Source organism: Amblyomma mixtum, chromosome 3 (assembly GCF_055824585.1).
Source record: "Amblyomma mixtum isolate Tamu chromosome 3, ASM5582458v1, whole genome shotgun sequence".
Taxonomy (NCBI): Eukaryota; Metazoa; Arthropoda; class Arachnida; order Ixodida; family Ixodidae; genus Amblyomma; species Amblyomma mixtum.
This window is the reverse complement of record NC_143014.1, coordinates 320,574,609-320,645,320: the sequence shown is the minus strand read 5'-3', so window position 1 is coordinate 320,645,320 and position 70,712 is coordinate 320,574,609.

Here is a 70,712-nt window from a genome sequence, read left to right as displayed (position 1 = left end):
GTGAAGGTGATGCTTGGTATGGTGAAGGTGATGCTTGGTATGGTAAAGGTGATGCTTGCTATGGTGAAGGTGATGCTTGCTATGGTAAAGGTGATGCTTGCTATGGTGAAGGTGACGCTTGCTGTGGTGAAGGTGACGCTTGCTGTGGTGAAGGTGACTCTTGCTATGGTGAAGGTGACGCTTGCTATGGTGAAGGTCACGCTTGCTGTGGTGAAGGTGACGCTTGCTATGGTGAAGGTGACGCTTGCTGTGGTGAAGGTGACGCTTGCTATGGTGAAGGTGACGCTTGCTATGGTGAAGGTGACGCTTGCTATGGTGGAGGTGATGCTTGCTATGGTGGAGGTGATGCTTGCTATGGTGAATGTGATGCTTGCGATGGTGGAGGTGATGCTTGCTATGGTGGAGGTGATGCTTGCTATGGTGGAGGTGATGCTTGATATGGTGGAGGTGATGCTTGCTATGGTGGAGGTGATGCTTGCTATGGTGGAGGTGATGCTTGCTATGGTGAAGGTGATGCTTGCTATGGTGAAGGTGATGCTTGCTATGGTGGAGGTGATGCTTGCTGTGCTGGAGGTGATGCTTGCTATGGTGGAGGTGATGCTTGCTATGGTGAAGGTGATGCTTGCTATGGTGAAGGTGATGCTTGCTATGGTGCAGGTGATGCTTGTTATGGTGAAGGTGATCCTTGCTATGGTGGAGGTGATGCTTGCTATGGTGGAGCTGATGCTTGCTATGGTGAATGTGCTGCTTGCTATGGTGAAGGTGATGCTTGCTATGGTGAAGGTGATGCTTGCTATGGTGAAGGTGATGCTTATATGGTGAAGGTGATGCTTGGTATGGTGAAGGTGATGCTTGGTATGGTGAAGGTGATGCTTGCTATGGTGAAGGTGATGCTTGGTATGGTGAAGGTGATGCTTGGTATGGTGAAGGTGATGCTTGGTATGGTGAAGGTGATGCTTGCTATGATGAAGGTGATGCTTGCTATGGTGAAGGTGATGCTTGCTATGGTGAAGGTGATGCTTGCTATGGTGAAGGTGATGCTTGCTATGGTGAAGGTGATGCTTGCTATGGTGAAGGTGACGCTTGCTGTGGTGAAGGTGACGCTTGCTGTGGTGAAGGTGATGCTTGCTGTGGTGAAGGTGACGCTTGCTATGGTGAAGGTGAGGCTTGCTATGGTGAAGGTGATGCTTGCTATGGTGAAGGTGATGCTTGCTATGATGAAGGTGTTGCTTGCTATGGTGAAGGTGACGCTTGCTATGGTGAAGGTGATGCTTGCTATGGTGAAGGTGATGCTTGCTATGGTGAAGGTGATGCTTGCTATGGTGAAGGTGATGCTTGCTGTGGTGAAGGTGATGCTTGCTATGGTGAAGGTGATGCTTGCTGTGGTGAAGGTGATGCTTGCTGTGGTGAAGGTGATGCTTGCTATGGTGAAGGTGATGCTTGCTGTGGTGAAGGTGATGCTTGCTGTGGTGAAGGTGATGCTTGTTATGGTGAAGGTGATGCTTTCTATGGTGAAGGTGATGCTTGGTATGGTGAAGGTGATGCTTGGTATGGTGAAGGTGATGCTTGGTATGGTGAAGGTGATGCTTGGTATGGTGAAGGTGATGCTTGGTATGGTGAAGGTGATGCTTGGTATGGTGAAGGTGATGCTTGGTATGGTGAAGGTGATGCTTGGTATGGTGAAGGTGATGCTTGGTATGGTGAAGGTGATGCTTGCTATGGTGAAGGTGATGCTTGCTATGGTAAAGGTGATGCTTGCTATGGTGAAGGTGACGCTTGCTGTGGTGAAGGTGACGCTTGCTGTGGTGAAGGTGACTCTTGCTATGGTGAAGGTGACGCTTGCTATGGTGAAGGTGACGCTTGCTGTGGTGAAGGTGACGCTTGCTATGGTGAAGGTGACGCTTGCTGTGGTGAAGGTGACGCTTGCTATGGTGAAGGTGACGCTTGCTATGGTGAAGGTGATGCTTGCTATGGTGGAGGTGATGCTTGCTATGGTGGAGGTGATGCTTGCTATGGTGAATGTGATGCTTGCGATGGTGGAGGTGATGCTTGCTATGGTGGAGGTGATGCTTGCTATGGTGGAGGTGATGCTTGATATGGTGGAGGTGATGCTTGCTATGGTGGAGGTGATGCTTGCTATGGTGGAGGTGATGCTTGCTATGGTGAAGGTGATGCTTGCTATGGTGAAGGTGATGCTTGCTATGGTGGAGGTGATGCTTGCTGTGCTGGAGGTGATGCTTGCTATGGTGGAGGTGATGCTTGCTATGGTGAAGGTGATGCTTGCTATGGTGAAGGTGATGCTTGCTATGGTGCAGGTGATGCTTGTTATGGTGAAGGTGATCCTTGCTATGGTGGAGGTGATGCTTGCTATGGTGGAGCTGATGCTTGCTATGGTGAATGTGCTGCTTGCTATGGTGAAGGTGATGCTTGCTATGGTGGAGGTGATGCTTGCTATGGTGGAGGTGATGCTTGCTATGGTGGAGGTGATGCTTGCTATGGTGGAGGTGATGCTTGCTATGGTGAAGGTGATGCTTGCTATGGTGAAGGTGATGCTTGCTATGGTGAAGGTGATGCTTGCTATGGTGAAGGTGACGCTTGCTGTGGTGAAGGTGACGCTTGCTGTGGTGAAGGTGACGCTTGCTGTGGTGAAGGTGACGCTTGCTATGGTGAAGGTGAGGCTTGCTATGGTGAAGGTGATGCTTGCTATGGTGAAGGTGATGCTTGCTATGATGAAGGTGTTGCTTGCTATGGTGAAGGTGACGCTTGCTATGGTGAAGGTGACGCTTGCTATGGTGAAGGTGATGCTTGCTATGGTGAAGGTGATGCTTGCTATGGTGAAGGTGATGCTTGCTGTGGTGAAGGTGATGCTTGCTATGGTGAAGGTGATGCTTGCTGTGGTGAAGGTGATGCTTGCTGTGGTGAAGGTGATGCTTGCTATGGTGAAGGTGATGCTTGCTGTGGTGAAGGTGATGCTTGCTGTGGTGAAGGTGATGCTTTCTATGGTGAAGGTGATGCTTTCTATGGTGAAGGTGATGCTTGCTATGGTGAAGGTGATGTTGCTATGGTGAAGGTGATGCTTGGTATGGTGAAGGTGATGCTTGGTATGGTGAAGGTGATGCTTGGTATGGTGAAGGTGATGCTTGGTATGGTGAAGGTGATGCTTGGTATGGTGAAGGTGATGCTTGGTATGGTGAAGGTGATGCTTGGTATGGTGAAGGTGATGCTTGGTATGGTGAAGGTGATGCTTGGTATGGTGAAGGTGATGCTTGGTATGGTAAAGGTGATGCTTGCTATGGTGAAGGTGATGCTTGCTATGGTAAAGGTGATGCTTGCTATGGTGAAGGTGACGCTTGCTGTGGTGAAGGTGACGCTTGCTGTGGTGAAGGTGACTCTTGCTATGGTGAAGGTGACGCTTGCTATGGTGAAGGTCACGCTTGCTGTGGTGAAGGTGACGCTTGCTATGGTGAAGGTGACGCTTGCTGTGGTGAAGGTGACGCTTGCTATGGTGAAGGTGACGCTTGCTATGGTGAAGGTGACGCTTGCTATGGTGGAGGTGATGCTTGCTATGGTGGAGGTGATGCTTGCTATGGTGAATGTGATGCTTGCGATGGTGGAGGTGATGCTTGCTATGGTGGAGGTGATGCTTGCTATGGTGGAGGTGATGCTTGATATGGTGGAGGTGATGCTTGCTATGGTGGAGGTGATGCTTGCTATGGTGGAGGTGATGCTTGCTATGGTGAAGGTGATGCTTGCTATGGTGAAGGTGATGCTTGCTATGGTGGAGGTGATGCTTGCTGTGCTGGAGGTGATGCTTGCTATGGTGGAGGTGATGCTTGCTATGGTGAAGGTGATGCTTGCTATGGTGAAGGTGATGCTTGCTATGGTGCAGGTGATGCTTGTTATGGTGAAGGTGATCCTTGCTATGGTGGAGGTGATGCTTGCTATGGTGGAGCTGATGCTTGCTATGGTGAATGTGCTGCTTGCTATGGTGAAGGTGATGCTTGCTATGGTGAAGGTGATGCTTGCTATGGTGAAGGTGATGCTTATATGGTGAAGGTGATGCTTGGTATGGTGAAGGTGATGCTTGGTATGGTGAAGGTGATGCTTGCTATGGTGAAGGTGATGCTTGGTATGGTGAAGGTGATGCTTGGTATGGTGAAGGTGATGCTTGGTATGGTGAAGGTGATGCTTGCTATGATGAAGGTGATGCTTGCTATGGTGAAGGTGATGCTTGCTATGGTGAAGGTGATGCTTGCTATGGTGAAGGTGATGCTTGCTATGGTGAAGGTGATGCTTGCTATGGTGAAGGTGACGCTTGCTGTGGTGAAGGTGACGCTTGCTGTGGTGAAGGTGACGCTTGCTGTGGTGAAGGTGACGCTTGCTATGGTGAAGGTGAGGCTTGCTATGGTGAAGGTGATGCTTGCTATGGTGAAGGTGATGCTTGCTATGATGAAGGTGTTGCTTGCTATGGTGAAGGTGACGCTTGCTATGGTGAAGGTGATGCTTGCTATGGTGAAGGTGATGCTTGCTATGGTGAAGGTGATGCTTGCTATGGTGAAGGTGATGCTTGCTGTGGTGAAGGTGATGCTTGCTATGGTGAAGGTGATGCTTGCTGTGGTGAAGGTGATGCTTGCTGTGGTGAAGGTGATGCTTGCTATGGTGAAGGTGATGCTTGCTGTGGTGAAGGTGATGCTTGCTGTGGTGAAGGTGATGCTTGTTATGGTGAAGGTGATGCTTTCTATGGTGAAGGTGATGCTTGGTATGGTGAAGGTGATGCTTGGTATGGTGAAGGTGATGCTTGGTATGGTGAAGGTGATGCTTGGTATGGTGAAGGTGATGCTTGGTATGGTGAAGGTGATGCTTGGTATGGTGAAGGTGATGCTTGGTATGGTGAAGGTGATGCTTGGTATGGTGAAGGTGATGCTTGGTATGGTGAAGGTGATGCTTGCTATGGTGAAGGTGATGCTTGCTATGGTAAAGGTGATGCTTGCTATGGTGAAGGTGACGCTTGCTGTGGTGAAGGTGACGCTTGCTGTGGTGAAGGTGACTCTTGCTATGGTGAAGGTGACGCTTGCTATGGTGAAGGTGACGCTTGCTGTGGTGAAGGTGACGCTTGCTATGGTGAAGGTGACGCTTGCTGTGGTGAAGGTGACGCTTGCTATGGTGAAGGTGACGCTTGCTATGGTGAAGGTGATGCTTGCTATGGTGGAGGTGATGCTTGCTATGGTGGAGGTGATGCTTGCTATGGTGAATGTGATGCTTGCGATGGTGGAGGTGATGCTTGCTATGGTGGAGGTGATGCTTGCTATGGTGGAGGTGATGCTTGATATGGTGGAGGTGATGCTTGCTATGGTGGAGGTGATGCTTGCTATGGTGGAGGTGATGCTTGCTATGGTGAAGGTGATGCTTGCTATGGTGAAGGTGATGCTTGCTATGGTGGAGGTGATGCTTGCTGTGCTGGAGGTGATGCTTGCTATGGTGGAGGTGATGCTTGCTATGGTGAAGGTGATGCTTGCTATGGTGAAGGTGATGCTTGCTATGGTGCAGGTGATGCTTGTTATGGTGAAGGTGATCCTTGCTATGGTGGAGGTGATGCTTGCTATGGTGGAGCTGATGCTTGCTATGGTGAATGTGCTGCTTGCTATGGTGAAGGTGATGCTTGCTATGGTGGAGGTGATGCTTGCTATGGTGGAGGTGATGCTTGCTATGGTGGAGGTGATGCTTGCTATGGTGGAGGTGATGCTTGCTATGGTGAAGGTGATGCTTGCTATGGTGAAGGTGATGCTTGCTATGGTGAAGGTGATGCTTGCTATGGTGAAGGTGATGCTTGCTATGGTGAAGGTGATGCTTGCTATGGTGAAGGTGATGCTTGCTATGGTGAAGGTGATGCTTGCTATGGTGAAGGTGATGCTTGCTATGGTGAAGGTGATGCTTGCTATGGTGAAGGTGATGCTTGCTATGGTGAAGGTGATGCCTGCTATGGTGAAGGTGATGCTTGCTATGGTGAAGGTGATGCTTGCTGTGGTGAAGGTGATGCTTGCTGTGGTGAAGGTGATGCTTGCTGTGGTGAAGGTGATGCTTTCTATGGTGAAGGTGATGCTTGCTATGGTGAAGGTGATGCTTGCTATGGTGAAGGTGATGCTTGCTATGGTGAAGGTGATGCTTGCTATGGTGAAGGTGATGCTTGCTATGGTGAAGGTGATGCTTGCTATGGTGAACGTGATGCTTGCTATGGTGAAGGTGATGCTTGCTATGGCGAAGGTGTTGCTTGCTGTGGAGAAGGTGATGCTTGCTGTGGTGAAGGTGATGCTTGCTATGGTGAAGGTGATGCTTGCTATGGTGAAGGTGATGCTTGGTATGGTGAAGGTGATGCTATGGTGAAGGTGATGCTTGCTATGGTGAAGGTGATGCTTGCTGTGGTGAAGGTGATGCTTGGTATGGTGAAGGTGATGCTTGCTATGGCGAAGGTGTTGCTTGCTGTGGAGAAGGTGATGCTTGCTGTGGTGAAGGTGATGCTTGCTATTGTGAAGGTGATGCTTGCTATGGTGAAGGTGATGCTTGCTATGGTGAAGGTGATGCTATGGTGAAGGTGATGCTTGCTATGGTGAAGGTGATGCTTGCTATGGTGAAGGTGATGCTTGCTGTGGTGAAGGTGATGCTTGCTATGGTGAAGGTGATGCTTGCTATGGTGAAGGTGATGCTTGCTATGGTGAAGGTGATGCTTGCTATGGTGAAGGTGATGCTTGCTATGGTGAAGGTGATGCTTGCTATGGTGAAGGTGATGCCTGCTATGGTGAAGGTGATGCTTGCTATGGTGAAGGTGATGCTTGCTATGGTGAAGGTGATGCTTGCTATGGTGAAGGTGATGCTTGCTATGGTGAAGGTGATGCTTGCTATGGTGAAGGTGATGCTTGCTATGGTGAAGGTGATGCTTGCTATGGTGAAGGTGATGCCTGCTATGGTGAAGGTGATGCTTGCTATGGTGAAAGTGATGCCTGCTATGGTGAAGGTGATGCTTGCTGTGGTGAAGGTGATGCTTGCTGTGGTGAAGGTGATGCTTGGTATGGTGAAGGTGATGCTTGGTATGGTGAAGGTGATGCTTTCTATGGTAAATGTGATGCTTGCTATGGTGAAGGTGATGCTTGCTATGGTGAAGGTGATGCTTGCTATGGTGAAGGTGATGCTTATATGGTGAAGGTGATGCTTGGTATGGTGAAGGTGATGCTTGGTATGGTGAAGGTGATGCTTGCTATGGTGAAGGTGATGCTTGGTATGGTGAAGGTGATGCTTGGTATGGTGAAGGTGATGCTTGGTATGGTGAAGGTGATGCTTGCTATGGTGAAGGTGATGCTTGCTATGGTGAAGGTGATGCTTGCTATGGTGAAGGTGATGCTTGCTATGGTGAAGGTGATGCTTGCTATGGTGAAGGTGACGCTTGCTGTGGTGAAGGTGACGCTTGCTGTGGTGAAGGTGACGCTTGCTGTGGTGAAGGTGACGCTTGCTATGGTGAAGGTGAGGCTTGCTATGGTGAAGGTGATGCTTGCTATGGTGAAGGTGATGCTTGCTATGGTGAAGGTGTTGCTTGCTATGGTGAAGGTGATGCTTGCTATGGTGAAGGTGATGCTTGCTATGGTGAAGGTGATGCTTGCTATGGTGAAGGTGATGCTTGCTATGGTGAAGGTGATGCTTGCTGTGGTGAAGGTGATGCTTGCTATGGTGAAGGTGATGCTTGCTGTGGTGAAGGTGATGCTTGCTGTGGTGAAGGTGATGCTTGCTATGGTGAAGGTGATGCTTGCTGTGGTGAAGGTGATGCTTGCTGTGGTGAAGGTGATGCTTGCTATGGTGAAGGTGATGCTTTCTATGGTGAAGGTGATGCTTGCTATGGTGAAGGTGATGTTGCTATGGTGAAGGTGATGCTTGCTATGGTGAAGGTGATGCTTGGTATGGTGAAGGTGATGCTTGGTATGGTGAAGGTGATGCTTGGTATGGTGAAGGTGATGCTTGGTATGGTGAAGGTGATGCTTGGTATGGTGAAGGTGATGCTTGGTATGGTGAAGGTGATGCTTGGTATGGTGAAGGTGATGCTTGGTATGGTGAAGGTGATGCTTGGTATGGTGAAGGTGATGCTTGGTATGGTAAAGGTGATGCTTGCTATGGTGAAGGTGATGCTTGCTATGGTAAAGGTGATGCTTGCTATGGTGAAGGTGACGCTTGCTGTGGTGAAGGTGACGCTTGCTGTGGTGAAGGTGACTCTTGCTATGGTGAAGGTGACGCTTGCTATGGTGAAGGTGACGCTTTCTGTGGTGAAGGTGACGCTTGCTATGGTGAAGGTGACGCTTGCTGTGGTGAAGGTGACGCTTGCTATGGTGAAGGTGGCGCTTGCTATGGTGAAGGTGATGCTTGCTATGGTGGAGGTGATGCTTGCTATGGTGGAGGTGATGCTTGCTATGGTGAATGTGATGCTTGCGATGGTGGAGGTGATGCTTGCTATGGTGGAGGTGATGCTTGCTATGGGGGAGGTGATGCTTGATATGGTGGAGGTGATGCTTGCTATGGTGGAGGTGATGCTTGCTATGGTGGAGGTGATGCTTGCTATGGTGAAGGTGATGCTTGCTATGGTGAAGGTGATGCTTGCTATGGTGGAGGTGATGCTTGCTGTGCTGGAGGTGATGCTTGCTATGGTGGAGGTGATGCTTGCTATGGTGAAGGTGATGCTTGCTATGGTGAAGGTGATGCTTGCTATGGTGCAGGTGATGCTTGTTATGGTGAAGGTGATCCTTGCTATGGTGGAGGTGATGCTTGCTATGGTGGAGCTGATGCTTGCTATGGTGAAGGTGATGCTTGCTATGGTGGAGGTGATGCTTGCTATGGTGGAGGTGATGCTTGCTATGGTGGAGGTGATGCTTGCTATGGTGGAGGTGATGCTTGCTATGGTGAAGGTGATGCTTGCTATGGTGAAGGTGATGCTTGCTATGGTGAAGGTGATGCTTGCTATGGTGAAGGTGATGCTTGCTATGGTGAAGGTGATGCTTGCTATGGTGAAGGTGATGCTTGCTATGGTGAAGGTGATGCTTGCTATGGTGAAGGTGATGCTTGCTATGGTGAAGGTGATGCTTGCTATGGTGAAGGTGATGCTTGCTATGGTGAAGGTGATGCCTGCTATGGTGAAGGTGATGCTTGCTATGGTGAAGGTGAGTCTTGCTGTGGTGAAGGTGATGCTTGCTGTGGTGAAGGTGATGCTTGCTGTGGTGAAGGTGATGCTTTCTATGGTGAAGGTGATGCTTGCTATTGTGAAGGTGATGCTTGCTATGGTGAAGGTGATGCTTGCTATGGTGAAGGTGATGCTTGCTATGGTGAAGGTGATGCTTGCTATGGTGAAGGTGATGCTTGCTATGGTGAAGGTGATGCTTGCTATGGTGAAGGTGATGCTTGCTATGGCGAAGGTGTTGCTTGCTGTGGAGAAGGTGATGCTTGCTGTGGTGAAGGTGATGCTTGCTATGGTGAAGGTGATGCTTGCTATGGTGAAGGTGATGCTTGGTATGGTGAGGGTGATGCTTGGTATGGTGAAGGTGATGCTTGGTATGGTGAAGGTGATGCTTGGTATGGTGAAGGTGATGCTTGGTATGGTGAAGGTGATGCTTGGTATGGTGAAGGTGATGCTTGCTATGGTGAAGGTGATGCTTGCTATGGTGAAGGTGATGCTTGCTATGGTGAAGGTGATGCTTGCTATGGTAAAGGTGATGCTTGCTATGGTGAAGGTGATGCTTGCTGTGGTGAAGGTGACGCTTGCTGTGGTGAAGGTGACTTGCTATGGTGAAGGTGATGCTTGCTATGGTGAAGGTGACGCTTGCTGTGGTGAAGGTGACGCTTGCTATGGTGAAGGTGACGCTTGCTGTGGTGAAGGTGACGCTTGCTATGGTGAAGGTGACGCTTGCTATGGTGAAGGTGACGCTTGCTGTGGTGAAGGTGACGCTTGCTATGGTGAAGGTGACGCTTGCTGTGGTGAAGGTGATGCTTGCTATGGTGAAGGTGATGCTTGCGATGGTGAAGGTGATGCTTGCTATGGTGAAGGTGATGCTTGCTATGGTGAAGGTGTTGCTTGCTATGGTGAAGGTGATGCTTGCTATGGTGAAGGTGATGCTTGCTATGGTGAAGGTGATGCTATGGTGAAGGTGATGCTTGCTATGGTGAAGGTGATGCTTGCTATGGTGAAGGTGATGCTTGCTGTGGTGAAGGTGATGCTTGCTATGGTGAAGGTGATGCTTGCTATGGTGAAGTTGATGCTTGCTATGGTGAAGGTGATGCTTGCTATGGTGAAGGTGATGCTTGCTATGGTGAAGGTGATGCTTGGTATGGTGAAGGTGATGCTTGGTATGGTGAAGGTGATGCTTGGTATGGTGAAGGTGATGCTTGCTATGGTGAAGGTGATGCTTGGTATGGTGAAGGTGATGCTTGGTATGGTGAAGGTGATGCTTTCTATGGTAAATGTGATGCTTGCTATGGTGAAGGTGATGCTTGCTATGGTGAAGGTGATGCTTGCTATGGTGAAGGTGATGCTTATATGGTGAAGGTGATGCTTGGTATGGTGAAGGTGATGCTTGGTATGGTGAAGGTGATGCTTGCTATGGTGAAGGTGATGCTTGGTATGGTGAAGGTGATGCTTGGTATGGTGAAGGTGATGCTTGGTATGGTGAAGGTGATGCTTGCTATGGTGAAGGTGATGCTTGCTATGGTGAAGGTGATGCTTGCTATGGTGAAGGTGATGCTTGCTATGGTGAAGGTGATGCTTGCTATGGTGAAGGTGACGCTTGCTGTGGTGAAGGTGACGCTTGCTGTGGTGAAGGTGACGCTTGCTGTGGTGAAGGTGACGCTTGCTATGGTGAAGGTGAGGCTTGCTATGGTGAAGGTGATGCTTGCTATGGTGAAGGTGATGCTTGCTATGATGAAGGTGTTGCTTGCTATGGTGAAGGTGACGCTTGCTATGGTGAAGGTGACGCTTGCTATGGTGAAGGTGATGCTTGCTATGGTGAAGGTGATGCTTGCTATGGTGAAGGTGATGCTTGCTGTGGTGAAGGTGATGCTTGCTATGGTGAAGGTGATGCTTGCTGTGGTGAAGGTGATGCTTGCTGTGGTGAAGGTGATGCTTGCTATGGTGAAGGTGATGCTTGCTGTGGTGAAGGTGATGCTTGCTGTGGTGAAGGTGATGCTTTCTATGGTGAAGGTGATGCTTTCTATGGTGAAGGTGATGCTTGCTATGGTGAAGGTGATGTTGCTATGGTGAAGGTGATGCTTGGTATGGTGAAGGTGATGCTTGGTATGGTGAAGGTGATGCTTGGTATGGTGAAGGTGATGCTTGGTATGGTGAAGGTGATGCTTGGTATGGTGAAGGTGATGCTTGGTATGGTGAAGGTGATGCTTGGTATGGTGAAGGTGATGCTTGGTATGGTGAAGGTGATGCTTGGTATGGTGAAGGTGATGCTTGGTATGGTAAAGGTGATGCTTGCTATGGTGAAGGTGATGCTTGCTATGGTAAAGGTGATGCTTGCTATGGTGAAGGTGACGCTTGCTGTGGTGAAGGTGACGCTTGCTGTGGTGAAGGTGACTCTTGCTATGGTGAAGGTGACGCTTGCTATGGTGAAGGTCACGCTTGCTGTGGTGAAGGTGACGCTTGCTATGGTGAAGGTGACGCTTGCTGTGGTGAAGGTGACGCTTGCTATGGTGAAGGTGACGCTTGCTATGGTGAAGGTGACGCTTGCTATGGTGGAGGTGATGCTTGCTATGGTGGAGGTGATGCTTGCTATGGTGAATGTGATGCTTGCGATGGTGGAGGTGATGCTTGCTATGGTGGAGGTGATGCTTGCTATGGTGGAGGTGATGCTTGATATGGTGGAGGTGATGCTTGCTATGGTGGAGGTGATGCTTGCTATGGTGGAGGTGATGCTTGCTATGGTGAAGGTGATGCTTGCTATGGTGAAGGTGATGCTTGCTATGGTGGAGGTGATGCTTGCTGTGCTGGAGGTGATGCTTGCTATGGTGGAGGTGATGCTTGCTATGGTGAAGGTGATGCTTGCTATGGTGAAGGTGATGCTTGCTATGGTGCAGGTGATGCTTGTTATGGTGAAGGTGATCCTTGCTATGGTGGAGGTGATGCTTGCTATGGTGGAGCTGATGCTTGCTATGGTGAATGTGCTGCTTGCTATGGTGAAGGTGATGCTTGCTATGGTGGAGGTGATGCTTGCTATGGTGGAGGTGATGCTTGCTATGGTGGAGGTGATGCTTGCTATGGTGGAGGTGATGCTTGCTATGGTGAAGGTGATGCTTGCTATGGTGAAGGTGATGCTTGCTATGGTGAAGGTGATGCTTGCTATGGTGAAGGTGATGCTTGCTATGGTGAAGGTGATGCTTGCTATGGTGAAGGTGATGCTTGCTATGGTGAAGGTTATGCTTGCTATGGTGAAGGTGATGCTTGCTATGGTGAAGGTGATGCTTGCTATGGTGAAGGTGATGCTTGCTATGGTGAAGGTGATGCCTGCTATGGTGAAGGTGATGCTTGCTATGGTGAAGGTGATGCTTGCTGTGGTGAAGGTGATGCTTGCTGTGGTGAAGGTGATGCTTGCTGTGGTGAAGGTGATGCTTTCTATGGTGAAGGTGATGCTTGCTATGGTGAAGGTGATGCTTGCTATGGTGAAGGTGATGCTTGCTATGTTGAAGGTGATGCTTGCTATGGTGAAGGTGATGCTTGCTATGGTGAAGGTGATGCTTGCTATGGTGAAGGTGATGCTTGCTATGGTGAAGGTGATGCTTGCTATGGCGAAGGTGTTGCTTGCTGTGGAGAAGGTGATGCTTGCTGTGGTGAAGGTGATGCTTGCTATGGTGAAGGTGATGCTTGCTATGGTGAAGGTGATGCTTGGTATGGTGAAGGTGATGCTATGGTGAAGGTGATGCTTGCTATGGTGAAGGTGATGCTTGCTATGGTGAAGGTGATGCTTGCTGTGGTGAAGGTGATGCTTGGTATGGTGAAGGTGATGCTTGCTATGGCGAAGGTGTTGCTTGCTGTGGAGAAGGTGATGCTTGCTGTGGTGAAGGTGATGCTTGCTATTGTGAAGGTGATGCTTGCTATGGTGAAGGTGATGCTTGCTATGGTGAAGGTGATGCTATGGTGAAGGTGATGCTTGCTATGGTGAAGGTGATGCTTGCTATGGTGAAGGTGATGCTTGCTGTGGTGAAAGTGATGCTTGCTATGGTGAAGGTGATGCTTGCTATGGTGAAGGTGATGCTTGCTATGGTGAAGGTGATGCTTGCTATGGTGAAGGTGATGCTTGCTATGGTGAAGGTGATGCTTGCTATGGTGAAGGTGATGCTTGCTATGGTGAAGGTGATGCCTGCTATGGTGAAGGTGATGCTTGCTATGGTGAAGGTGATGCTTGCTATGGTGAAGGTGATGCTTGCTATGGTGAAGGTGATGCTTGCTATGGTGAAGGTGATGCTTGCTATGGTGGAGGTGATGCTTGCTGTGCTGGAGGTGATGCTTGCTATGGTGGAGGTGATGCTTGCTATGGTGAAGGTGATGCTTGCTATGGTGAAGGTGATGCTTGCTATGGTGCAGGTGATGCTTGTTATGGTGAAGGTGATCCTTGCTATGGTGGAGGTGATGCTTGCTATGGTGGAGCTGATGCTTGCTATGGTGAATGTGCTGCTTGCTATGGTGAAGGTGATGCTTGCTATGGTGGAGGTGATGCTTGCTATGGTGGAGGTGATGCTTGCTATGGTGGAGGTGATGCTTGCTATGGTGGAGGTGATGCTTGCTATGGTGAAGGTGATGCTTGCTATGGTGAAGGTGATGCTTGCTATGGTGAAGGTGATGCTTGCTATGGTGAAGGTGATGCTTGCTATGGTGAAGGTGATGCTTGCTATGGTGAAGGTGATGCTTGCTATGGTGAAGGTGATGCTTGCTATGGTGAAGGTGATGCTTGCTATGGTGAAGGTGATGCTTGCTATGGTGAAGGTGATGCCTGCTATGGTGAAGGTGATGCTTGCTATGGTGAAGGTGATGCTTGCTGTGGTGAAGGTGATGCTTGCTGTGGTGAAGGTGATGCTTGCTGTGGTGAAGGTGATGCTTTCTATGGTGAAGGTGATGCTTGCTATGGTGAAGGTGATGCTTGCTATGGTGAAGGTGATGCTTGCTATGTTGAAGGTGATGCTTGCTATGGTGAAGGTGATGCTTGCTATGGTGAAGGTGATGCTTGCTATGGTGAAGGTGATGCTTGCTATGGTGAAGGTGATGCTTGCTATGGCGAAGGTGTTGCTTGCTGTGGAGAAGGTGATGCTTGCTGTGGTGAAGGTGATGCTTGCTATGGTGAAGGTGATGCTTGCTATGGTGAAGGTGATGCTTGGTATGGTGAAGGTGATGCTATGGTGAAGGTGATGCTTGCTATGGTGAAGGTGATGCTTGCTATGGTGAAGGTGATGCTTGCTGTGGTGAAGGTGATGCTTGGTATGGTGAAGGTGATGCTTGCTATGGCGAAGGTGTTGCTTGCTGTGGAGAAGGTGATGCTTGCTGTGGTGAAGGTGATGCTTGCTATTGTGAAGGTGATGCTTGCTATGGTGAAGGTGATGCTATGGTGAAGGTGATGCTTGCTATGGTGAAGGTGATGCTTGCTATGGTGAAGGTGATGCTTGCTATGGTGAAGGTGATGCTTGCTGTGGTGAAAGTGATGCTTGCTATGGTGAAGGTGATGCTTGCTATGGTGAAGGTGATGCTTGCTATGGTGAAGGTGATGCTTGCTATGGTGAAGGTGATGCTTGCTATGGTGAAGGTGATGCTTGCTATGGTGAAGGTGATGCTTGCTATGGTGAAGGTGATGCCTGCTATGGTGAAGGTGATGCTTGCTATGGTGAAGGTGATGCTTGCTATGGTGAAGGTGATGCTTGCTATGGTGAAGGTGATGCTTGCTATGGTGAAGGTGATGCTTGCTATGGTGAAGGTGATGCTTGCTATGGTGAAGGTGATGCTTGCTATGGTGAAGGTGATGCCTGCTATGGTGAAGGTGATGCTTGCTATGGTGAAAGTGATGCCTGCTATGGTGAAGGTGATGCTTGCTGTGGTGAAGGTGATGCTTGCTGTGGTGAAGGTGATGCTTGGTATGGTGAAGGTGATGCTTGGTATGGTGAAGGTGATGCTTTCTATGGTAAATGTGATGCTTGCTATGGTGAAGGTGATGCTTGCTATGGTGAAGGTGATGCTTGCTATGGTGAAGGTGATGCTTATATGGTGAAGGTGATGCTTGGTATGGTGAAGGTGATGCTTGGTATGGTGAAGGTGATGCTTGCTATGGTGAAGGTGATGCTTGGTATGGTGAAGGTGATGCTTGGTATGGTGAAGGTGATGCTTGGTATGGTGAAGGTGATGCTTGCTATGGTGAAGGTGATGCTTGCTATGGTGAAGGTGATGCTTGCTATTGTGAAGGTGATGCTTGCTATGGTGAAGGTGATGCTTGCTATGGTGAAGGTGATGCTTGCTATGGTGAAGGTGACGCTTGCTGTGGTGAAGGTGACGCTTGCTGTGGTGAAGGTGACGCTTGCTGTGGTGAAGGTGACGCTTGCTATGGTGAAGGTGAGGCTTGCTATGGTGAAGGTGATGCTTGCTATGGTGAAGGTGATGCTTGCTATGGTGAAGGTGTTGCTTGCTATGGTGAAGGTGATGCTTGCTATGGTGAAGGTGATGCTTGCTATGGTGAAGGTGATGCTTGCTATGGTGAAGGTGATGCTTGCTGTGGTGAAGGTGATGCTTGCTGTGGTGAAGGTGATGCTTGCTATGGTGAAGGTGATGCTTGCTGTGGTGAAGGTGATGCTTGCTGTGGTGAAGGTGATGCTTGCTATGGTGAAGGTGATGCTTGCTGTGGTGAAGGTGATGCTTGCTGTGGTGAAGGTGATGCTTGCTATGGTGAAGGTGATGCTTTCTAAGGTGAAGGTGATGCTTGCTATGGTGAAGGTGATGTTGCTATGGTGAAGGTGATGCTTGCTATGGTGAAGGTGATGCTTGGTATGGTGATGCTTGGTATGGTGAAGGTGATGCTTGGTATGGTGAAGGTGATGCTTGGTATGGTGAAGGTGATGCTTGGTATGGTGAAGGTGATGCTTGGTATGGTGAAGGTGATGCTTGGTATGGTGAAGGTGATGCTTGGTATGGTGAAGGTGATGCTTGGTATGGTAAAGGTGATGCTTGCTATGGTGAAGGTGATGCTTGCTATGGTAAAGGTGATGCTTGCTATGGTGAAGGTGACGCTTGCTGTGGTGAAGGTGACGCTTGCTGTGGTGAAGGTGACTCTTGCTATGGTGAAGGTGACGCTTGCTATGGTGAAGGTGACGCTTGCTGTGGTGAAGGTGACGCTTGCTATGGTGAAGGTGACGCTTGCTGTGGTGAAGGTGACGCTTGCTATGGTGAAGGTGACGCTTGCTATGGTGAAGGTGATGCTTGCTATGGTGGAGGTGATGCTTGCTATGGTGGAGGTGATGCTTGCTATGGTGAATGTGATGCTTGCGATGGTGGAGGTGATGCTTGCTATGGTGGAGGTGATGCTTGCTATGGTGGAGGTGATGCTTGATATGGTGGAGGTGATGCTTGCTATGGCGGAGGTGATGCTTGCTATGGTGGAGGTGATGCTTGCTATGGTGAAGGTGATGCTTGCTATGGTGAAGGTGATGCTTGCTATGGTGGAGGTGATGCTTGCTGTGCTGGAGGTGATGCTTGCTATGGTGGAGGTGATGCTTGCTATGGTGAAGGTGATGCTTGCTATGGTGAAGGTGATGCTTGCTATGGTGCAGGTGATGCTTGTTATGGTGAAGGTGATCCTTGCTATGGTGGAGGTGATGCTTGCTATGGTGGAGCTGATGCTTGCTATGGTGAATGTGCTGCTTGCTATGGTGAATGTGATGCTTGCTATGGTGGAGGTGATGCTTGCTATGGTGGAGGTGATGCTTGCTATGGTGGAGGTGATGCTTGCTATGGTGAAGGTGATGCTTGCTATGGTGAAGGTGATGCTTGGTATGGTGAAGGTGATGCTTGCTATGGTGAAGGTGATGCTTGCTATGGTGAAGGTGATGCTTGCTATGGTGAAGGTGATGCTTGCTATGGTGAAGGTGATGCTTGCTATGGTGAAGGTGATGCTTGCTATGGTGAAGGTGATGCTTGCTATGGTGAAGGTGATGCCTGCTATGGTGAAGGTGATGCTTGCTATGGTGAAGGTGAGTCTTGCTGTGGTGAAGGTGATGCTTGCTGTGGTGAAGGTGATGCTTGCTGTGGTGAAGGTGATGCTTTCTATGGTGAAGGTGATGCTTGCTATGGTGAAGGTGATGCTTGCTATGGTGAAGGTGATGCTTGCTATGGTGAAGGTGATGCTTGCTATGGTGAAGGTGATGCTTGCTATGGTGAAGGTGATGCTTGCTATGGTGAAGGTGATGCTTGCTGTGGAGAAGGTGATGCTTGCTGTGGTGAAGGTGATGCTTGCTATGGTGAAGGTGATGCTTGCTATGGTGAAGGTGATGCTTGGTATGGTGAAGGTGATGCTTGGTATGGTGAAGGTGATGCTTGGTATGGTGAAGGTGATGCTTGGTATGGTGAAGGTGATGCTTGCTATGGTGAAGGTGATGCTTGCTATGGTGAAGGTGATGCTTGCTATGGTGAAGGTGATGCTTGCTATGGTGAAGGTGATGCTTGCTATGGTGAAGGTGATGCTTGCTATGGTGAAGGTGATGCTTGCTATGGTGAAGGTGATGCTTGCTATGGTGAAGGGGATGCTTGCTATGGCGAAGGTGTTGCTTGCTGTGGAGAAGGTGATGCTTGCTGTGGTGAAGGTGATGCTTGCTATGGTGAAGGTGATGCTTGCTACGGTGAAGGTGATGCTTGCTACGGTGAAGGTGATGCTTGCTACGGTGAAGGTGATGCTTGCTACGGTGAAGGTGATGCTTGCTACGGTGAAGGTGATGCTTGCTACGGTGAAGGTGGTGCTTGCTACGGTGAAGGTGATGCTTGCTACGGTGAAGGTGATGCTTGCTACGGTGAAGGTGATGCTTGCTACGGTGAAGGTGATGCTTGCTACGGTGAAGGTGATGCTTTGTATGGTGAAGGTGATGCTTGCTATGGTGAAGGTGATGCTTGCTATGGTGAAGGTGATGCTTGCTACGGTGAAGGTGATGCTTGCTACGGTGAAGGTGATGCTTGCTGCGGTGAAGGTGATGCTAGCTATGGTGAAGGTGATGCTTGCTACGGCGAAGGTGATGCTTGCTACGGTGAAGGTGATACTTGCTATGGTGAAGGTGATGCTTGCTATGGTGAAGGTGATGCTTGCTATGGTGAAGGTGATGCTTGCTATGGTGAAGGTGATGCTTGCTATGTTGAAGGTGATGCTTGCTATGGTGAAGGTGATGCTTGCTATGGTGAAGGTGATGCTTGTTACGGTGCAGGTGATGCTTGCTACGGTGAAGGTGATGCTTGCTACGGTGAAGGTGATGCTTGCTACGGTGAAGGTGATGCTTGCTACGGTGAAGGTGATGCTTGCTACGGTGAAGGTGATGCTTGCTACGGTGAAGGTGATGCTTGCTACGGTGAAGGTGATGCTTGCTACGGTGAAGGTGATGCTTGCTACGGTGAAGGTGATGCTTGCTACGGTGAAGGTGATGCTTGCTACGGTGAAGGTGATGCTTGCTACGGTGAAGGTGATGCTTGCTACGGTGAAGGTGGTGCTTGCTACGGTGAAGGTGATGCTTGCTACGGTGAAGGTGATGCTTGCTACGGTGAAGGTGATGCTTGCTACGGTGAAGGTGATGCTTGCTACGGTGAAGGTGATGCTTTGTATGGTGAAGGTGATGCTTGCTATGGTGAAGGTGATGCTTGCTATGGTGAAGGTGATGCTTGCTACGGTGAAGGTGATGCTTGCTACGGTGAAGGTGATGCTTGCTGCGGTGAAGGTGATGCTTGCTATGGTGAAGGTGATGCTTGCTATGGTGAAGGTGATGCTTGTTACGGTGCAGGTGATGCTTGCTACGGTGAAGGTGATGCTTGCTACGGTGAAGGTGATGCTTGCTACGGTGAAGGTGATGCTTGCTACGGTGAAGGTGATGCTTGCTACGGTGAAGGTGATGCTTGCTACGGTGAAGGTGATGCTTGCTACGGTGAAGGTGATGCTTGCTACGGTGAAGGTGATGCTTGCTACGGTGAAGGTGATGCTTGCTATGGTGAAGGTGATGCTTGCTACGGTGAAGGTGATGCTTGCTACGGTAAAGGTGATGCTTGCTACGGTGAAGGTGATGCTTGCTACGGTGAAGGTGATGCTTGCTACGGTGAAGGTGATGCTTTGTATGGTGAAGGTGATGCTTGCTATGGTGAAGGTGATCCTTGCTATGGTGAAGGTGATGCTTGCTACGGTGAAGGTGATGCTTGCTACGGTGAAGGTGATGCTTGCTACGGTGAAGGTGATGCTAGCTATGGTGAAGGTGATGCTTGCTACGGCGAAGGTGATGCTTGCTACGGTGAAGGTGATGCTTGCTACGGTGAAGGTGATGCTTGCTGTGGTGAAGGTGATGCTTGCTGTGGTGAAGGTGAAGCTTGCTGTGGTGAAGGTGATGCTTGCTGTGGTGAAGGTGATGCTTGCTGTGGTGAAGGTGATGCTTGCTATGGTGAAGGTGATGCTTGCTCTGGTGAAGGTGATGCTTGCTATTGTGAAGGTGATGCTTGCTATGGTGAAGGTGATGCTTGCTATGGTGAAGGTGATGCTTGCTATGGTGAAGGTGATGCTTGCTATGGTGAAGGTGATGCTTTCTATGGTGAAGGTGATGCTTGCTATGGTGAAGGTGATGTTGCTATGGTGAAGGTGATGCTTGCTATGGTGAAGGTGATGCTTGGTATGGTGAAGGTGATGCTTGGTATGGTGAAGGTGATGCTTGCTATGGTGAAGGTGATGCTTGGTATGGTGAAGGTGATCCTTGGTATGGTGAAGGTGATGCTTGGTATGGTGAAGGTGATGCTTGGTATGGTGAAGGTGATGCTTGCTATGGTGAAGGTGATGCTTGCTATGGTGAAGGTGATGCTTGCTATGGTGAAGGTGATGCTTGCTATGGTGAAGGTGATGCTTGCTATGGTGAAGGTGATGCTTGCTATGGTGAAGGTGATGCTTGCTATGGTGAAGGTGATGCTTGCTATGGTGTAGGTGATGCTTGCTATGGTGAAGGTGATGCTTGCTATGGTGAAGGTGATGCTTGCTATGGTGTAGGTGATGCTTGCTATGGTGAAGGTGATGCTTGCTATGGTGAAGGTGATGCTTGCTGTGGCGAAGGTGTTGCTTGCTGTGGAGAAGGTGATGCTTGCTGTGGTGAAGGTGATGCTTGCTATGGTGAATGTGATGCTTGCTGTGGTGAAGGTGATGCTTGGTATGGTGAAGGTGATGCTTGGTATGGTGAAGGTGATGCTTGGTATGGTGAAGGTGATGCTTGGTATGGTGAAGGTGATGCTTGGTATGGTGAAGGTGATGCTTGCTATGGTAAAGGTGATGCTTGCTATGGTGAAGGTGATGCTTGCTATGGTAAAGGTGATGCTTGCTATGGTGAAGGTGACGCTTGCTGTGGTGAAGGTGACGCTTGCTGTGGTGAAGGTGACTCTTGCTATGGTGAAGGTGATGCTTGCTATGGTGAAGGTGACGCTTGCTGTGGTGAAGGTGACGCTTGCTATGGTGAAGGTGACGCTTGCTGTGGTGAAGGTGATGCTTGCTATGGTGAAGGTGAGGCTTGCTGTGGTGAAGGTGATGCTTGCGATGGTGAAGGTGATGCTTGCTATGGTGAAGGTGATGCTTGCTATGGTGAAGGTGATGCTATGGTGAAGGTGATGCTTGCTATGGTGAAGGTGATGCTTGCTGTGGTGAAGGTGATGCTTGCTATGGTGAAGGTGATGCTTGCTATGGTGAAGGTGATGCTTGCTATGGTGAAGGTGATGCTTGCTATGGTGAAGGTGATGCTTGCTATGGTGAAGGTGATGCTTGCTATGGTGAAGGTGATGCTTGCTATGGTGAAGGTGATGCCTGCTATGGTGAAGGTGATGCTTGCTATGGTGAAAGTGATGCCTGCTATGGTGAAGGTGATGCTTGCTGTGGTGAAGGTGATGCTTGCTGTGGTGAAGGTGATGCTTGGTATGGTGAAGGTGATGCTTGGTATGGTGAAGGTGATGCTTTCTATGATAAATGTGATGCTTGCTATGGTGAAGGTGATGCTTGCTATGGTGAAGGTGATGCTTGCTATGGTGAAGGTGATGCTTATATGGTGAAGGTGATGCTTGGTATGGTGAAGGTGATGCTTGGTATGGTGAAGGTGATGCTTGCTATGGTGAAGGTGATGCTTGGTATGGTGAAGGTGATGCTTGGTATGGTGAAGGTGATGCTTGCTATGGTGAAGGTGATGCTTGCTATGGTGAAGGTGATGCTTGCTATGGTGAAGGTGATGCTTGCTATGGTGAAGGTGATGCTTGCTATGGTGAAGGTGATGCTTGCTATGGTGAAGGTGACGCTTGCTGTGGTGAAGGTGACGCTTGCTGTGGTGAAGGTGACGCTTGCTGTGGTGAAGGTGACGCTTGCTATGGTGAAGGTGATGCTTGCTATGGTGAAGGTGATGCTTGCTATGGTGAAGGTGATGCTTGCTATGGTGAAGGTGATGCTTGCTATGGTGAAGGTGATGCTTGCTGTGGTGAAGGTGATGCTTGCTATGGTGAAGGTGATGCTTGCTGTGGTGAAGGTGATGCTTGCTGTGGTGAAGGTGATGCTTGCTATGGTGAAGGTGATGCTTGCTGTGGTGAAGGTGATGCTTGCTGTGGTGAAGGTGATGCTTGCTATGGTGAAGGTGATGCTTTCTATGGTGAAGGTGATGCTTGCTATGGTGAAGGTGATGTTGCTATGGTGAAGGTGATGCTTGCTATGGTGAAGGTGATGCTTGGTATGGTGAAGGTGATGCTTGGTATGGTGAAGGTGATGCTTGGTATGGTGAAGGTGATGCTTGGTATGGTGAAGGTGATGCTTGGTATGGTGAAGGTGATGCTTGGTATGGTGAAGGTGATGCTTGGTATGGTGAAGGTGATGCTTGGTATGGTAAAGGTGATGCTTGCTATGGTGAAGGTGATGCTTGCTATGGTAAAGGTGATGCTTGCTATGGTGAAGGTGACGCTTGCTGTGGTGAAGGTGACGCTTGCTGTGGTGAAGGTGACTCTTGCTATGGTGAAGGTGACGCTTGCTGTGGTGAAGGTGACGCTTGCTGTGGTGAAGGTGACGCTTGCTATGGTGAAGGTGACGCTTGCTGTGGTGAAGGTGACGCTTGCTATGGTGAAGGTGACGCTTGCTATGGTGAAGGTGATGCTTGCTATGGTGGAGGTGATGCTTGCTATGGTGGAGGTGATGCTTGCTATGGTGAATGTGATGCTTGCGATGGTGGAGGTGATGCTTGCTATGGTGGAGGTGATGCTTGCTATGGTGGAGGTGATGCTTGATATGGTGGAGGTGATGCTTGCTATGGTGGAGGTGATGCTTGCTATGGTGGAGGTGATGCTTGCTATGGTGAAGGTGATGCTTGCTATGGTGAAGGTGATGCTTGCTATGGTGGAGGTGATGCTTGCTGTGCTGGAGGTGATGCTTGCTATGGTGGAGGTGATGCTTGCTATGGTGAAGGTGATGCTTGCTATGGTGAAGGTGATGCTTGCTATGGTGCAGGTGATGCTTGTTATGGTGAAGGTGATCCTTGCTATGGTGGAGGTGATGCTTGCTATGGTGGAGCTGATGCTTGCTATGGTGAATGTGCTGCTTGCTATGGTGAAGGTGATGCTTGCTATGGTGGAGGTGATGCTTGCTATGGTGGAGGTGATGCTTGCTATGGTGGAGGTGATGCTTGCTATGGTGAAGGTGATGCTTGCTATGGTGAAGGTGATGCTTGCTATGGTGAAGGTGATGCTTGCTATGGTGAAGGTGATGCTTGCTATGGTGAAGGTGATGCTTGCTATGGTGAAGGTGATGCTTGCTATGGTGAAGGTGATGCTTGCTATGGTGAAGGTGATGCTTGCTATGGTGAAGGTGATGCTTGCTATGGTGAAGGTGATGCCTGCTATGGTGAAGGTGATGCTTGCTATGGTGAAGGTGATGCTTGCTGTGGTGAAGGTGATGCTTGCTGTGGTGAAGGTGATGCTTGCTGTGGTGAAGGTGATGCTTGCTGTGGTGAAGGTGATGCTTGCTATGGTGAAGGTGATGCTTGCTATGGTGAAGGTGATGCTTGCTATGGTGAAGGTGATGCTTGCTATGGTGAAGGTGATGCTTGCTATGGTGAAGGTGATGCTTGCTATGGTGAAGGTGATGCTTGCTATGGTGAAGGTGATGCTTGCTATGGTGAAGGTGATGCTTGCTATGGTGAAGGGGATGCTTGCTATGGCGAAGGTGTTGCTTGCTGTGGAGAAGGTGATGCTTGCTGTGGTGAAGGTGATGCTTGCTATGGTGAAGGTGATGCTTGGTATGGTGAAGGTGATGCTTGGTATGGTGAAGGTGATGCTTGGTATGGTGAAGGTGATGATTGCTATGGTGAAGGTGATGCTTGCTATGGTGAAGGTGATGCTTGCTATGGTGAAGGTGATGCTTGCTATGGTGAAGGTGATGCTTGCTATGGTGAAGGTGATGCTTGCTATGGTGAAGGTGATGCTTGCTATGGTGAAGGTGACGCTTGCTACGGTGAAGGTGATGCTTGCTACGGTGCAGGTGATGCTTGCTACGGTGCAGGTGATGCTTGCTACGGTGAAGGTGATGCTTGCTACGGTGAAGGTGATGCTTGCTACGGTGAAGGTGATGCTTGCTACGGTGAAGGTGATGCTTGCTATGGTGAAGGTGATGCTTGCTATGGTGAAGGTGATGCTTGCTATGGTGAAGGTGATGCTTGCTATGGTGAAGGTGATGCTTGCTATGGTGAAGGTGATGCTTGCTATGGTGAAGGTGATGCTTGCTACGGTGAAGGTGATGCTTGCTATGGTGAAGGTGATGCTTGCTACGGTGCAGGTGATGCTTGCTACGGTGCAGGTGATGCTTGCTACGGTGGAGGTGATGCTTGCTACGGTGGAGGTGATGCTTGCTACGGTGAAGGTGATGCTTGCTACGGTGAAGGTGATGCTTGCTACGGTGAAGGTGATGCTTGCTACGGTGAAGGTGATGCTTGCTACGGTGAAGGTGATGCTTGCTACGGTGAAGGTGATGCTTGCTACGGTGAAGGTGATGCTTGCTACGGTGAAGGTGATGCTTGCTACGGTGAAGGTGGTGCTTGCTACGGTGAAGGTGATGCTTGCTACGGTGAAGGTGATGCTTGCTACGGTGAAGGTGATGCTTGCTACGGTGAAGGTGATGCTTTGTATGGTGAAGGTGATGCTTGCTATGGTGAAGGTGATGCTTGCTATGGTGAAGGTGATGCTTGCTATGGTGAAGGTGATGCTTGCTATGGTGAAGGTGATGCTTGCTATGGTGTAGGTGATGCTTGCTATGGTGAAGGTGATGCTTGCTATGGTGAAGGTGATGCTTGCTATGGTGTAGGTGATGCTTGCTATGGTGAAGGTGATGCTTGCTATGGTGAAGGTGATGCTTGCTATGGCGAAGGTGTTGCTTGCTGTGGAGAAGGTGATGCTTGCTGTGGTGAAGGTGATGCTTGCTATGGTGAATGTGATGCTTGCTGTGGTGAAGGTGATGCTTGGTATGGTGAAGGTGATGCTTGGTATGGTGAAGGTGATGCTTGGTATGGTGAAGGTGATGCTTGGTATGGTGAAGGTGATGCTTGCTATGGTAAAGGTGATGCTTGCTATGGTGAAGGTGATGCTTGCTATGGTAAAGGTGATGCTTGCTATGGTGAAGGTGACGCTTGCTGTGGTGAAGGTGACGCTTGCTGTGGTGAAGGTGACTCTTGCTATGGTGAAGGTGATGCTTGCTATGGTGAAGGTGACGCTTGCTGTGGTGAAGGTGACGCTTGCTATGGTGAAGGTGACGCTTGCTGTGGTGAAGGTGACGCTTGCTATGGTGAAGGTGACGCTTGCTATGGTGAAGGTGACGCTTGCTGTGGTGAAGGTGACGCTTGCTATGGTGAAGGTGACGCTTGCTGTGGTGAAGGTGATGCTTGCTATGGTGAAGGTGAGGCTTGCTATGGTGAAGGTGATGCTTGCGATGGTGAAGGTGATGCTTGCTATGGTGAAGGTGATGCTTGCTATGGTGAAGGTGATGCTTGCTATGGTGAAGGTGATGCTTGCTATGGTGAAGGTGATGCTTGCTATTGTGAAGGTGATGCTTGCTATGGTGAAGGTGATGCTTGCTATGGTGAAGGTGATGCTTGCTATTGTGAAGGTGATGCTTGCTATGGTGAAGGTGATGCTTGCTATGGTGAAGGTGATGCTATGGTGAAGGTGATGCTTGCTATGGTGACGGTGATGCTTGCTATGGTGAAGGTGATGCTTGCTGTGGTGAAGGTGATGCTTGCTATGGTGAAGGTGATGCTTGCTATGGTGAAGGTGATGCTTGCTATGGTGAAGGTGATGCTTGCTATGGTGAAGGTGATGCTTGCTATGGTGAAGGTGATGCTTGCTATGGTGAAGGTGATGCTTGCTATGGTGAAGGTGATGCCTGCTATGGTGAAGGTGATGCTTGCTATGGTGAAAGTGATGCCTGCTATGGTGAAGGTGATGCTTGCTGTGGTGAAGGTGATGCTTGCTGTGGTGAAGGTGATGCTTGGTATGGTGAAGGTGATGCTTGGTATGGTGAAGGTGATGCTTTCTATGGTAAATGTGATGCTTGCTATGGTGAAGGTGATGCTTGCTATGGTGAAGGTGATGCTTGCTATGGTGAAGGTGATGCTTATATGGTGAAGGTGATGCTTGGTATGGTGAAGGTGATGCTTGGTATGGTGAAGGTGATGCTTGCTATGGTGAAGGTGATGCTTGGTATGGTGAAGGTGATGCTTGGTATGGTGAAGGTGATGCTTGGTATGGTGAAGGTGATGCTTGCTATGGTGAAGGTGATGCTTGCTATGGTGAAGGTGATGCTTGCTATGGTGAAGGTGATGCTTGCTATGGTGAAGGTGATGCTTGCTATGGTGAAGGTGATGCTTGCTGTGGTGAAGGTGACGCTTGCTGTGGTGAAGGTGACGCTTGCTGTGGTGAAGGTGACGCTTGCTGTGGTGAAGGTGACGCTTGCTATGGTGAAGGTGAGGCTTGCTATGGTGAAGGTGATGCTTGCTATGGTGAAGGTGATGCTTGCTATGGTAAAGGTGTTGCTTGCTATGGTGAAGGTGATGCTTGCTATGGTGAAGGTGATGCTTGCTATGGTGAAGGTGATGCTTGCTATGGTGAAGGTGATGCTTGCTATGGTGAAGGTGATGCTTGCTGTGGTGAAGGTGATGCTTGCTATGGTGAAGGTGATGCTTGCTGTGGTGAAGGTGATGCTTGCTGTGGTGAAGGTGATGCTTGCTATGGTGAAGGTGATGCTTGCTGTGGTGAAGGTGATGCTTGCTGTGGTGAAGGTGATGCTTGCTATGGTGAAGGTGATGCTTTCTATGGTGAAGGTGATGCTTGCTATGGTGAAGGTGATGTTGCTATGGTGAAGGTGATGCTTGCTATGGTGAAGGTGATGCTTGGTATGGTGAAGGTGATGCTTGGTATGGTGAAGGTGATGCTTGGTATGGTGAAGGTGATGCTTGGTATGGTGAAGGTGATGCTTGGTATGGTGAAGGTGATGCTTGGTATGGTGAAGGTGATGCTTGGTATGGTGAAGGTGATGCTTGGTATGGTGAAGGTGATGCTTGGTATGGTAAAGGTGATGCTTGCTATGGTGAAGGTGATGCTTGCTATGGTAAAGGTGATGCTTGCTATGGTGAAGGTGACGCTTGCTGTGGTGAAGGTGACGCTTGCTGTGGTGAAGGTGACTCTTGCTATGGTGAAGGTGACGCTTGCTGTGGTGAAGGTGACGCTTGCTATGGTGAAGGTGACGCTTGCTGTGGTGAAGGTGACGCTTGCTATGGTGAAGGTGACGCTTGCTATGGTGAAGGTGATGCTTGCTATGGTGGAGGTGATGCTTGCTATGGTGGAGGTGATGCTTGCTATGGTGAATGTGATGCTTGCGATGGTGGAGGTGATGCTTGCTATGGTGGAGGTGATGCTTGCTATGGTGGAGGTGATGCTTGATATGGTGGAGGTGATGCTTGCTATGGTGGAGGTGATGCTTGCTATGGTGGAGGTGATGCTTGCTATGGTGAAGGTGATGCTTGCTATGGTGAAGGTGATGCTTGCTATGGTGGAGGTGATGCTTGCTGTGCTGGAGGTGATGCTTGCTATGGTGGAGGTGATGCTTGCTATGGTGAAGGTGATGCTTGCTATGGTGAAGGTGATGCTTGCTATGGTGCAGGTGATGCTTGTTATGGTGAAGGTGATCCTTGCTATGGTGGAGGTGATGCTTGCTATGGTGGAGCTGATGCTTGCTATGGTGAATGTGCTGCTTGCTATGGTGAAGGTGATGCTTGCTATGGTGGAGGTGATGCTTGCTATGGTGGAGGTGATGCTTGCTATGGTGGAGGTGATGCTTGCTATGGTGAAGGTGATGCTTGCTATGGTGAAGGTGATGCTTGCTATGGTGAAGGTGATGCTTGCTATGGTGAAGGTGATGCTTGCTATGGTGAAGGTGATGCTTGCTATGGTGAAGGTGATGCTTGCTATGGTGAAGGTGATGCTTGCTATGGTGAAGGTGATGCTTGCTATGGTGAAGGTGATGCTTGCTATGGTGAAGGTGATGCCTGCTATGGTGAAGGTGATGCTTGCTATGGCGAAGGTGTTGCTTGCTGTGGAGAAGGTGATGCTTGCTGTGGTGAAGGTGATGCTTGCTATGGTGAAGGTGATGCTTGCTATGGTGAAGGTGATGCTTGGTATGGTGAAGGTGATGCTTGGTATGGTGAAGGTGATGCTTGGTATGGTGAAGGTGATGCTTGGTATGGTGAAGGTGATGCTTGGTATGGTGAAGGTGATGCTTGGTATGGTGAAGGTGATGCTTGCTATGGTGAAGGTGATGCTTGCTATGGTGAAGGTGATGCTTGCTATGGTGAAGGTGATGCTTGCTATGGTGAAGGTGATGCTTGCTATGGTGAAGGTGATGCTTGCTATGGTGAAGGTGATGCTTGCTATGGTGAAGGGGATGCTTGCTCTGGCGAAGGTGTTGCTTGCTGTGGAGAAGGTGATGCTTGCTGTGGTGAAGGTGATGCTTGCTATGGTGAAGGTGATGCTTGCTATGGTGAAGGTGATGCTTGGTACGGTGAAGGTGATGCTTGGTATGGTGAAGGTGATGCTTGGTATGGTGAAGGTGATGCTTGGTATGGTGAAGGTGATGCTTGCTATGGTGAAGGTGATGCTTGCTATGGTGAAGGTGATGCTTGCTATGGTGAAGGTGATGCTTGCTATGGTGAAGGTGATGCTTGCTATGGTGAAGGTGATGCTTGCTATGGTGAAGGTGATGCTTGCTACGGTGAAGGTGATGCTTGCTACGGTGAAGGTGATGCTTGCTACGGTGCAGGTGATGCTTGCTACGGTGCAGGTGATGCTTGCTACGGTGAAGGTGATGCTTGCTACGGTGAAGGTGATGCTTGCTACGGTGAAGGTGATGCTTGCTACGGTGCAGGTGATGCTTGCTACGGTGGAGGTGATGCTTGCTACGGTGAAGGTGATGCTTGCTACGGTGAAGGTGATGCTTGCTACGGTGAAGGTGATGCTTGCTACGGTGAAGGTGATGCTTGCTACGGTGAAGGTGATGCTTGCTACGGTGAAGGTGATGCTTGCTACGGTGAAGGTGATGCTTGTTACGGTGAAGGTGATGCTTGCTACGGTGAAGGTGGTGCTTGCTACGGTGAAGGTGATGCTTGCTACGGTGAAGGTGATGCTTGCTACGGTGAAGGTGATGCTTCCTACGGTGAAGGTGGTGCTTGCTACGGTGAAGGTGATGCTTCCTACGGTGAAGGTGATGCTTGCTACGGTGAAGGTGATGCTTGCTACGGTGAAGGTGATGCTTTGTATGGTGAAGGTGATGCTTGCTATGGTGAAGGTGATGCTTGCTATGGTGAAGGTGATGCTTGCTATGGTGAAGGTGATGCTTGCTATGGTGAAGGTGTTGCTTGCTATGGTGTAGGTGATGCTTGCTATGGTGAAGGTGATGCTTGCTATGGTGAAGGTGATGCTTGCTATGGTGTAGGTGATGCTTGCTATGGTGAAGGTGATGCTTGCTATGGCGAAGGTGTTGCTTGCTGTGGAGAAGGTGATGCTTGCTGTGGTGAAGGTGATGCTTGCTATGGTGAATGTGATGCTTGCTGTGGTGAAGGTGATGCTTGGTATGGTGAAGGTGATGCTTGGTATGGTGAAGGTGATGCTTGGTATGGTGAAGGTGATGCTTGGTATGGTGAAGGTGATGCTTGGTATGGTGAAGGTGATGCTTGCTATGGTAAAGGTGATGCTTGCTATGGTGAAGGTGATGCTTGCTATGGTAAAGGTGATGCTTGCTATGGTGAAGGTGACGCTTGCTGTGGTGAAGGTGACGCTTGCTGTGGTGAAGGTGACTCTTGCTATGGTGAAGGTGATGCTTGCTATGGTGAAGGTGACGCTTGCTGTGGTGAAGGTGACGCTTGCTATGGTGAAGGTGACGTTTGCTGTGGTGAAGGTGACGCTTGCTATGGTGAAGGTGACGCTTGCTATGGTGAAGGTGACGCTTGCTGTGGTGAAGGTGACGCTTGCTATGGTGAAGGTGACGCTTGCTGTGGTGAAGGTGATGCTTGCTATGGTGAAGGTGAGGCTTGCTATGATGAAGGTGATGCTTGCGATGGTGAAGGTGATGCTTGCTATGGTGAAGGTGATGCTTGCTATTGTGAAGGTGATGCTTGCTATGGTGAAGGTGATGCTTGCTATTGTGAAGGTGATGCTTGCTATTGTGAAGGTGATGCTTGCTATGGTGAAGGTGATGCTTGCTATGGTGAAGGTGATGCTATGGTGAAGGTGATGCTTGCTATGGTGAAGGTGATGCTTGCTATGGTGAAGGTGATGCTTGCTGTGGTGAAGGTGATACTTGTTATGGTGAAGGTGATGCTTGCTATGGTGAAGGTGATGCTTGCTATGGTGAAGGTGATGCTTGCTATGGTGAAGGTGATGCTTCCTATGGTGAAGGTGATGCCTGCTATGGTGAAGGTGATGCTTGCTATGGTGAAAGTGATGCCTGCTATGGTGAAGGTGATGCTTGCTGTGGTGAAGGTGATGCTTGCTGTGGTGAAGGTGATGCTTGGTATGGTGAAGGTGATGCTTGGTACGGTGAAGGTGATGCTTTCTATGGTAAATGTGATGCTTGCTATGGTGAAGGTGATGCTTGCTATGGTGAAGGTGATGCTTGCTATGGTGAAGGTGATGCTTGCTATGGTGAAGGTGATGCTTATATGGTGAAGGTGATGCTTGGTATGGTGAAGGTGATGCTTGGTATGGTGAAGGTGATGCTTGCTATGGTGAAGGTGATGCTTGGTATGGTGAAGGTGATGCTTGGTATGGTGAAGGTGATGCTTGGTATGGTGAAGGTGATGCTTGCTATGGTGAAGGTGATGCTTGCTATGGTGAAGGTGATGCTTGCTATGGTGAAGGTGATGCTTGCTATGGTGAAGGTGATGCTTGCTATGGTGAAGGTGATGCTTGCTGTGGTGAAGGTGACGCTTGCTGTGGTGAAGGTGACGCTTGCTGTGGTGAAGGTGACGCTTGCTGTGGTGAAGGTGACGCTTGCTATGGTGAAGGTGAGGCTTGCTATGGTGAAGGTGATGCTTGCTATGGTGAAGGTGATGCTTGCTATGGCGAAGGTGTTGCTTGCTGTGGAGAAGGTGATGCTTGCTGTGGTGAAGGTGATGCTTGCTATGGTGAAGGTGATGCTTGCTATGGTGAAGGTGATGCTTGGTATGGTGAAGGTGATGCTTGGTATGGTGAAGGTGATGCTTGGTATGGTGAAGGTGATGCTTGGTATGGTGAAGGTGATGCTTGGTATGGTGAAGGTGATGCTTGGTATGGTGAAGGTGATGCTTGCTATGGTGAAGGTGATGCTTGCTATGGTGAAGGTGATGCTTGCTATGGTGAAGGTGATGCTTGCTATGGTGAAGGTGATGCTTGCTATGGTGAAGGTGATGCTTGCTATGGTGAAGGTGATGCTTGCTATGGTGAAGGGGATGCTTGCTATGGCGAAGGTGTTGCTTGCTGTGGAGAAGGTGATGCTTGCTGTGGTGAAGGTGATGCTTGCTATGGTGAAGGTGATGCTTGGTATGGTGAAGGTGATGCTTGGTATGGTGAAGGTGATGCTTGGTATGGTGAAGGTGATGCTTGCTATGGTGAAGGTGATGCTTGCTATGGTGAAGGTGATGCTTGCTATGGTGAAGGTGATGCTTGCTATGGTGAAGGTGATGCTTGCTATGGTGAAGGTGATGCTTGCTATGGTGAAGGTGATGCTTGCTATGGTGAAGGTGATGCTTGCTACGGTGAAGGTGATGCTTGCTACGGTGCAGGTGATGCTTGCTATGGTGCAGGTGATGCTTGCTACGGTGAAGGTGATGCTTGCTACGGTGAAGGTGATGCTTGCTACGGTGAAGGTGATGCTTGCTACGGTGAAGGTGATGCTTGCTATGGTGAAGGTGATGCTTGCTATGGTGAAGGTGATGCTTGCTATGGTGAAGGTGATGCTTGCTATGGTGAAGGTGATGCTTGCTATGGTGAAGGTGATGCTTGCTACGGTGAAGGTGATGCTTGCTATGGTGAAGGTGATGCTTGCTACGGTGCAGGTGATGCTTGCTACGGTGCAGGTGATGCTTGCTACGGTGAAGGTGATGCTTGCTACGGTGAAGGTGATGCTTGCTACGGTGAAGGTGATGCTTGCTACGGTGAAGGTGATGCTTGCTATGGTGAAGGTGATGCTTGCTACGGTGAAGGTGATGCTTGCTACGGTGAAGGTGATGCTTGCTACGGTGAAGGTGATGCTTGCTACGGTGAAGGTGGTGCTTGCTACGGTGAAGGTGATGCTTGCTACGGTGAAGGTGATGCTTGCTACGGTGAAGGTGATGCTTGCTACGGTGAAGGTGATGCTTTGTATGGTGAAGGTGATGCTTGCTATGGTGAAGGTGATGCTTGCTATGGTGAAGGTGATGCTTGCTATGGTGAAGGTGATGCTTGCTATGGTGAAGGTGATGCTTGCTATGGTGTAGGTGATGCTTGCTATGGTGAAGGTGATGCTTGCTATGGTGAAGGTGATGCTTGCTATGGTGTAGGTGATGCTTGCTATGGTGAAGGTGATGCTTGCTATGGTGAAGGTGATGCTTGCTATGGCGAAGGTGTTGCTTGCTGTGGAGAAGGTGATGCTTGCTGTGGTGAAGGTGATGCTTGCTATGGTGAATGTGATGCTTGCTGTGGTGAAGGTGATGCTTGGTATGGTGAAGGTGATGCTTGGTATGGTGAAGGTGATGCTTGGTATGGTGAAGGTGATGCTTGGTATGGTGAAGGTGATGCTTGCTATGGTAAAGGTGATGCTTGCTATGGTGAAGGTGATGCTTGCTATGGTAAAGGTGATGCTTGCTATGGTGAAGGTGACGCTTGCTGTGGTGAAGGTGACGCTTGCTGTGGTGAAGGTGACTCTTGCTATGGTGAAGGTGATGCTTGCTATGGTGAAGGTGACGCTTGCTGTGGTGAAGGTGACGCTTGCTATGGTGAAGGTGACGCTTGCTGTGGTGAAGGTGACGCTTGCTATGGTGAAGGTGACGCTTGCTATGGTGAAGGTGACACTTGCTGTGGTGAAGGTGACGCTTGCTATGGTGAAGGTGACGCTTGCTGTGGTGAAGGTGATGCTTGCTATGGTGAAGGTGAGGCTTGCTATGGTGAAGGTGATGCTTGCGATGGTGAAGGTGATGCTTGCTATGGTGAAGGTGATGCTTGCTATGGTGAAGGTGATGCTTGCTATGGTGAAGGTGATGCTTGCTATGGTGAAGGTGATGCTTGCTATTGTGAAGGTGATGCTTGCTATGGTGAAGGTGATGCTTGCTATGGTGAAGGTGATGCTTGCTATTGTGAAGGTGATGCTTGCTATGGTGAAGGTGATGCTTGCTATGGTGAAGGTGATGCTATGGTGAAGGTGATGCTTGCTATGGTGACGGTGATGCTTGCTATGGTGAAGGTGATGCTTGCTGTGGTGAAGGTGATGCTTGCTATGGTGAAGGTGATGCTTGCTATGGTGAAGGTGATGCTTGCTATGGTGAAGGTGATGCTTGCTATGGTGAAGGTGATGCTTGCTATGGTGAAGGTGATGCTTGCTATGGTGAAGGTGATGCCTGCTATGGTGAAGGTGATGCTTGCTATGGTGAAAGTGATGCCTGCTATGGTGAAGGTGATGCTTGCTGTGGTGAAGGTGATGCTTGCTGTGGTGAAGGTGATGCTTGGTATGGTGAAGGTGATGCTTGGTATGGTGAAGGTGATGCTTTCTATGGTAAATGTGATGCTTGCTATGGTGAAGGTGATGCTTGCTATGGTGAAGGTGATGCTTGCTATGGTGAAGGTGATGCTTATATGGTGAAGGTGATGCTTGGTATGGTGAAGGTGATGCTTGGTATGGTGAAGGTGATGCTTGCTATGGTGAAGGTGATGCTTGGTATGGTGAAGGTGATGCTTGGTATGGTGAAGGTGATGCTTGGTATGGTGAAGGTGATGCTTGCTATGGTGAAGGTGATGCTTGGTATGGTGAAGGTGATGCTTGCTATGGTGAAGGTGATGCTTGCTATGGTGAAGGTGATGCTTGCTATGGTGAAGGTGATGCTTGCTGTGGTGAAGGTGACGCTTGCTGTGGTGAAGGTGACGCTTGCTGTGGTGAAGGTGACGCTTGCTGTGGTGAAGGTGACGCTTGCTATGGTGAAGGTGAGGCTTGCTATGGTGAAGGTGATGCTTGCTATGGTGAAGGTGATGCTTGCTATGGTGAAGGTGTTGCTTGCTATGGTGAAGGTGATGCTTGCTATGGTGAAGGTGATGCTTGCTATGGTGAAGGTGATGCTTGCTATGGTGAAGGTGATGCTTGCTATGGTGAAGGTGATGCTTGCTGTGGTGAAGGTGATGCTTGCTATGGTGAAGGTGATGCTTGCTGTGGTGAAGGTGATGCTTGCTGTGGTGAAGGTGATGCTTGCTATGGTGAAGGTGATGCTTGCTGTGGTGAAGGTGATGCTTGCTGTGGTGAAGGTGATGCTTGCTATGGTGAAGGTGATGCTTTCTATGGTGAAGGTGATGCTTGCTATGGTGAAGGTGATGTTGCTATGGTGAAGGTGATGCTTGCTATGGTGAAGGTGATGCTTGGTATGGTGAAGGTGATGCTTGGTATGGTGAAGGTGATGCTTGGTATGGTGAAGGTGATGCTTGGTATGGTGAAGGTGATGCTTGGTATGGTGAAGGTGATGCTTGGTATGGTGAAGGTGATGCTTGGTATGGTGAAGGTGGTGCTTGGTATGGTAAAGGTGATGCTTGCTATGGTGAAGGTGATGCTTGCTATGGTAAAGGTGATGCTTGCTATGGTGAAGGTGACGCTTGCTGTGGTGAAGGTGACGCTTGCTGTGGTGAAGGTGACTCTTGCTATGGTGAAGGTGACGCTTGCTGTGGTGAAGGTGACGCTTGCTATGGTGAAGGTGACGCTTGCTGTGGTGAAGGTGACGCTTGCTATGGTGAAGGTGACGCTTGCTATGGTGAAGGTGATGCTTGCTATGGTGGAGGTGATGCTTGCTATGGTGGAGGTGATGCTTGCTATGGTGAATGTGATGCTTGCGATGGTGGAGGTGATGCTTGCTATGGTGGAGGTGATGCTTGCTATGGTGGAGGTGATGCTTGATATGGTGGAGGTGATGCTTGCTATGGTGGAGGTGATGCTTGCTATGGTGGAGGTGATGCTTGCTATGGTGAAGGTGATGCTTGCTATGGTGAAGGTGATGCTTGCTATGGTGGAGGTGATGCTTGCTGTGCTGGAGGTGATGCTTGCTATGGTGGAGGTGATGCTTGCTATGGTGAAGGTGATGCTTGCTATGGTGAAGGTGATGCTTGCTATGGTGCAGGTGATGCTTGTTATGGTGAAGGTGATCCTTGCTATGGTGGAGGTGATGCTTGCTATGGTGGAGCTGATGCTTGCTATGGTGAATGTGCTGCTTGCTATGGTGAAGGTGATGCTTGCTATGGTGGAGGTGATGCTTGCTATGGTGGAGGTGATGCTTGCTATGGTGGAGGTGATGCTTGCTATGGTGGAGGTGATGCTTGCTATGGTGAAGGTGATGCTTGCTATGGTGAAGGTGATGCTTGCTATGGTGAAGGTGATGCTTGCTATGGTGAAGGTGATGCTTGCTATGGTGAAGGTGATGCTTGCTATGGTGAAGGTGATGCTTGCTATGGTGAAGGTGATGCTTGCTATGGTGAAGGTGATGCTTGCTATGGTGAAGGTGATGCCTGCTATGGTGAAGGTGATGCTTGCTATGGTGAAGGTGATGCTTGCTGTGGTGAAGGTGATGCTTGCTGTGGTGAAGGTGATGCTTGCTGTGGTGAAGGTGATGCTTTCTATGGTGAAGGTGATGCTTGCTATGGTGAAGGTGATGCTTGCTATGGTGAAGGTGATGCTTGCTATGGTGAAGGTGATGCTTGCTATGGTGAAGGTGATGCTTGCTATGGCGAAGGTGTTGCTTGCTGTGGAGAAGGTGATGCTTGCTGTGGTGAAGGTGATGCTTGCTATGGTGAAGGTGATGCTTGCTATGGTGAAGGTGATGCTTGGTATGGTGAAGGTGATGCTTGGTATGGTGAAGGTGATGCTTGGTATGGTGAAGGTGATGCTTGGTATGGTGAAGGTGATGCTTGGTATGGTGAAGGTGATGCTTGGTATGGTGAAGGTGATGCTTGGTATGGTGAAGGTGATGCTTGCTATGGTGAAGGTGATGCTTGCTATGGTGAAGGTGATGCTTGCTGTGGAGAAGGTGATGCTTGCTGTGGTGAAGGTGATGCTTGCTGTGGTGAAGGTGATGCTTGCTATGGTGAAGGTGATGCTTGGTACGGTGAAGGTGATGCTTGGTATGGTGAAGGTGATGCTTGGTATGGTGAAGGTGATGCTTGGTATGGTGAAGGTGATGCTTGCTATGGTGAAGGTGATGCTTGCTATGGTGAAGGTGATGCTTGCTATGGTGAAGGTGATGCTTGCTATGGTGAAGGTGATGCTTGCTATGGTGAAGGTGATGCTTGCTATGGTGAAGGTGATGCTTGCTACGGTGAAGGTGATGCTTGCTACGGTGAAGGTGATGCTTGCTACGGTGAAGGTGATGCTTGCTACGGTGAAGGTGATGCTTGCTACGGTGAAGGTGATGCTTGCTATGGTGAAGGTGATGCTTGCTATGGTGAAGGTGATGCTTGCTATGGTGAAGGTGATGCTTGCTATGGTGAAGGTGATGCTTGCTATGGTGAAGGTGATGCTTGCTATGGTGAAGGTGATGCTTGCTACGGTGAAGGTGATGCTTGCTATGGTGAAGGTGATGCTTGCTACGGTGCAGGTGATGCTTGCTACGGTGCAGGTGATGCTTGCTACGGTGGAGGTGATGCTTGCTACGGTGGAGGTGATGCTTGCTACGGTGAAGGTGATGCTTGCTACGGTGAAGGTGATGCTTGCTACGGTGAAGGTGATGCTTGCTACGGTGAAGGTGATGCTTGCTACGGTGAAGGTGATGCTTGCTACGGTGAAGGTGATGCTTGCTACGGTGAAGGTGATGCTTGCTACGGTGAAGGTGATGCTTGCTACGGTGAAGGTGGTGCTTGCTACGGTGAAGGTGATGCTTGCTACGGTGAAGGTGATGCTTGCTACGGTGAAGGTGATGCTTGCTACGGTGAAGGTGATGCTTTGTATGGTGAAGGTGATGCTTGCTATGGTGAAGGTGATGCTTGCTATGGTGAAGGTGATGCTTGCTATGGTGAAGGTGATGCTTGCTATGGTGAAGGTGATGCTTGCTATGGTGTAGGTGATGCTTGCTATGGTGAAGGTGATGCTTGCTATGGTGAAGGTGATGCTTGCTATGGTGTAGGTGATGCTTGCTATGGTGAAGGTGATGCTTGCTATGGTGAAGGTGATGCTTGCTATGGCGAAGGTGTTGCTTGCTGTGGAGAAGGTGATGCTTGCTGTGGTGAAGGTGATGCTTGCTATGGTGAATGTGATGCTTGCTGTGGTGAAGGTGATGCTTGGTATGGTGAAGGTGATGCTTGGTATGGTGAAGGTGATGCTTGGTATGGTGAAGGTGATGCTTGGTATGGTGAAGGTGATGCTTGCTATGGTAAAGGTGATGCTTGCTATGGTAAAGGTGATGCTTGCTATGGTGAAGGTGATGCTTGCTGTGGTGAAGGTGACGCTTGCTGTGGTGAAGGTGACGCTTGCTGTGGTGAAGGTGACTCTTGCTATGGTGAAGGTGATGCTTGCTGTGGTGAAGGTGACGCTTGCTGTGGTGAAGGTGACGCTTGCTGTGGTGAAGGTGACGCTTGCTGTGGTGAAGGTGACGCTTGCTATGGTGAAGGTGACGCTTGCTATGGTGAAGGTGACGCTTGCTGTGGTGAAGGTGACGCTTGCTATGGTGAAGGTGACGCTTGCTGTGGTGAAGGTGATGCTTGCTATGGTGAAGGTGAGGCTTGCTATGGTGAAGGTGATGCTTGCGATGGTGAAGGTGATGCTTGCTATGGTGAAGGTGATGCTTGCTATGGTGAAGGTGATGCTTGCTATGGTGAAGGTGATGCTTGCTATGGTGAAGGTGATGCTTGCTATTGTGAAGGTGATGCTTGCTATGGTGAAGGTGATGCTTGCTATTGTGAAGGTGATGCTTGCTATGGTGAAGGTGATGCTTGCTATGGTGAAGGTGATGCTATGGTGAAGGTGATGCTTGCTATGGTGACGGTGATGCTTGCTATGGTGACGGTGATGCTTGCTGTGGTGAAGGTGATGCTTGCTGTGGTGAAGGTGATGCTTGCTATGGTGAAGGTGATGCTTGCTATGGTGAAGGTGATGCTTGCTATGGTGAAGGTGATGCTTGCTATGGTGAAGGTGATGCTTGCTATGGTGAAGGTGATGCTTGCTATGGTGAAGGTGATGCTTGCTATGGTGAAGGTGATGCCTGCTATGGTGAAGGTGATGCTTGCTATGGTGAAAGTGATGCCTGCTATGGTGAAGGTGATGCTTGCTGTGGTGAAGGTGATGCTTGCTGTGGTGAAGGTGATGCTTGGTATGGTGAAGGTGATGCTTGGTATGGTGAAGGTGATGCTTTCTATGGTAAATGTGATGCTTGCTATGGTGAAGGTGATGCTTGCTATGGTGAAGGTGATGCTTGCTGTGGTGAAGGTGATGCTTATATGGTGAAGGTGATGCTTGGTATGGTGAAGCTGATGCTTGGTATGGTGAAGGTGATGCTTGCTATGGTGAAGGTGATGCTTGGTATGGTGAAGGTGATGCTTGGTATGGTGAAGGTGATGCTTGGTATGGTGAAGGTGATGCTTGCTATGGTGAAGGTGATGCTTGCTATGGTGAAGGTGATGCTTGCTATGGTGAAGGTGATGCTTGCTATGGTGAAGGTGATGCTTGCTGTGGTGAAGGTGACGCTTGCTGTGGTGAAGGTGACGCTTGCTGTGGTGAAGGTGACGCTTGCTGTGGTGAAGGTGACGCTTGCTATGGTGAAGGTGAGGCTTGCTATGGTGAAGGTGATGCTTGCTATGGTGAAGGTGATGCTTGCTATGGTAAAGGTGTTGCTTGCTATGGTGAAGGTGATGCTTGCTATGGTGAAGGTGATGCTTGCTATGGTGAAGGTGATGCTTGCTATGGTGAAGGTGATGCTTGCTATGGTGAAGGTGATGCTTGCTGTGGTGAAGGTGATGCTTGCTATGGTGAAGGTGATGCTTGCTGTGGTGAAGGTGATGCTTGCTGTGGTGAAGGTGATGCTTGCTATGGTGAAGGTGATGCTTGCTGTGGTGAAGGTGATGCTTGCTGTGGTGAAGGTGATGCTTGCTATGGTGAAGGTGATGCTTTCTATGGTGAAGGTGATGCTTGCTATGGTGAAGGTGATGTTGCTATGGTGAAGGTGATGCTTGCTATGGTGAAGGTGATGCTTGGTATGGTGAAGGTGATGCTTGGTATGGTGAAGGTGATGCTTGGTATGGTGAAGGTGATGCTTGGTATGGTGAAGGTGATGCTTGGTATGGTGAAGGTGATGCTTGGTATGGTGAAGGTGATGCTTGGTATGGTGAAGGTGATGCTTGGTATGGTGAAGGTGATGCTTGGTATGGTAAAGGTGATGCTTGCTATGGTGAAGGTGATGCTTGCTATGGTAAAGGTGATGCTTGCTATGGTGAAGGTGACGCTTGCTGTGGTGAAGGTGACGCTTGCTGTGGTGAAGGTGACTCTTGCTATGGTGAAGGTGACGCTTGCTGTGGTGAAGGTGACGCTTGCTATGGTGAAGGTGACGCTTGCTGTGGTGAAGGTGACGCTTGCTATGGTGAAGGTGACGCTTGCTATGGTGAAGGTGATGCTTGCTATGGTGGAGGTGATGCTTGCTATGGTGGAGGTGATGCTTGCTATGGTGAATGTGATGCTTGCGATGGTGGAGGTGATGGTTGCTATGGTGGAGGTGATGCTTGCTATGGTGGAGGTGATGCTTGATATGGTGGAGGTGATGCTTGCTATGGTGGAGGTGATGCTTGCTATGGTGGAGGTGATGCTTGCTATGGTGAAGGTGATGCTTGCTATGGTGAAGGTGATGCTTGCTATGGTGGAGGTGATGCTTGCTGTGCTGGAGGTGATGCTTGCTATGGTGGAGGTGATGCTTGCTATGGTGAAGGTGATGCTTGCTATGGTGAAGGTGATGCTTGCTATGGTGCAGGTGATGCTTGTTATGGTGAAGGTGATCCTTGCTATTGTGGAGGTGATGCTTGCTATGGTGGAGCTGATGCTTGCTATGGTGAATGTGCTGCTTGCTATGGTGAAGGTGATGCTTGCTATGGTGGAGGTGATGCTTGCTATGGTGGAGGTGATGCTTGCTATGGTGGGGGTGATGCTTGCTATGGTGGAGGTGATGCTTGCTATGGTGAAGGTGATGCTTGCTATGGTGAAGGTGATGCTTGCTATGGTGAAGGTGATGCTTGCTATGGTGAAGGTGATGCTTGCTATGGTGAAGGTGATGCTTGCTATGGTGAAGGTGATGCTTGCTATGGTGAAGGTGATGCTTGCTATGGTGAAGGTGATGCTTGCTATGGTGAAGGTGATGCTTGCTATGGTGAAGGTGATGCCTGCTATGGTGAAGGTGATGCTTGCTATGGTGAAGGTGATGCTTGCTGTGGTGAAGGTGATGCTTGCAGTGGTGAAGGTGATGCTTGCTGTGGTGAAGGTGATGCTTTCTATGGTGAAGGTGATGCTTGCTATGGTGAAGGTGATGCTTGCTATGGTGAAGGTGATGCTTGCTATGGTGAAGGTGATGCTTGCTATGGTGAAGGTGATGCTTGCTATGGTGAAGGTGATGCTTGCTATGGTGAAGGTGATGCTTGCTATGGCGAAGGTGTTGCTTGCTGTGGAGAAGGTGATGCTTGCTGTGGTGAAGGTGATGCTTGCTATGGTGAAGGTGATGCTTGCTATGGCGAAGGTGTTGCTTGCTGTGGAGAAGGTGATGCTTGCTGTGGTGAAGGTGATGCTTGCTATGGTGAAGGTGATGCTTGCTATGGTGAAGGTGATGCTTGGTATGGTGAAGGTGATGCTTGGTATGGTGAAGGTGATGCTTGGTATGGTGAAGGTGATGCTTGGTATGGTGAAGGTGATGCTTGGTATGGTGAAGGTGATGCTTGGTATGGTGAAGGTGATGCTTGGTATGGTGAAGGTGATGCTTGCTATGGTGAAGGTGATGCTTGCTATGGTGAAGGTGATGCTTGCTATGGTGAAGGTGATGCTTGCTATGGTGAAGGTGATGCTTGCTATGGTGAAGGTGATGCTTGCTATGGTGAAGGTGATGCTTGCTATGGTGAAGGGGATGCTTGCTCTGGCGAAGGTGTTGCTTGCTGTGGAGAAGGTGATGCTTGCTGTGGTGAAGGTGATGCTTGCTATGGTGAAGGTGATGCTTGCTATGGTGAAGGTGATGCTTGGTACGGTGAAGGTGATGCTTGGTATGGTGAAGGTGATGCTTGGTATGGTGAAGGTGATGCTTGGTATGGTGAAGGTGATGCTTGCTATGGTGAAGGTGATGCTTGCTATGGTGAAGGTGATGCTTGCTATGGTGAAGGTGATGCTTGCTATGGTGAAGGTGATGCTTGCTATGGTGAAGGTGATGCTTGCTATGGTGAAGGTGATGCTTGCTACGGTGAAGGTGATGCTTGCTACGGTGAAGGTGATGCTTGCTACGGTGCAGGTGATGCTTGCTACGGTGCAGGTGATGCTTGCTACGGTGAAGGTGATGCTTGCTACGGTGAAGGTGATGCTTGCTACGGTGAAGGTGATGCTTGCTACGGTGCAGGTGATGCTTGCTACGGTGGAGGTGATGCTTGCTACGGTGAAGGTGATGCTTGCTACGGTGAAGGTGATGCTTGCTACGGTGAAGGTGATGCTTGCTACGGTGAAGGTGATGCTTGCTACGGTGAAGGTGATGCTTGCTACGGTGAAGGTGATGCTTGCTACGGTGAAGGTGATGCTTGTTACGGTGAAGGTGATGCTTGCTACGGTGAAGGTGGTGCTTGCTACGGTGAAGGTGATGCTTGCTACGGTGAAGGTGATGCTTGCTACGGTGAAGGTGATGCTTCCTACGGTGAAGGTGGTGCTTGCTACGGTGAAGGTGATGCTTCCTACGGTGAAGGTGATGCTTGCTACGGTGAAGGTGATGCTTGCTACGGTGAAGGTGATGCTTTGTATGGTGAAGGTGATGCTTGCTATGTGGTATGGTGAAGGTGATGCTTGCTATGGTGAAGGTGATGCTTGCTATGGTGAAGGTGATGCTTGCTATGGTGAAGGTGATGCTTGCTATGGTGTAGGTGATGCTTGCTATGGTGAAGGTGATGCTTGCTATGGTGAAGGTGATGCTTGCTATGGTGTAGGTGATGCTTGCTATGGTGAAGGTGATGCTTGCTATGGCGAAGGTGTTGCTTGCTGTGGAGAAGGTGATGCTTGCTGTGGTGAAGGTGATGCTTGCTATGGTGAATGTGATGCTTGCTGTGGTGAAGGTGATGCTTGGTATGGTGAAGGTGATGCTTGGTATGGTGAAGGTGATGCTTGGTATGGTGAAGGTGATGCTTGGTATGGTGAAGGTGATGCTTGGTATGGTGAAGGTGATGCTTGCTATGGTAAAGGTGATGCTTGCTATGGTGAAGGTGATGCTTGCTATGGTAAAGGTGATGCTTGCTATGGTGAAGGTGACGCTTGCTGTGGTGAAGGTGACGCTTGCTGTGGTGAAGGTGACTCTTGCTATGGTGAAGGTGATGCTTGCTATGGTGAAGGTGACGCTTGCTGTGGTGAAGGTGACGCTTGCTATGGTGAAGGTGACGCTTGCTGTGGTGAAGGTGACGCTTGCTATGGTGAAGGTGACGCTTGCTATGGTGAAGGTGACGCTTGCTGTGGTGAAGGTGACGCTTGCTATGGTGAAGGTGACGCTTGCTGTGGTGAAGGTGATGCTTGCTATGGTGAAGGTGAGGCTTGCTATGGTGAAGGTGATGCTTGCGATGGTGAAGGTGATGCTTGCTATGGTGAAGGTGATGCTTGCTATTGTGAAGGTGATGCTTGCTATGGTGAAGGTGATGCTTGCTATTGTGAAGGTGATGCTTGCTATTGTGAAGGTGATGCTTGCTATGGTGAAGGTGATGCTTGCTATGGCGAAGGTGTTGCTTGCTGTGGAGAAGGTGATGCTTGCTGTGGTGAAGGTGATGCTTGCTATGGTGAATGTGATGCTTGCTGTGGTGAAGGTGATGCTTGGTATGGTGAAGGTGATGCTTGGTATGGTGAAGGTGATGCTTGGTATGGTGAAGGTGATGCTTGGTATGGTGAAGGTGATGCTTGGTATGGTGAAGGTGATGCTTGCTATGGTAAAGGTGATGCTTGCTATGGTGAAGGTGATGCTTGCTATGGTAAAGGTGATGCTTGCTATGGTGAAGGTGACGCTTGCTGTGGTGAAGGTGACGCTTGCTGTGGTGAAGGTGACTCTTGCTATGGTGAAGGTGATGCTTGCTATGGTGAAGGTGACGCTTGCTGTGGTGAAGGTGACGCTTGCTATGGTGAAGGTGACGCTTGCTGTGGTGAAGGTGACGCTTGCTATGGTGAAGGTGACGCTTGCTATGGTGAAGGTGACGCTTGCTGTGGTGAAGGTGACGCTTGCTATGGTGAAGGTGACGCTTGCTGTGGTGAAGGTGATGCTTGCTATGGTGAAGGTGAGGCTTGCTATGGTGAAGGTGATGCTTGCGATGGTGAAGGTGATGCTTGCTATGGTGAAGGTGATGCTTGCTATTGTGAAGGTGATGCTTGCTATGGTGAAGGTGATGCTTGCTATTGTGAAGGTGATGCTTGCTATTGTGAAGGTGATGCTTGCTATGGTGAAGGTGATGCTTGCTATGGTGAAGGTGATGCTATGGTGAAGGTGATGCTTGCTATGGTGAAGGTGATGCTTGCTATGGTGAAGGTGATGCTTGCTGTGGTGAAGGTGATGCTTGGTATGGTGAAGGTGATGCTTGGTATGGTGAAGGTGATGCTTGGTATGGTGAAGGTGATGCTTGCTATGGTGAAGGGGATGCTTGCTATGGCGAAGGTGTTGCTTGCTGTGGAGAAGGTGATGCTTGCTGTGGTGAAGGTGATGCTTGCTATGGTGAAGGTGATGCTTGGTATGGTGAAGGTGATGCTTGGTATGGTGAAGGTGATGCTTGGTATGGTGAAGGTGATGCTTGCTATGGTGAAGGTGATGCTTGCTATGGTGAAGGTGATGCTTGCTATGGTGAAGGTGATGCTTGCTATGGTGAAGGTGATGCTTGCTATGGTGAAGGTGATGCTTGCTATGGTGAAGGTGATGCTTGCTATGGTGAAGGTGATGCTTGCTATGGTGAAGGTGATGCCTGCTATGGTGAAGGTGATGCTTGCTATGGTGAAAGTGATGCCTGCTATGGTGAAGGTGATGCTTGCTGTGGTGAAGGTGATGCTTGCTGTGGTGAAGGTGATGCTTGGTATGGTGAAGGTGATGCTTGGTATGGTGAAGGTGATGCTTTCTATGGTAAATGTGATGCTTGCTATGGTGAAGGTGATGCTTGCTATGGTGAAGGTGATGCTTGCTATGGTGAAGGTGATGCTTATATGGTGAAGGTGATGCTTGGTATGGTGAAGCTGATGCTTGGTATGGTGAAGGTGATGCTTGCTATGGTGAAGGTGATGCTTGGTATGGTGAAGGTGATGCTTGGTATGGTGAAGGTGATGCTTGGTATGGTGAAGGTGATGCTTGCTATGGTGAAGGTGATGCTTGCTATGGTGAAGGTGATGCTTGCTATGGTGAAGGTGATGCTTGCTATGGTGAAGGTGATGCTTGCTGTGGTGAAGGTGACGCTTGCTGTGGTGAAGGTGACGCTTGCTGTGGTGAAGGTGACGCTTGCTGTGGTGAAGGTGACGCTTGCTATGGTGAAGGTGAGGCTTGCTATGGTGAAGGTGATGCTTGCTATGGTGAAGGTGATGCTTGCTATGGTAAAGGTGTTGCTTGCTATGGTGAAGGTGATGCTTGCTATGGTGAAGGTGATGCTTGCTATGGTGAAGGTGATGCTTGCTATGGTGAAGGTGATGCTTGCTATGGTGAAGGTGATGCTTGCTGTGGTGAAGGTGATGCTTGCTATGGTGAAGGTGATGCTTGCTGTGGTGAAGGTGATGCTTGCTGTGGTGAAGGTGATGCTTGCTATGGTGAAGGTGATGCTTGCTGTGGTGAAGGTGATGCTTGCTGTGGTGAAGGTGATGCTTGCTATGGTGAAGGTGATGCTTTCTATGGTGAAGGTGATGCTTGCTATGGTGAAGGTGATGTTGCTATGGTGAAGGTGATGCTTGCTATGGTGAAGGTGATGCTTGGTATGGTGAAGGTGATGCTTGGTATGGTGAAGGTGATGCTTGGTATGGTGAAGGTGATGCTTGGTATGGTGAAGGTGATGCTTGGTATGGTGAAGGTGATGCTTGGTATGGTGAAGGTGATGCTTGGTATGGTGAAGGTGATGCTTGGTATGGTGAAGGTGATGCTTGGTATGGTAAAGGTGATGCTTGCTATGGTGAAGGTGATGCTTGCTATGGTAAAGGTGATGCTTGCTATGGTGAAGGTGACGCTTGCTGTGGTGAAGGTGACGCTTGCTGTGGTGAAGGTGACTCTTGCTATGGTGAAGGTGACGCTTGCTGTGGTGAAGGTGACGCTTGCTATGGTGAAGGTGACGCTTGCTGTGGTGAAGGTGACGCTTGCTATGGTGAAGGTGACGCTTGCTATGGTGAAGGTGATGCTTGCTATGGTGGAGGTGATGCTTGCTATGGTGGAGGTGATGCTTGCTATGGTGAATGTGATGCTTGCGATGGTGGAGGTGATGGTTGCTATGGTGGAGGTGATGCTTGCTATGGTGGAGGTGATGCTTGATATGGTGGAGGTGATGCTTGCTATGGTGGAGGTGATGCTTGCTATGGTGGAGGTGATGCTTGCTATGGTGAAGGTGATGCTTGCTATGGTGAAGGTGATGCTTGCTATGGTGGAGGTGATGCTTGCTGTGCTGGAGGTGATGCTTGCTATGGTGGAGGTGATGCTTGCTATGGTGAAGGTGATGCTTGCTATGGTGAAGGTGATGCTTGCTATGGTGCAGGTGATGCTTGTTATGGTGAAGGTGATCCTTGCTATTGTGGAGGTGATGCTTGCTATGGTGGAGCTGATGCTTGCTATGGTGAATGTGCTGCTTGCTATGGTGAAGGTGATGCTTGCTATGGTGGAGGTGATGCTTGCTATGGTGGAGGTGATGCTTGCTATGGTGGGGGTGATGCTTGCTATGGTGGAGGTGATGCTTGCTATGGTGAAGGTGATGCTTGCTATGGTGAAGGTGATGCTTGCTATGGTGAAGGTGATGCTTGCTATGGTGAAGGTGATGCTTGCTATGGTGAAGGTGATGCTTGCTATGGTGAAGGTGATGCTTGCTATGGTGAAGGTGATGCTTGCTATGGTGAAGGTGATGCTTGCTATGGTGAAGGTGATGCTTGCTATGGTGAAGGTGATGCCTGCTATGGTGAAGGTGATGCTTGCTATGGTGAAGGTGATGCTTGCTGTGGTGAAGGTGATGCTTGCTGTGGTGAAGGTGATGCTTGCTGTGGTGAAGGTGATGCTTTCTATGGTGAAGGTGATGCTTGCTATGGTGAAGGTGATGCTTGCTATGGTGAAGGTGATGCTTGCTATGGTGAAGGTGATGCTTGCTATGGTGAAGGTGATGCTTGCTATGGTGAAGGTGATGCTTGCTATGGTGAAGGTGATGCTTGCTATGGCGAAGGTGTTGCTTGCTGTGGAGAAGGTGATGCTTGCTGTGGTGAAGGTGATGCTTGCTATGGTGAAGGTGATGCTTGCTATGGTGAAGGTGATGCTTGGTATGGTGAAGGTGATGCTTGGTATGGTGAAGGTGATGCTTGGTATGGTGAAGGTGATGCTTGGTATGGTGAAGGTGATGCTTGGTATGGTGAAGGTGATGCTTGGTATGGTGAAGGTGATGCTTGGTATGGTGAAGGTGATGCTTGCTATGGTGAAGGTGATGCTTGCTATGGTGAAGGTGATGCTTGCTATGGTGAAGGTGATGCTTGCTATGGTGAAGGTGATGCTTGCTATGGTGAAGGTGATGCTTGCTATGGTGAAGGTGATGCTTGCTATGGTGAAGGGGATGCTTGCTCTGGCGAAGGTGTTGCTTGCTGTGGAGAAGGTGATGCTTGCTGTGGTGAAGGTGATGCTTGCTATGGTGAAGGTGATGCTTGCTATGGTGAAGGTGATGCTTGGTACGGTGAAGGTGATGCTTGGTATGGTGAAGGTGATGCTTGGTATGGTGAAGGTGATGCTTGGTATGGTGAAGGTGATGCTTGCTATGGTGAAGGTGATGCTTGCTATGGTGAAGGTGATGCTTGCTATGGTGAAGGTGATGCTTGCTATGGTGAAGGTGATGCTTGCTATGGTGAAGGTGATGCTTGCTATGGTGAAGGTGATGCTTGCTACGGTGAAGGTGATGCTTGCTACGGTGAAGGTGATGCTTGCTACGGTGCAGGTGATGCTTGCTACGGTGCAGGTGATGCTTGCTACGGTGAAGGTGATGCTTGCTACGGTGAAGGTGATGCTTGCTACGGTGAAGGTGATGCTTGCTACGGTGCAGGTGATGCTTGCTACGGTGGAGGTGATGCTTGCTACGGTGAAGGTGATGCTTGCTACGGTGAAGGTGATGCTTGCTACGGTGAAGGTGATGCTTGCTACGGTGAAGGTGATGCTTGCTACGGTGAAGGTGATGCTTGCTACGGTGAAGGTGATGCTTGCTACGGTGAAGGTGATGCTTGTTACGGTGAAGGTGATGCTTGCTACGGTGAAGGTGGTGCTTGCTACGGTGAAGGTGATGCTTGCTACGGTGAAGGTGATGCTTGCTACGGTGAAGGTGATGCTTCCTACGGTGAAGGTGGTGCTTGCTACGGTGAAGGTGATGCTTCCTACGGTGAAGGTGATGCTTGCTACGGTGAAGGTGATGCTTGTTACGGTGAAGGTGATGCTTTGTATGGTGAAGGTGATGCTTGCTATGTGGTATGGTGAAGGTGATGCTTGCTATGGTGAAGGTGATGCTTGCTATGGTGAAGGTGATGCTTGCTATGGTGAAGGTGATGCTTGCTATGGTGTAGGTGATGCTTGCTATGGTGAAGGTGATGCTTGCTATGGTGAAGGTGATGCTTGCTATGGTGTAGGTGATGCTTGCTATGGTGAAGGTGATGCTTGCTATGGCGAAGGTGTTGCTTGCTGTGGAGAAGGTGATGCTTGCTGTGGTGAAGGTGATGCTTGCTATGGTGAATGTGATGCTTGCTGTGGTGAAGGTGATGCTTGGTATGGTGAAGGTGATGCTTGGTATGGTGAAGGTGATGCTTGGTATGGTGAAGGTGATGCTTGGTATGGTGAAGGTGATGCTTGGTATGGTGAAGGTGATGCTTGCTATGGTAAAGGTGATGCTTGCTATGGTGAAGGTGATGCTTGCTATGGTAAAGGTGATGCTTGCTATGGTGAAGGTGACGCTTGCTGTGGTGAAGGTGACGCTTGCTGTGGTGAAGGTGACTCTTGCTATGGTGAAGGTGATGCTTGCTATGGTGAAGGTGACGCTTGCTGTGGTGAAGGTGACGCTTGCTATGGTGAAGGTGACGCTTGCTGTGGTGAAGGTGACGCTTGCTATGGTGAAGGTGACGCTTGCTATGGTGAAGGTGACGCTTGCTGTGGTGAAGGTGACGCTTGCTATGGTGAAGGTGACGCTTGCTGTGGTGAAGGTGATGCTTGCTATGGTGAAGGTGAGGCTTGCTATGGTGAAGGTGATGCTTGCGATGGTGAAGGTGATGCTTGCTATGGTGAAGGTGATGCTTGCTATTGTGAAGGTGATGCTTGCTATGGTGAAGGTGATGCTTGCTATTGTGAAGGTGATGCTTGCTATTGTGAAGGTGATGCTTGCTATGGTGAAGGTGATGCTTGCTATGGCGAAGGTGTTGCTTGCTGTGGAGAAGGTGATGCTTGCTGTGGTGAAGGTGATGCTTGCTATGGTGAATGTGATGCTTGCTGTGGTGAAGGTGATGCTTGGTATGGTGAAGGTGATGCTTGGTATGGTGAAGGTGATGCTTGGTATGGTGAAGGTGATGCTTGGTATGGTGAAGGTGATGCTTGGTATGGTGAAGGTGATGCTTGCTATGGTAAAGGTGATGCTTGCTATGGTGAAGGTGATGCTTGCTATGGTAAAGGTGATGCTTGCTATGGTGAAGGTGACGCTTGCTGTGGTGAAGGTGATGCTTGCTGTGGTGAAGGTGACTCTTGCTATGGTGAAGGTGATGCTTGCTATGGTGAAGGTGACGCTTGCTGTGGTGAAGGTGACGCTTGCTATGGTGAAGGTGACGCTTGCTGTGGTGAAGGTGACGCTTGCTATGGTGAAGGTGACGCTTGCTATGGTGAAGGTGACGCTTGCTGTGGTGAAGGTGACGCTTGCTATGGTGAAGGTGACGCTTGCTGTGGTGAAGGTGATGCTTGCTATGGTGAAGGTGAGGCTTGCTATGGTGAAGGTGATGCTTGCGATGGTGAAGGTGATGCTTGCTATGGTGAAGGTGATGCTTGCTATTGTGAAGGTGATGCTTGCTATGGTGAAGGTGATGCTTGCTATTGTGAAGGTGATGCTTGCTATTGTGAAGGTGATGCTTGCTATGGTGAAGGTGATGCTTGCTATGGTGAAGGTGATGCTATGGTGAAGGTGATGCTTGCTATGGTGAAGGTGATGCTTGCTATGGTGAAGGTGATGCTTGCTGTGGTGAAGGTGATGCTTGTTATGGTGAAGGTGATGCTTGCTATGGTGAAGGTGATGCTTGCTATGGTGAAGGTGATGCTTGCTATGGTGAAGGTGATGCTTCCTATGGTGAAGGTGATGCCTGCTATGGTGAAGGTGATGCTTGCTATGGTGAAAGTGATGCCTGCTATGGTGAAGGTGATGCTTGCTGTGGTGAAGGTGATGCTTGCTGTGGTGAAGGTGATGCTTGGTATGGTGAAGGTGATGCTTGGTACGGTGAAGGTGATGCTTTCTATGGTAAATGTGATGCTTGCTATGGTGAAGGTGATGCTTGCTATGGTGAAGGTGATGCTTATATGGTGAAGGTGATGCTTATATGGTGAAGGTGATGCTTGGTATGGTGAAGGTGATGCTTGGTATGGTGAAGGTGATGCTTGCTATGGTGAAGGTGATGCTTGGTATGGTGAAGGTGATGCTTGGTATGGTGAAGGTGATGCTTGGTATGGTGAAGGTGATGCTTGCTATGGTGAAGGGGATGCTTGCTATGGCGAAGGTGTTGCTTGCTGTGGAGAAGGTGATGCTTGCTGTGGTGAAGGTGATGCTTGCTATGGTGAAGGTGATGCTTGGTATGGTGAAGGTGATGCTTGGTATGGTGAAGGTGATGCTTGGTATGGTGAAGGTGATGCTTGCTATGGTGAAGGTGATGCTTGCTATGGTGAAGGTGATGCTTGCTATGGTGAAGGTGATGCTTGCTATGGTGAAGGTGATGCTTGCTATGGTGAAGGTGATGCTTGCTATGGTGAAGGTGATGCTTGCTATGGTGAAGGTGATGCTTGCTACGGTGAAGGTGATGCTTGCTACGGTGCAGGTGATGCTTGCTACGGTGCAGGTGATGCTTGCTACGGTGAAGGTGATGCTTGCTACGGTGAAGGTGATGCTTGCTACGGTGAAGGTGATGCTTGCTACGGTGAAGGTGATGCTTGCTATGGTGAAGGTGATGCTTGCTATGGTGAAGGTGATGCTTGCTATGGTGAAGGTGATGCTTGCTATGGTGAAGGTGATGCTTGCTATGGTGAAGGTGATGCTTGCTATGGTGAAGGTGATGCTTGCTACGGTGAAGGTGATGCTTGCTATGGTGAAGGTGATGCTTGCTACGGTGCAGGTGATGCTTGCTACGGTGCAGGTGATGCTTGCTACGGTGGAGGTGATGCTTGCTACGGTGAAGGTGATGCTTGCTACGGTGAAGGTGATGCTTGCTACGGTGAAGGTGATGCTTGCTACGGTGAAGGTGATGCTTGCTACGGTGAAGGTGATGCTTGCTACGGTGAAGGTGATGCTTGCTACGGTGAAGGTGATGATTGCTACGGTGAAGGTGATGCTTGCTACGGTGAAGGTGGTGCTTGCTACGGTGAAGGTGATGCTTGCTACGGTGAAGGTGATGCTTGCTACGGTGAAGGTGATGCTTGCTACGGTGAAGGTGATGCTTTGTATGGTGAAGGTGATGCTTGCTATGGTGAAGGTGATGCTTGCTATGGTGAAGGTGATGCTTGCTATGGTGAAGGTGATGCTTGCTATGGTGAAGGTGATGCTTGCTATGGTGTAGGTGATGCTTGCTATGGTGAAGGTGATGCTTGCTATGGTGAAGGTGATGCTTGCTATGGTGTAGGTGATGCTTGCTATGGTGAAGGTGATGCTTGCTATGGTGAAGGTGATGCTTGCTATGGCGAAGGTGTTGCTTGCTGTGGAGAAGGTGATGCTTGCTGTGGTGAAGGTGATGCTTGCTATGGTGAATGTGATGCTTGCTGTGGTGAAGGTGATGCTTGGTATGGTGAAGGTGATGCTTGGTATGGTGAAGGTGATGCTTGGTATGGTGAAGGTGATGCTTGGTATGGTGAAGGTGATGCTTGCTATGGTAAAGGTGATGCTTGCTATGGTGAAGGTGATGCTTGCTATGGTAAAGGTGATGCTTGCTATGGTGAAGGTGACGCTTGCTGTGGTGAAGGTGACGCTTGCTGTGGTGAAGGTGACTCTTGCTATGGTGAAGGTGATGCTTGCTATGGTGAAGGTGACGCTTGCTGTGGTGAAGGTGACGCTTGCTATGGTGAAGGTGACGCTTGCTGTGGTGAAGGTGACGCTTGCTATGGTGAAGGTGACGCTTGCTATGGTGAAGGTGACACTTGCTGTGGTGAAGGTGACGCTTGCTATGGTGAAGGTGACGCTTGCTGTGGTGAAGGTGATGCTTGCTATGGTGAAGGTGAGGCTTGCTATGGTGAAGGTGATGCTTGCGATGGTGAAGGTGATGCTTGCTATGGTGAAGGTGATGCTTGCTATGGTGAAGGTGATGCTTGCTATGGTGAAGGTGATGCTTGCTATGGTGAAGGTGATGCTTGCTATTGTGAAGGTGATGCTTGCTATGGTGAAGGTGATGCTTGCTATGGTGAAGGTGATGCTTGCTATTGTGAAGGTGATGCTTGCTATGGTGAAGGTGATGCTTGCTATGGTGAAGGTGATGCTATGGTGAAGGTGATGCTTGCTATGGTGACGGTGATGCTTGCTATGGTGAAGGTGATGCTTGCTGTGGTGAAGGTGATGCTTGCTATGGTGAAGGTGATGCTTGCTATGGTGAAGGTGATGCTTGCTATGGTGAAGGTGATGCTTGCTATGGTGAAGGTGATGCTTGCTATGGTGAAGGTGATGCTTGCTATGGTGAAGGTGATGCTTGCTATGGTGAAGGTGATGCCTGCTATGGTGAAGGTGATGCTTGCTATGGTGAAAGTGATGCCTGCTATGGTGAAGGTGATGCTTGCTGTGGTGAAGGTGATGCTTGCTGTGGTGAAGGTGATGCTTGGTATGGTGAAGGTGATGCTTGGTATGGTGAAGGTGATGCTTTCTATGGTAAATGTGATGCTTGCTATGGTGAAGGTGATGCTTGCTATGGTGAAGGTGATGCTTGCTATGGTGAAGGTGATGCTTATATGGTGAAGGTGATGCTTGGTATGGTGAAGGTGATGCTTGGTATGGTGAAGGTGATGCTTGCTATGGTGAAGGTGATGCTTGGTATGGTGAAGGTGATGCTTGGTATGGTGAAGGTGATGCTTGGTATGGTGAAGGTGATGCTTGCTATGGTGAAGGTGATGCTTGGTATGGTGAAGGTGATGCTTGCTATGGTGAAGGTGATGCTTGCTATGGTGAAGGTGATGCTTGCTATGGTGAAGGTGATGCTTGCTGTGGTGAAGGTGACGCTTGCTGTGGTGAAGGTGACGCTTGCTGTGGTGAAGGTGACGCTTGCTGTGGTGAAGGTGACGCTTGCTATGGTGAAGGTGAGGCTTGCTATGGTGAAGGTGATGCTTGCTATGGTGAAGGTGATGCTTGCTATGGTGAAGGTGTTGCTTGCTATGGTGAAGGTGATGCTTGCTATGGTGAAGGTGATGCTTGCTATGGTGAAGGTGATGCTTGCTATGGTGAAGGTGATGCTTGCTATGGTGAAGGTGATGCTTGCTGTGGTGAAGGTGATGCTTGCTATGGTGAAGGTGATGCTTGCTGTGGTGAAGGTGATGCTTGCTGTGGTGAAGGTGATGCTTGCTATGGTGAAGGTGATGCTTGCTGTGGTGAAGGTGATGCTTGCTGTGGTGAAGGTGATGCTTGCTATGGTGAAGGTGATGCTTTCTATGGTGAAGGTGATGCTTGCTATGGTGAAGGTGATGTTGCTATGGTGAAGGTGATGCTTGCTATGGTGAAGGTGATGCTTGGTATGGTGAAGGTGATGCTTGGTATGGTGAAGGTGATGCTTGGTATGGTGAAGGTGATGCTTGGTATGGTGAAGGTGATGCTTGCTATGGTGAAGGTGATGCTTGGTATGGTGAAGGTGATGCTTGGTATGGTGAAGGTGATGCTTGGTATGGTGAAGGTGATGCTTGGTATGGTAAAGGTGATGCTTGCTATGGTGAAGGTGATGCTTGCTATGGTAAAGGTGATGCTTGCTATGGTGAAGGTGACGCTTGCTGTGGTGAAGGTGACGCTTGCTGTGGTGAAGGTGACTCTTGCTATGGTGAAGGTGACGCTTGCTGTGGTGAAGGTGACGCTTGCTATGGTGAAGGTGACGCTTGCTGTGGTGAAGGTGATGCTTGCTATGGTGAAGGTGACGCTTGCTATGGTGAAGGTGATGCTTGCTATGGTGGAGGTGATGCTTGCTATGGTGGAGGTGATGCTTGCTATGGTGAATGTGATGCTTGCGATGGTGGAGGTGATGCTTGCTATGGTGGAGGTGATGCTTGCTATGGTGGAGGTGATGCTTGATATGGTGGAGGTGATGCTTGCTATGGTGGAGGTGATGCTTGCTATGGTGGAGGTGATGCTTGCTATGGTGAAGGTGATGCTTGCTATGGTGAAGGTGATGCTTGCTATGGTGGAGGTGATGCTTGCTGTGCTGGAGGTGATGCTTGCTATGGTGGAGGTGATGCTTGCTATGGTGAAGGTGATGCTTGCTATGGTGAAGGTGATGCTTGCTATGGTGCAGGTGATGCTTGTTATGGTGAAGGTGATCCTTGCTATGGTGGAGGTGATGCTTGCTATGGTGGAGCTGATGCTTGCTATGGTGAATGTGCTGCTTGCTATGGTGAAGGTGATGCTTGCTATGGTGGAGGTGATGCTTGCTATGGTGGAGGTGATGCTTGCTATGGTGGAGGTGATGCTTGCTATGGTGGAGGTGATGCTTGCTATGGTGAAGGTGATGCTTGCTATGGTGAAGGTGATGCTTGCTATGGTGAAGGTGATGCTTGCTATGGTGAAGGTGATGCTTGCTATGGTGAAGGTGATGCTTGCTATGGTGAAGGTGATGCTTGCTATGGTGAAGGTGATGCTTGCTATGGTGAAGGTGATGCTTGCTATGGTGAAGGTGATGCCTGCTATGGTGAAGGTGATGCTTGCTATGGTGAAGGTGATGCTTGCTGTGGTGAAGGTGATGCTTGCTGTGGTGAAGGTGATGCTTGCTGTGGTGAAGGTGATGCTTTCTATGGTGAAGGTGATGCTTGCTATGGTGAAGGTGATGCTTGCTATGGTGAAGGTGATGCTTGCTATGGTGAAGGTGATGCTTGCTATGGTGAAGGTGATGCTTGCTATGGTGAAGGTGATGCTTGCTATGGTGAAGGTGATGCTTGCTATGGCGAAGGTGTTGCTTGCTGTGGAGAAGGTGATGCTTGCTGTGGTGAAGGTGATGCTTGCTATGGTGAAGGTGATGCTTGCTATGGTGAATGTGATGCTTGGTATGGTGAAGGTGATGCTTGGTATGGTGAAGGTGATGCTTGGTATGGTGAAGGTGATGCTTGGTATGGTGAAGGTGATGCTTGGTATGGTGAAGGTGATGCTTGGTATGGTGAAGGTGATGCTTGGTATGGTGAAGGTGATGCTTGCTATGGTGAAGGTGATGCTTGCTATGGTGAAGGTGATGCTTGCTATGGTGAAGGTGATGCTTGCTATGGTGAAGGTGATGCTTGCTATGGTGAAGGTGATGCTTGCTATGGTGAAGGTGATGCTTGCTATGGTGAAGGTGATGCTTGCTATGGTGAAGGTGATGCTTGCTATGGTGAAGGTGATGCTTGCTATGGTGAAGGTGATGCTTGCTATTGTGAAGGTGATGCTTGCTATGGTGAAGGTGATGCTTGCTATGGTGAAGGTGATGCTTGCTATTGTGAAGGTGATGCTTGCTATGGTGAAGGTGATGCTTGCTATGGTGAAGGTGATGCTATGGTGAAGGTGATGCTTGCTATGGTGACGGTGATGCTTGCTATGGTGAAGGTGATGCTTGCTGTGGTGAAGGTGATGCTTGCTATGGTGAAGGTGATGCTTGCTATGGTGAAGGTGATGCTTGCTATGGTGAAGGTGATGCTTGCTATGGTGAAGGTGATGCTTGCTATGGTGAAGGTGATGCTTGCTATGGTGAAGGTGATGCTTGCTATGGTGAAGGTGATGCCTGCTATGGTGAAGGTGATGCTTGCTATGGTGAAAGTGATGCCTGCTATGGTGAAGGTGATGCTTGCTGTGGTGAAGGTGATGCTTGCTGTGGTGAAGGTGATGCTTGGTATGGTGAAGGTGATGCTTGGTATGGTGAAGGTGATGCTTTCTATGGTAAATGTGATGCTTGCTATGGTGAAGGTGATGCTTGCTATGGTGAAGGTGATGCTTGCTATGGTGAAGGTGATGCTTATATGGTGAAGGTGATGCTTGGTATGGTGAAGGTGATGCTTGGTATGGTGAAGGTGATGCTTGCTATGGTGAAGGTGATGCTTGGTATGGTGAAGGTGATGCTTGGTATGGTGAAGGTGATGCTTGGTATGGTGAAGGTGATGCTTGCTATGGTGAAGGTGATGCTTGGTATGGTGAAGGTGATGCTTGCTATGGTGAAGGTGATGCTTGCTATGGTGAAGGTGATGCTTGCTATGGTGAAGGTGATGCTTGCTGTGGTGAAGGTGACGCTTGCTGTGGTGAAGGTGACGCTTGCTGTGGTGAAGGTGACGCTTGCTGTGGTGAAGGTGACGCTTGCTATGGTGAAGGTGAGGCTTGCTATGGTGAAGGTGATGCTTGCTATGGTGAAGGTGATGCTTGCTATGGTGAAGGTGTTGCTTGCTATGGTGAAGGTGATGCTTGCTATGGTGAAGGTGATGCTTGCTATGGTGAAGGTGATGCTTGCTATGGTGAAGGTGATGCTTGCTATGGTGAAGGTGATGCTTGCTGTGGTGAAGGTGATGCTTGCTATGGTGAAGGTGATGCTTGCTGTGGTGAAGGTGATGCTTGCTGTGGTGAAGGTGATGCTTGCTATGGTGAAGGTGATGCTTGCTGTGGTGAAGGTGATGCTTGCTGTGGTGAAGGTGATGCTTGCTATGGTGAAGGTGATGCTTTCTATGGTGAAGGTGATGCTTGCTATGGTGAAGGTGATGTTGCTATGGTGAAGGTGATGCTTGCTATGGTGAAGGTGATGCTTGGTATGGTGAAGGTGATGCTTGGTATGGTGAAGGTGATGCTTGGTATGGTGAAGGTGATGCTTGGTATGGTGAAGGTGATGCTTGCTATGGTGAAGGTGATGCTTGGTATGGTGAAGGTGATGCTTGGTATGGTGAAGGTGATGCTTGGTATGGTGAAGGTGATGCTTGGTATGGTAAAGGTGATGCTTGCTATGGTGAAGGTGATGCTTGCTATGGTAAAGGTGATGCTTGCTATGGTGAAGGTGACGCTTGCTGTGGTGAAGGTGACGCTTGCTGTGGTGAAGGTGACTCTTGCTATGGTGAAGGTGACGCTTGCTGTGGTGAAGGTGACGCTTGCTATGGTGAAGGTGACGCTTGCTGTGGTGAAGGTGACGCTTGCTATGGTGAAGGTGACGCTTGCTATGGTGAAGGTGATGCTTGCTATGGTGGAGGTGATGCTTGCTATGGTGGAGGTGATGCTTGCTATGGTGAATGTGATGCTTGCGATGGTGGAGGTGATGCTTGCTATGGTGGAGGTGATGCTTGCTATGGTGGAGGTGATGCTTGATATGGTGGAGGTGATGCTTGCTATGGTGGAGGTGATGCTTGCTATGGTGGAGGTGATGCTTGCTATGGTGAAGGTGATGCTTGCTATGGTGAAGGTGATGCTTGCTATGGTGGAGGTGATGCTTGCTGTGCTGGAGGTGATGCTTGCTATGGTGGAGGTGATGCTTGCTATGGTGAAGGTGATGCTTGCTATGGTGAAGGTGATGCTTGCTATGGTGCAGGTGATGCTTGTTATGGTGAAGGTGATCCTTGCTATGGTGGAGGTGATGCTTGCTATGGTGGAGCTGATGCTTGCTATGGTGAATGTGCTGCTTGCTATGGTGAAGGTGATGCTTGCTATGGTGGAGGTGATGCTTGCTATGGTGGAGGTGATGCTTGCTATGGTGGAGGTGATGCTTGCTATGGTGGAGGTGATGCTTGCTATGGTGAAGGTGATGCTTGCTATGGTGAAGGTGATGCTTGCTATGGTGAAGGTGATGCTTGCTATGGTGAAGGTGATGCTTGCTATGGTGAAGGTGATGCTTGCTATGGTGAAGGTGATGCTTGCTATGGTGAAGGTGATGCTTGCTATGGTGAAGGTGATGCTTGCTATGGTGAAGGTGATGCCTGCTATGGTGAAGGTGATGCTTGCTATGGTGAAGGTGATGCTTGCTGTGGTGAAGGTGATGCTTGCTGTGGTGAAGGTGATGCTTGCTGTGGTGAAGGTGATGCTTTCTATGGTGAAGGTGATGCTTGCTATGGTGAAGGTGATGCTTGCTATGGTGAAGGTGATGCTTGCTATGGTGAAGGTGATGCTTGCTATGGTGAAGGTGATGCTTGCTATGGTGAAGGTGATGCTTGCTATGGTGAAGGTGATGCTTGCTATGGCGAAGGTGTTGCTTGCTGTGGAGAAGGTGATGCTTGCTGTGGTGAAGGTGATGCTTGCTATGGTGAAGGTGATGCTTGCTATGGTGAAGGTGATGCTTGGTATGGTGAAGGTGATGCTTGGTATGGTGAAGGTGATGCTTGGTATGGTGAAGGTGATGCTTGGTATGGTGAAGGTGATGCTTGGTATGGTGAAGGTGATGCTTGGTATGGTGAAGGTGATGCTTGGTATGGTGAAGGTGATGCTTGCTATGGTGAAGGTGATGCTTGCTATGGTGAAGGTGATGCTTGCTATGGTGAAGGTGATGCTTGCTATGGTGAAGGTGATGCTTGCTATGGTGAAGGTGATGCTTGCTATGGTGAAGGTGATGCTTGCTATGGTGAAGGGGATGCTTGCTCTGGCGAAGGTGTTGCTTGCTGTGGAGAAGGTGATGCTTGCTGTGGTGAAGGTGATGCTTGCTATGGTGAAGGTGATGCTTGCTATGGTGAAGGTGATGCTTGGTACGGTGAAGGTGATGCTTGGTATGGTGAAGGTGATGCTTGGTATGGTGAAGGTGATGCTTGGTATGGTGAAGGTGATGCTTGCTATGGTGAAGGTGATGCTTGCTATGGTGAAGGTGATGCTTGCTATGGTGAAGGTGATGCTTGCTATGGTGAAGGTGATGCTTGCTATGGTGAAGGTGTTGCTTGCTATGGTGAAGGTGATGCTTGCTATGGTGAAGGTGATGCTTGCTATGGTGAAGGTGATGCTTGCTATTGTGAAGGTGATGCTTGCTATGGTGAAGGTGATGCTTGCTATGGTGAAGGTGATGCTTGCTATGGTGAAGGTGATGCTTGCTGTGGTGAAGGTGATGCTTGCTATGGTGAAGGTGATGCTTGCTATGGTGAAGGTGATGCTTGCTATGGTGAAGGTGATGCTTGCTATGGTGAAGGTGATGCTTCCTATGGTGAAGGTGATGCCTGCTATGGTGAAGGTGATGCTTGCTATGGTGAAAGTGATGCCTGCTATGGTGAAGGTGATGCTTGCTGTGGTGAAGGTGATGCTTGCTGTGGTGAAGGTGATGCTTGGTATGGTGAAGGTGATGCTTGGTATGGTGAAGGTGATGCTTTCTATGGTAAATGTGATGCTTGCTATGGTGAAGGTGATGCTTGCTATGGTGAAGGTGATGCTTGCTATGGTGAAGGTGATGCTTATATGGTGAAGGTGATGCTTGGTATGGTGAAGGTGATGCTTGGTATGGTGAAGGTGATGCTTGCTATGGTGAAGGTGATGCTTGGTATGGTGAAGGTGATGCTTGGTATGGTGAAGGTGATGCTTGGTATGGTGAAGGTGATGCTTGCTATGGTGAAGGTGATGCTTGCTATGGTGAAGGTGATGCTTGCTATGGTGAAGGTGATGCTTGCTATGGTGAAGGTGATGCTTGCTATGGTGAAGGTGATGCTTGCTGTGGTGAAGGTGACGCTTGCTGTGGTGAAGGTGACGCTTGCTGTGGTGAAGGTGACGCTTGCTGTGGTGAAGGTGAGGCTTGCTATGGTGAAGGTGATGCTTGCTATGGTGAAGGTGTTGCTTGCTATGGTGAAGGTGATGCTTGCTATGGTGAAGGTGATGCTTGCTATGGTGAAGGTGATGCTTGCTATGGTGAAGGTGATGCTTGCTATGGTGGAGGTGATGCTTGCTGTGCTGGAGGTGATGCTTGCTATGGTGGAGGTGATGCTTGCTATGGTGAAGGTGATGCTTGCTATGGTGAAGGTGATGCTTGCTATGGTGCAGGTGATGGTTGTTATGGTGAAGGTGATCCTTGCTATGGTGGAGGTGATGCTTGCTATGGTGGAGCTGATGCTTGCTATGGTGAATGTGCTGCTTGCTATGGTGAAGGTGATGCTTGCTATGGTGGAGGTGATGCTTGCTATGGTGGAGGTGATGCTTGCTATGGTGGAGGTGATGCTTGCTATGGTGGAGGTGATGCTTGCTATGGTGAAGGTGATGCTTGCTATGGTGAAGGTGATGCTTGCTATGGTGAAGGTGATGCTTGCTATGGTGAAGGTGATGCTTGCTATGGTGAAGGTGATGCTTGCTATGGCGAAGGTGTTGCTTGCTGTGGAGAAGGTGATGCTTGCTGTGGTGAAGGTGATGCTTGCTATGGTGAATGTGATGCTTGCTGTGGTGAAGGTGATGCTTGGTATGGTGAAGGTGATGCTTGGTATGGTGAAGGTGATGCTTGGTATGGTGAAGGTGATGCTTGGTATGGTGAAGGTGATGCTTGGTATGGTGAAGGTGATGCTTGCTATGGTAAAGGTGATGCTTGCTATGGTGAAGGTGATGCTTGCTATGGTAAAGGTGATGCTTGCTATGGTGAAGGTGACGCTTGCTGTGGTGAAGGTGACGCTTGCTGTGGTGAAGGTGACTCTTGCTATGGTGAAGGTGACGCTTGCTATGGTGAAAGTGACGCTTGCTGTGGTGAAGGTGACGCTTGCTATGGTGAAGGTGACGCTTGCTGTGGTGAAGGTGACGCTTGCTATGGTGAAGGTGACGCTTGCTGTGGTGAAGGTGACGCTTGCTATGGTGAAGGTGACGCTTGCTGTGGTGAAGGTGACGCTTGCTATGGTGAAGGTGAGGCTTGCTATGGTGAAGGTGATGCTTGCTATGGTGAAGGTGATGCTTGCTATGGAGAAGGTGATGCTTGCTATGGTGAAGGTGATGCTTGCTATGGTGAAGGTGATGCTTGCTATGGTGAAGGTGATGCTTGCTATGGTGAAGGTGATGCTTGCTATGATGAAGGTGATGCTTGCTATTGTGAAGGTGATGCTTGCTATGGTGAAGGTGATGCTTGCTATGGTGAAGGTGATGCTATGGTGAAGGTGATGCTTGCTATGGTGAAGGTGATGCTTGCTATGGTGAAGGTGATGCTTGCTGTGGTGAAGGTGATGCTTGCTATGGTGAAGGTGATGCTTGCTATGGTGAAGCTGGTGCTTGCTATGGTGAAGGTGATGCTTGCTATGGTGAAGCTGATGCTTGCTATGGTGAAGGTGATGCTTGCTATGGTGAAGGTGATGCTTGCTATGGTAAAGGTGATGGTTGCTATGGTGAAGCTGATGCTTGCTATGGTGAAGGTGATGCTTGCTATGGTGAAGGTGATGCTTGCTATGGTGAAGGTGATGCTTGCTATGGTGAAGGTGATGCTATGGTGAAGGTGATGCTTGCTATGGTGAAGGTGATGCTTGCTATGGTGAAGGTGATGCTTGCTATGGTGAAGGTGATGCTTGCTATGGTGAAGGTGATGCCTGCTATGGTGAAGGTGATGCTTGCTATGGTGAAAGTGATGCCTGCTATGGTGAAGGTGATGCTTGCTGTGGTGAAGGTGATGCTTGCTGTGGTGAAGGTGATGCTTGGTATGGTGAAGGTGATGCTTGGTATGGTGAAGGTGATGCTTTCTATGGTAAATGTGATGCTTGCTATGGTGAAGGTGATGCTTGCTATGGTGAAGGTGATGCTTGCTATGGTGAAGGTGATGCTTCTATGGTGAAGGTGATGCTTGGTATGGTGCAGGTGATGCTTGGTATGGTGAAGGTGATGCTTGCTATGGTGAAGGTGATGCTTGGTATGGTGAAGGTGATGCTTGGTATGGTGAAGGTGATGCTTGGTATGGTGAAGGTGATGCTTGCTATGGTGAAGGTGATGCTTGCTATGGTGAAGGTGATGCTTGCTATGGTGAAGGTGATGCTTGCTATGGTGAAGGTGATGCTTGCTATGGTGAAGGTGATGCTTGCTATGGTGAAGGTGACGCTTGCTGTGGTGAAGGTGACGCTTGCTGTGGTGAAGGTGACGCTTGCTGTGGTGAAGGTGACGCTTGCTATGGTGAAAATGAGGCTTGCTATGGTGAAGGTGATGCTTGCTATGGTGAAGGTGATGCTTGCTATGGTGAAGGTGATGCTTGCTATGGTGAAGGTGATGCTTGCTATGGTGAAGGTGTTGCTTGCTATGGTGAAGGTGATGCTTGCTATGGTGAAGGTGATGCTTGCTGTGGTGAAGGTGATGCTTGCTGTGGTGAAGGTGATGCTTGGTATGGTGAAGGTGATGCTTGGTATGGTGAAGGTGATGCTTGGTATGGTGAAGGTGATGCTTTCTATGGTAAATGTGATGCTTGCTATGGTGAAGGTGATGCTTGCTATGGTGAAGGTGATGCTTGCTATGGTGAAGGTGATGCTTGGTATGGTGAAGGTGATGCTTGGTATGGTGAAGGTGATGCTTGCTATGGTGAAGGTGATGCTTGGTATGGTGAAGGTGATGCTTGGTATGGTGAAGGTGATGCTTGCTATGGTGAAGGTGATGCTTGCTATGGTGAAGGTGATGCTTGCTATGGTGAAGGTGATGCTTGCTATGGTGAAGGTGATGCTTGCTATGGTGAAGGTGATGCTTGCTATGGTGAAGGTGATGCTTGCTATGGTGAAGGTGACGCTTGCTGTGGTGAAGGTGACGCTTGCTGTGGTGAAGGTGACGCTTGCTGTGGTGAAGGTGACGCTTGCTATGGTGAAGGTGAGGCTTGCTATGGTGAAGGTGATGCTTGCTATGGTGAAGGTGATGCTTGCTATGGTGAAGGTGTTGCTTGCTATGGTGAAGGTGATGCTTGCTATGGTGAAGGTGATGCTTGCTATGGTGAAGGTGATGCTTGCTATGGTGAAGGTGATGCTTGCTATGGTGGAGGTGATGCTTGCTGTGCTGGAGGTGATGCTTGCTATGGTGAAGGTGATGCTTGCTATGGTGAAGGTGATGCTTGCTATGGTGCAGGTGATGCTTGTTATGGTGAAGGTGATCCTTGCTATGGTGGAGGTGATGCTTGCTATGGTGGAGCTGATGCTTGCTATGGTGAATGTGCTGCTTGCTATGGTGAAGGTGATGCTTGCTATGGTGGAGGTGATGCTTGCTATGGTGGAGGTGATGCTTGCTATGGTGGAGGTGATGCTTGCTATGGTGGAGGTGATGCTTGCTATGGTGAAGGTGATGCTTGCTATGGTGAAGGTGATGCTTGCTATGGTGAAGGTGATGCTTGCTATGGTGAAGGTGATGCTTGCTATGGTGAAGGTGATGCTTGCTATGGCGAAGGTGTTGCTTGCTGTGGAGAAGGTGATGCTTGCTGTGGTGAAGGTGATGCTTGCTATGGTGAATGTGATGCTTGCTGTGGTGAAGGTGATGCTTGGTATGGTGAAGGTGATGCTTGGTATGGTGAAGGTGATGCTTGGTATGGTGAAGGTGATGCTTGGTATGGAGAAGGTGATGCTTGGTATGGTGAAGGTGATGCTTGCTATGGTAAAGGTGATGCTTGCTATGGTGAAGGTGATGCTTGCTATGGTAAAGGTGATGCTTGCTATGGTGAAGGTGACGCTTGCTGTAGTGAAGGTGACGCTTGCTGTGGTGAAGGTGACTCTTGCTATGGTGAAGGTGACGCTTGCTATGGTGAAGGTGACGCTTGCTGTGGTGAAGGTGACGCTTGCTATGGTGAAGGTGACGCTTGCTGTGGTGAAGGTGACGCTTGCTATGGTGAAGGTGACGCTTGCTGTGGTGAAGGTGACGCTTGCTATGGTGAAGGTGACGCTTGCTGTGGTGAAGGTGACGCTTGCTATGGTGAAGGTGAGGCTTGCTATGGTGAAGGTGATGCTTGCTATGGTGAAGGTGATGCTTGCTATGGTGAAGGTGATGCTTGCTATGGTGAAGGTGATGCTTGCTATGGTGAAGGTGATGCTTGCTATGGTGAAGGTGATGCTTGCTATGGTGAAGGTGTTGCTTGCTATGGTGAAGGTGATGCTTGCTATGGTGAAGGTGATGCTTGCTATGGTGAAGGTGATGCTTGCTATTGTGAAGGTGATGCTTGCTATGGTGAAGGTGATGCTTGCTATGGTGAAGGTGATGCTATGGTGAAGGTGATGCTTGCTATGCTGAAGGTGATGCTTGCTATGGTGAAGGTGATGCTTGCTGTGGTGAAGGTGATGCTTGCTATGGTGAAGGTGATGCTTGCTATGGTGAAGCTGGTGCTTGCTATGGTGAAGGTGATGCTTGCTATGGTGAAGCTGATGCTTGCTATGGTGAAGGTGATGCTTGCTATGGTGAAGGTGATGCTTGCTATGGTAAAGGTGATGGTTGCTATTGTGAAGCTGATGCTTGCTATGGTGAAGGTGATGCTTGCTATGGTGAAGGTGATGCTTGCTATGGTGAAGGTGATGCTTGCTATGGTGAAGGTGATGCTATGGTGAAGGTGATGCTTGCTATGGTGAAGGTGATGCTTGCTATGGTGAAGGTGATGCTTGCTATGGTGAAGGTGATGCTTGCTATGGTGAAGGTGATGCCTGCTATGGTGAAGGTGATGCTTGCTATGGTGAAAGTGATGCCTGCTATGGTGAAGGTGATGCTTGCTGTGGTGAAGGTGATGCTTGCTGTGGTGAAGGTGATGCTTGGTATGGTGAAGGTGATGCTTGGTATGGTGAAGGTGATGCTTTCTATGGTAAATGTGATGCTTGCTATGGTGAAGGTGATGCTTGCTATGGTGAAGGTGATGCTTGCTATGGTGAAGGTGATGCTTCTATGGTGAAGGTGATGCTTGGTATGGTGCAGGTGATGCTTGGTATGGTGAAGGTGATGCTTGCTATGGTGAAGGTGATGCTTGGTATGGTGAAGGTGATGCTTGGTATGGTGAAGGTGATGCTTGCTATGGTGAAGGTGATGCTTGCTATGGTGAAGGTGATGCTTGCTATGGTGAAGGTGATGCTTGCTATGGTGAAGGTGATGCTTGCTATGGTGAAGGTGATGCTTGCTATGGTGAAGGTGACGCTTGCTGTGGTGAAGGTGACGCTTGCTGTGGTGAAGGTGACGCTTGCTGTGGTGAAGGTGACGCTTGCTGTGGTGAAGGTGACGCTTGCTATGGTGAAGGTGAGGCTTGCTATGGTGAAGGTGATGCTTGCTATAGTGAAGGTGATGCTTGCTATGGTGAAGGTGATGCTTGCTATGGTGAAGGTGATGCTTGCTATGGTGAAGGTGTTGCTTGCTATGGTGAAGGTGATGCTTGCTATGGTGAAGGTGATGCTTGCTATGGTGAAGGTGATGCTTGCTATGGTGAAGGTGATGCTTGCTATGGTGAAGGTGATGCTTGCTGTGGTGAAGGTGATGCTTGCTATGGTGAAGGTGATGCTTGCTGTGGTGAAGGTGATGCTTGCTGTGGTGAAGGTGATGCTTGCTATGGTGAAGGTGATGCTTGCTATGGTGAAGGTGATGCTTGCTATGGTGAAGGTGATGCTTTCTATGGTGAAGGTGATGCTTGCTATGGTGAAGGTGATGTTGCTATGGTGAAGGTGATGCTTGCTATGGTGAAGGTGATGCTTGGTATGGTGAAGGTGATGCTTGGTATGGTGAAGGTGATGCTTGGTATGGTGAAGGTGATGCTTGGTATGGTGAAGGTGATGCTTGGTATGGTGAAGGTGATGCTTGGTATGGTGAAGGTGATGCTTGGTATGGTGAAGGTGATGCTTGGTATGGTAAAGGTGATGCTTGCTATGGTGAAGGTGATGCTTGCTATGGTAAAGGTGATGCTTGCTATGGTGAAGGTGACGCTTGCTGTGGTGAAGGTGACGCTTGCTATGGTGAAGGTGAGGCTTGCTATGGTGAAGGTGATGCTTGCTATGGTGAAGGTGATGCTTGCTATGGTGAAGGTGATGCTTGCTATGGTGAAGGTGATGCTTGCTATGGTGAAGGTGTTGCTTGCTATGGTGAAGGTGATGCTTCCTATGGTGAAGGTGATGCTTGCTATGGTGAAGGTGATGCTTGCTATGGTGAAGGTGATGCTTGCTATGGTGAAGGTGATGCTTGCTGTGGTGAAGGTGATGCTTGCTATGGTGAAGGTGATGCTTGCTGTGGTGAAGGTGATGCTTGCTGTGGTGAAGGTGATGCTTGCTATGGTGAAGGTGATGCTTGCTATGGTGAAGGTGATGCTTGCTATGGTGAAGGTGATGCTTGCTATGGTGAAGGTGATGCTTTCTATGGTGAAGGTGATGCTTGCTATGGTGAAGGTGATGTTGCTATGGTGAAGGTGATGCTTGCTATGGTGAAGGTGATGCTTGGTATGGTGAAGGTGATGCTTGGTATGGTGAAGGTGATGCTTGGTATGGTGAAGGTGATGCTTGGTATGGTGAAGGTGATGCTTGGTATGGTGAAGGTGATGCTTGGTATGGTGAAGGTGATGCTTGGTATGGTGAAGGTGATGCTTGGTATGGTAAAGGTGATGCTTGCTATGGTGAAGGTGATGCTTGCTATGGTAAAGGTGATGCTTGCTATGGTGAAGGTGACGCTTGCTGTGGTGAAGGTGACGCTTGCTGTGGTGAAGGTGACTCTTGCTATGGTGAAGGTGACGCTTGCTATGGTGAAGGTGACGCTTGCTGTGGTGAAGGTGACGCTTGCTATGGTGAAGGTGACGCTTGCTGTGGTGAAGGTGACGCTTGCTATGGTGAAGGTGACGCTTGCTATGGTGAAGGTGATGCTTGCTATGGTGGAGGTGATGCTTGCTATGGTGGAGGTGATGCTTGCTATGGTGAATGTGATGCTTGCGATGGTGGAGGTGATGCTTGCTATGGTGGAGGTGATGCTTGATATGGTGGAGGTGATGCTTGCTATGGTGGAGGTGATGCTTGCTATGGTGGAGGTGATGCTTGCTATGGTGAAGGTGATGCTTGCTATGGTGAAGGTGATGCTTGCTATGGTGGAGGTGATGCTTGCTGTGCTGGAGGTGATGCTTGCTATGGTGGAGGTGATGCTTGCTATGGTGAAGGTGATGCTTGCTATGGTGAAGGTGATGCTTGCTATGGTGCAGGTGATGCTTGTTATGGTGAAGGTGATGCTTGCTATGGTGGAGGTGATGCTTGCTATGGTGGAGCTGATGCTTGCTATGGTGAAGGTGATGCTTGCTATGGTGGAGGTGATGCTTGCTATGGTGGAGGTGATGTTTGCTATGGTGGAGGTGATGCTTGCTATGGTGGAGGTGATGCTTGCTATGGTGAAGGTGATGCTTGCTATGGTGAAGGTGATGCTTGCTATGGTGAAGGTGATGCTTGCTATGGTGAAGGTGATGCTTGCTATGGTGAAGGTGATGCTTGCTATGGTGAAGGTGATGCTTGCTATGGTGAAGGTGATGCCTGCTATGGTGAAGGTGATGCTTGCTATGGTGAAGGTGATGCTTGCTGTGGTGAAGGTGATGCTTGCTGTGGTGAAGGTGATGCTTGCTGTGGTGAAGGTGATGCTTTTTTATGGTGAAGGTGATGCTTGCTATGGTGAAGGTGATGCTTGCTATGGTGAAGGTGATGCTTGCTATGGTGAAGGTGATGCTTGCTATGGTGAAGGTGATGCTTGCTATGGCGAAGGTGTTGCTTGCTGTGGAGAAGGTGATGCTTGCTGTGGTGAAGGTGATGCTTGCTATGGTGAAGGTGATGCTTGCTATGGTGAAGGTGATGCTTGCTATGGTGAAGGTGATGCTTGGTATGGTGAAGGTGATGCTTGGTATGGTGAAGGTGATGCTTGGTATGGTGAAGGTGATGCTTGGTATGGTGAAGGTGATGCTTGGTATGGCGAAGGTGATGCTTGCTGTGGCGAAGGTGATGCTTGCTGTGGCGAAGGTGATGCTTGCTGTGGTGAAGGTGATGCTTGCTGTGGTGAAGGTGATGCTTGCTATGGTGAAGGTGATGCTTGCTGTGGTGAAGGTGATGCTTGCTATGATGAAGGTGATGCTTGCTATGGTGAAGGTGATGCTTGCTATGGTGAAGGTGATGCTTGCTATATGGTGAAGGTGATGCTTGCTATATGGTGAAGGTGATGCTTGCTATATGGTGAAGGTGATGCTTGCTACGGTGAAGGTGATGCTTGCTGCGGTGAAGGTGATGCTTGCTACGGCGAAGGTGATGCTTGCTACGGTGAAGGTGATACTTGCTATGGTGAAGGTGATGCTTGCTATGGTGAAGGTGATGCTTGCTATGGTGAAGGTGATGCTTGCTATGGTGAAGGTGATGCTTGCTATGGTGAAGGTGATGCTTGCTATGGTGAAGGTGATGCTTGCTATGGTGAAGGTGATGCTTGCTATGGTGAAGGTGATGCTTGCTATGGTGAAGGTGATGCTTGTTACGGTGCAGGTGATGCTTGCTACGGTGAAGGTGATGCTTGCTACGGTGAAGGTGATGCTTGCTACGGTGAAGGTGATGCTTGCTACGGTGAAGGTGATGCTTGCTACGGTGAAGGTGATGCTTGCTACGGTGAAGGTGATGCTTGCTACGGTGAAGGTGATGCTTGCTACGGTGAAGGTGATGCTTGCTACGGTGAAGGTGATGCTTGCTACGGTGAAGGTGATGCTTGCTACGGTGAAGGTGATGCTTGCTACGGTAAAGGTGATGCTTGCTACGGTGAAGGTGATGCTTGCTACGGTGAAGGTGATGCTTGCTACGGTGAAGGTGATGCTTTGTATGGTGAAGGTGATGCTTGCTATGGTGAAGGTGATCCTTGCTATGGTGAAGGTGATGCTTGCTACGGTGAAGGTGATGCTTGCTACGGTGAAGGTGATGCTTGCTACGGTGAAGGTGATGCTAGCTATGGTGAAGGTGATGCTTGCTACGGCGAAGGTGATGCTTGATACGGTGAAGGTGATGCTTGCTACGGTGAAGGTGATGCTTGCTGTGGTGAAGGTGATGCTTGCTGTGGTGAAGGTGAAGCTTGCTGTGGTGAAGGTGATGCTTGCTGTGGTGAAGGTGATGCTTGCTATGGTGAAGGTGATGCTTGCTCTGGTGAAGGTGATGCTTGCTATTTTGAAGGTGATGCTTGCTATGGTGAAGGTGATGCTTGCTATGGTGAAGGTGATGCTTGCTATGGTGAAGGTGATGCTTGCTATGGTGAAGGTGATGCTTTCTATGGTGAAGGTGATGCTTGCTATGGTGAAGGTGATGTTGCTGTGGTGAAGGTGATGCTTGCTATGGTGAAGGTGATGCTTGGTATGGTGAAGGTGATGCATGGTATGGTGAAGGTGATGCTTGCTATGGTGAAGGTGATGCTTGGTATGGTGAAGGTGATCCTTGGTATGGTGAAGGTGATGCTTGGTATGGTGAAGGTGATGCTTGCTATGGTGAAGGTGATGCTTGCTATGGTGAAGGTGATGCTTGCTATGGTGAAGGTGATGCTTGCTATGGTGAAGGTGATGCTTGCTATGGTGAAGGTGATGCTTGCTATGGTGAAGGTGATGCTTGCTATGGTGAAGGTGATGCTTGCTATGGTGAAGGTGATGCTTGCTATGGTGTAGGTGATGCTTGCTATGGTGAAGGTGATGCTTGCTATGGTGAAGGTGATGCTTGCTATGGCGAAGGTGTTGCTTGCTGTGGAGAAGGTGATGCTTGCTGTGGTGAAGGTGATGCTTGCTATGGTGAATGTGATGCTTGCTGTGGTGAAGGTGATGCTTGGTATGGTGAAGGTGATGCTTGGTATGGTGAAGGTGATGCTTGGTATGGTGAAGGTGATGCTTGGTATGGTGAAGGTGATGCTTGCTATGGTGAAGGTGATGCTTGGTATGGTGAAGGTGATGCTTGGTATGGTGAAGGTGATGCTTGCTGTGGTGAAGGTGATGCTTGCTGTGGTGAAGGTGATGCTTGCTGTGGTGAAGGTGATGCTTTTTTATGGTGAAGGTGATGCTTGCTATGGTGAAGGTGATGCCTTCTATGGTGAAGGTGATGCTTGCTATGGTGAAGGTGATGCTTGCTATGGTGAAGGTGATGCTTGCTATGGTGAAGGTGATGCTTGCTGTGGCGAAGGTGTTGCTTGCTGTGGAGAAGGTGATGCTTGCTGTGGTGAAGGTGATGCTTGCTATGGTGAAGGTGATGCTTGCTATGGTGAAGGTGATGCTTGGTATGGTGAAGGTGATGCTTGGTATGGTGAAGGTGATGCTTGGTATGGTGAAGGTGATGCTTGGTATGGTGAAGGTGATGCTTGGTATGGCGAAGGTGATGCTTGCTGTGGCGAAGGTGATGCTTGCTGTGGCGAAGGTGATGCTTGCTGTGGTGAAGGTGATGCTTGCTGTGGTGAAGGTGATGCTTGCTATGGTGAAGGTGATGCTTGCTATGGTGAAGGTGATGCTTGCTATGATGAAGGTGATGCTTGCTATGGTGAAGGTGATGCTTGCTATGGTGAAGGTGATGCTTGCTATATGGTGAAGGTGATGCTTGCTATATGGTGAAGGTGATGCTTGCTATATGGTGAAGGTGATGCTTGCTACGGTGAAGGTGATGCTTGCTATGGTGAAGGTGATGCTTGCTATGGCGAAGGTGTTGCTTGCTGTGGAGAAGGTGATGCTTGCTGTGGTGAAGGTGATGCTTGCTATGGTGAATGTGATGCTTGCTGTGGTGAAGGTGATGCTTGGTATGGTGAAGGTGATGCTTGGTATGGTGAAGGTGATGCTTGGTATGGTGAAGGTGATGCTTGCTATGGTGAAGGTGATGTTGCTATGGTGAAGGTGATGCTTGCTATGGTGAAGGTGATGCTTGGTATGGTGAAGGTGATGCTTGGTATGGTGAAGGTGATGCTTGCTATGGTGAAGGTGATGCTTGGTATGGTGAAGGTGATCCTTGGTATGGTGAAGGTGATGCTTGGTATGGTGAAGGTGATGCTTGCTATGGTGAAGGTGATGCTTGCTATGGTGAAGGTGATGCTTGCTATGGTGAAGGTGATGCTT